The following is a 60,656-nucleotide window of genomic DNA, read 5'->3' as shown; positions in this document are numbered from 1 at the left end:
AAAATAATACGACTACATTTAAAAGAGATAAATTAAGTGTTATTGGACCGTCTAATTAAAAATAAAAAATGAAACATAATGGACGATAAATAATTACTCCCTATAGCATATTTTTATAATTAGAGACAAAAATGGTAAAAATATATCTCTAAATTAGCTATTAATAATTTATCGAATGAATTTCTAAATTCGAATGGACAAAATCAATTGTTCTCGTGGGTGAGAGATTTAATATTTTTAATCGATTTGGTGACGCATAAATCCTAAGATTTGGAACATCAATGGAGGAAGGAAATTGAATGAGTATTCAGTAGATAAGAAGTGAGTTAGCAGATACGTTTTCTCTTCTTCGATTGTTTGTGACCGCTTAACGTGACGTGACCAAGTGTCTTCATGGCTTAAAATAGGTTGCGTCACAACAAAGGAAAAATGTGCAACTGCAACCTTTCGAATAACAAAGCCACAACACTCTTCAAGTAATAATAGCCATAAACGGCACCGTTAATACGTTCCTTTCAATTTCATCATCTTCCAATCCATGTCGTTGCCAACGCATCATAATTATTTCTTTTAGATTTTTTTTCCAAATTTAATTTTCCCTTTAATTTAATTTTACCAATAGTTCTACTCTATTATTCTCTAAATCTTATCATTCATGTCCTTTTATTTTATCTTTGATCTAAAGTAACTATAAATAAATAAGAGAATACCAATTTTAAAAATGATATTTATCTTTATTCTTAAGAATCATTAAGAAAAAACATCCGTGTCTAAATATAAACACTATTTAAAGTAGAATTATAAATATTTTTTTGGGTTAAATGGCATTAAGGTGGAGACTGAAAAGGTAATTATTAATTATTAACTAAGTACTAAAAAGTTGCATATGTAGTACTAGTATTTAACTGTGGGGTATGTTGTTTGGTGAAACAGCAGTACCAGCGATAATGAGGTGTTTCGCACTGTGCTTAGTATCTTTCTGGGTTCTCTTTGCTTTCAGGTTTCAGAGGTATGTAAATGTAACTATAGAATCTTCTTAGTGTTTAGTTGTACTAGATTTTGAGTTTTACTTGAATGTTCTTTTATGCTACATTTTTTTTATAGTTTGAAAATAAGATAGTTTGAATGGTAATTCCATAGTATTATGGTTAATTAAAGGGTTGGATCCAAAACTCATTATTTTATTTTATTTTTGGTTTTAAGTGCACATTGTTATTTCTTGCCACTGGATTTTGTTATAAATGGGACTGGTTTACTTTGGTTCATGATTTTTTATGGATCTGTGCTGTGCATATTAATCAGTATTTTGTTGTGCATTTTGTATTGCTGGGTGATTTTCAAAAGCTCATTTTGAAAGGCTGTTTTTATTTTTATTTTTTTGTTATCATTAATTATACTTAAAATCAATAACATAAGACATATATTGCACAGATCCTTGATCTTTGGAACCCTGTTTTGTCATTATTATATTAGACATATAGGTAAAACATTGTCTATCTAATATAATTTACATTTGAGTGTGTAATTTCAGTGTGTCATCACAAAATTTATCTGAGAGTTACCTTCAACAAGCTGTCTTACCACCAAGAGGTTGGAATTCCTATGATTCCTTTATCTGGACAATTTCTGAAGCAGATTTCTTACAGAATGCTGAAGTAGTTGCTCAGCGTCTTCGTCCTCATGGATATGAGGTATAAATACTGAAAGGTGTAAATGCTGAATTAGTAGTACTTTAATTAGATATATATTGATTTATTTCTTCCTTTCTACCCTTGTAGTTTGTTGTGGTGGATTACCTCTGGTATAGGAAGCTAGTCCAGGGTGCCAATACTAATTCTCTTGGATTCGATGTGATCGATGGATGGGGAAGGATGGCCCCTGATCCAGTTAGGTGGCCTTCTTCCAATGGTGGGAAGGGATTCAGTGAAGTAGCTAAGAAAGTACATAGCGTGGGTTTGAAGTTTGGGATTCATGTTATGAGAGGGATAAGCACACAAGCAGTGAATGCAAACACCCCTATACTAGATATAACAACGGTATTGTTTTGCATTTTTGCTATAACTTTATCTTCTATTTATTTATGTATTATGAATTATGATTTGGTAGTAGTAGATGCCTTATTAAGTAATACCATTTATTTTCAGAAATGAAATTCGACATTACAAGCTGAATTTGGGAGGGATGGGGAATGCTTTTTAGGAAATGTTTGGATTGACTTATTTGAGTTTATCTATTTTTCTATGTGGCACTTGACTTTTCAGGTCTTATGTTTGGAAGGACTTATAAAAATATCTTTTGACACGTCCATAAGTTTGTTTTCAGCTTATTTCTATAAGTTCTCTTGTATTACTTACAAAAACAGCTTATACGTTTGACTTTCTTTTACTTTTTTATTATAGAAATAGCTTATACATTAGCACTTATATGATAAGCGTTTAATTAAGCTTGTTATCCAACAAAAAAGTTCTTATTGACCTCTGATGTCCTCTTCTTGCTATTTCCTAGGGCCGTGCTTATCAAGAATCTGGTCGAGTGTGGTATGCAAAAGACATAGCAATACCAGAAAGGACTTGTGCATGGATGTCAAATGGTTTCATGAGTGTAAATACCGAGTTGGGAGCAGGGAGAGCTTTTTTGAGATCCCTTTATGAGCAGTATGCTTCTTGGGGTGTTGATCTCGGTAATACTACTAGTTTATAAGTGCACTGTCACAAAGTATTGATTGATTATTCCTTCATATCATGTACGGGAATATACGCAGTTCTAACAATTACTTTGGCAATAATTGATATATTTTCTGCCTTTCTGTAGTGAAACATGATTGTGTGTTTGGCAATGACTTGGATTTAAATGAGATAACCTATGTATCCTCGGTATTCTTCAATTTCCTCTTTCTTACCTTCTTCCACTACTACTTGTTCTTTTATTAACACTCGATATCTTAATATTTTCGCTAAGATTATATGCAAACTTATATCATATGACATGTCATATTATATCAGGTTCTCAGCCAGCTTAGTCATAATGTTGTGTATTCTATATCGCCTGGAACCGGTGTGACACCAGCCATGGCCAAGGATGTCAGTGGACTAGTCAACATGTATCGAATAACAGGAGACGATTGGGATACATGGGGAGATGTCAAGGCTCATTTTGATGTAACAAGGTGATTTAAGTTGTTTATACTTTATATCACTACTTAAGATATTTTTATCAGTTTTCGTAGTATGTTGAATCAAATGCTGTTTCTCTGTTTATGTTCTGTCATTTTACAACCAACTAACCATATTACATAACTTCGGTTCATTAAATTATGAATCAGGGATTTTTCTACCGCTAATATGATTGGCGCAAAAGGTTTAAAGGGGAGTTCATGGCCTGATTTGGACATGCTACCGTTCGGATGGCTATCCAATGCAGGTGATGAGACTTGGTTGCTAGTCTTGCTACACTTATTTTGCTTCCATGCATTATAATAAAGACTTACTGAAATATGGATTTTTTTTTTTTTTTTTTTTAATTTACAGATTCAAATGAAGGTCCACACAGGTATAGTAACCTGACTCCAGATGAGCAAAGGACACAGGTATTGATAATTGATAAATAGTATTATTGAGTTGCTTTCTTATATATTTCATCTAAATGATATGTTTGCATGCATTATTATAGACTCTGAGTGAAGTGAATTCATTATTATCTCACAGATGACTTTATGGGCTTTGGCAAAATCTCCCCTTATGTATGGAGGTGATGTGCGGAAGATCAATCCTGCCACATATGATATTATCACGAATCCTACCTTGCTAGAGATTAATCATTTCAGTTCAAATAATATGGAGGCGAGTGAGCCATCTAACTTTGTTTTTTGGAGGAATATAGTTGACATGTGAGGGATAAACTTATCACATCGTTTTTTACTGCAATGACAGTTTCCTTATATCACAAGCTCGAATAACTTGAAGAGTGAATATCGTCCTCTTAGAGAGCAAACAAGAATGTCTACAAAAGGAAAGAAATTCAAACCTTCATTAGACCTCACTAGCTGCACTGAATCAAAGGCAAGTGGTTGGACTACTGAAAATCTTAACAAAGATCTTGAAAGAATCTGTTGGAAAGGGAGTTTAGAAAACGAGCCTCGGAACCCTTTCTGCGTACACAAGAGAGATCTTCAGTTCAGATTGTAATCATGCTTTCTTTATCTTTGTCTATTCTATTTATATAACTTAGTTGGTTATCTGTGTTGTTAACAACATAAATTGTTTTTATTGATATTGTTACAGAGATGGTAAGAGTATGTATCAAGAGGATTTTAGAGGGAAACATCAATTAGTTGCAACCAGTAACATGAGATCTTGCTTGGATGCTTCTCCAAAACGAAAGGTTACTTCCAAAGAGTCCAAAAGAGGAACATTTTCTCCTTGTAAAAGGGATTCAAACCAGGTATGCTGCAGTCCATATTTGAAGCACAAGTGTGGCATGTGGCTCTTAATATTTAAGCAGTGTTTTTAAAATAGGACCGGCCGGTTGAATCAGGAACTGACTAGTCTACCGGTTGGTTCAACCACTATTAATTCTTAGTCAGTTGGTTGAACCACAGTTTTCATTTTTTTCAAAAATAATTTTTTTTATTAGTCATCCGGTTCAATCCTCAGTCTGGTATTTAAAACATAGTATCCAGGGTATTTATAAAAATTAATTCGAGAATCAAACTTATGTAGGTATATAATTATTTTTACCCCTAGCTAGACAAAATATGCCTTGGCCAATTTGTATTATTGATATTTGTATGATAAATTCTGTCTTTGAACAGATTTGGGAGCTAAACTCCAATGGGACCCTTGTAAATAGTTACTCAGGTCTTTGTGCAACAGTGAATTACGTAGAAGGTGAACTTTAGTGTATATGTCCCACGTTTTATAACTAGTATTTGTTGGAGCTGTATAATTTTTCTTTCTTGTCTTTATTACTCATAATGCAAATTGGATATTCGTGCAGCTAATGATTATTCGGGTGTGAGTGGGATTCGCTCATGGATTGCAACGGGAAGAAACGGTTTGTTGCAACTTAAAAACATCAAAATAGAACATGCTTATTGCTTTAAGATATAATAAAATTATAATATATGCTTTGAAGTTTATTCTTTTAATTAATGTGTCATAATAACGGTTGATTGTATTGGTGTTTAGGCGAAGTGTATTTGGCATTCTTCAATTTAAATGAACAGAAGACGGCAATACATGCAAAGACATCAGATTTGGCTAAGGTTTTTCCTGACAGACACATCAATTCCTGTCAAGGTAAGGAATTGTGGAGTGGAAAGAATGTTGTACGAACGCAACGAACGTTTTCAATGGATGTAGAAGTACACGGATCTGCACTATTTGTTCTAAATTGCAACTAGTTTGGCTTCCAATTTTATTATTATTTTTAAAGGAAAAGGAAAAGAAAACAAATAGCTCCTCATTGTTGAGCTTTTATTTTTAATTTGTAATTTTTCTATTTAATCACGTTTCCCTGTGGTGGGGTGCGTAAGTGTTGGATCCTACCTTTGCCTCGTGTTTTTTCCGTGTACGTGATGGATGGATACTTTGTAAATTACATTTGTAAATTACGTTTAGAAAGCTGTTCTTACATTTCTTCAATAAAATAATGGCCTTATACTTTTGCAACTTTTAAGATTTGATGCCTTTGGTTTCACAATCACATTTGTTATTATTGTTTAATTTCGAAATGTTAAAATTGTGTGGAGTTTCCACTGGAGTCAATCCGGATCCCTTTCAAGTGGTGTGCATGTATTTAGTTAGTTATTGAATACAATCACCATGGGCACATGATGACTTTAAAGGACAATATAGACAGTAGATCAAAACAAAGTATCGAAAACTAGAAAGTACAAATTATGGTTGTGAAAGTCAGTTGAGTTGGACCAGAAATCGGTTAAATGTCTGATCTTTTTTTAACGCAACAAATTGTCTCACTTCATTGCAAAGGCAGTAGAGGGTGGGACCATTCCATTGAGACAGATATGGAACAAACCCAATTATATTAAAATTTTAGTTTAAGGTGAAGAAATGAGAAGAAAAAAAAATCATTGGTTACTGTAAATATTTAGTTTACATGCATGAGATGTGGAGAAAGAAGAGGTGAAAAATATTTTGGAAATATCATAAAAAAATTATGGGGGGTATGCTAAATAAGTTTTAGGGTGTATATCTACCATGAGCTTTATATTTGAAGTGTTTACTTGTGGACTTATACATGTTGGCCCATTTAGTTTTCGAGTGATGGGTTTTGGCGTGCGGGTTTGTAGAGGAGCAGACTAATTTGGATAACACTTTTTAAAAAAATAAATAGTTGACAAATGGATGTAAAAGCTTATCATTGAATGTTAGTATTTGATTTTCTTTTTCTTTCGGTGAAACATATTTGACTTTGTTTTGATATTTGGATGATGTAAAGTCAGCAAAGTAAAAGAGTGTGTGAGTTTGATTCAGCAAAAAAAAGAAAAGTTGAATTTGTATTTGTATTTGTTCAATTTCGTCTCAATTTTGATAGGAAGATGTATTTTTAACGAGGCTGGTCTCAAATTTGTGTGCTTTGTCTATCTATATTAATGTCATGTATAGTAAGGGCGTAAATATTTAGGGTTAAGTATGATTAGCGAAAAATTTATTTGACTTAGAAAGTAATTCATTGATTTTTTTAGTAAAAGAGTTTATTTAATACAAAGAGGAGACAAATAAAAATGACGTGAGTTAATATGTAATATAGATATTCAAACTTGAGAAGAAGTAGTCATATTGACTTATCTGCATTCAAAAGACAATTTCAAGTTTGTTTGAGAAAAAAATAGAGCACGATACTAATTAATTACAATCGTAAATTCAAATTTCATAGTGCGATGATTAATGAGTGAGGGTGTCAATTATGTGTTGACAATTTGATTCAAAATCTACTCTCTTAAAATCCAAGATGTACATAGAGCGAATAATAAGACATATACTTAATCTTGTGCAAGAAGTTTGTGCAAAGATAAAAGCTCTTTAAGTTATTGTGAAAAAAAATGTCATATTTCAAAATTACCCAATCTACATTTTCAACGATATGCAGCGTTTTTAAAGTATAATTTTATAAACATATTAAAATATAAACGAAAGAAAAAAAAATGATAACTTTTTAAATGTTTTAAAAATTAAAAAATCATAGTGTAATTTTGTGTATTAAATAGCAGTAATTTGTATCATAGGAGTGTAATTCGGATGAGTAGGGGTATAACTAGAAAAAATACACCAGAACGGACTAAATGGGCTTTTTACTCTTTGACACGTTGCTAGGGTTCCACAACCCCATCTCATACATAAACCAGTCGTTCAACTGATTTTGCCGTCACTGCAATTCTGTTCTCTTGCGCGACTTCAATTTCAAATTAGGGTTTCGCTTCGAGCACAGAAAACACCAAATCAGCCATGGGAGTCTTCACATTCGTCCTCAACAAAACTGGCGCCGAATGGTCCGCCAAGCAATACTCCGGCGACATCGAAGCCTCCGCTGCCTCTACTTTCGAGATCCAACGGAAGCTCGTTAATGCCGCTCTCGCCGTTGATTCTTCTGGTGGTGTTCAATCCTCTTTCTCTCCTATTTCTCCTTCATCTGCTGTCTTCCAGGTACATCTCTCTATGCTCTTCATCATTTTAACTTTCGATCGGAGATGAAAATCCAGTATTTTCATTTAGCTTTCATTGTCACAATTTTTTCCTTATCAAATTGCCTTTGTATGAAATTTCAGTTATTTAATATTTTTCAGTATGTTATATAGATTATATGGATCATTATAATTTTCATCTATTTGATTGATTTAGATTTTTAAATGCTATGTTATTTTTCAGTTATTAATGTGCTAAACCTCTGGAAGTTTCTAGTTTGGTTTTTTTTCATTTGTTAGATTCTGCTAAGCAATCAATAGTTTGACTATTGTATTTTCTCTCTTTTTTTCATCGTGTGTTTAAGGTTTTCATTAGATGGTTTTAAGATTTGTATAGCCTTATAATTCTGCTGGGTAATGTAAGAAGACAGCATGGAATTGACTTTAGAGGGGTGGATGGAATAAAGTTATGGTTGTATTTTTTTGGATATGATGGAATATTTCATTCAATTACATCCCCCAAATTTGAGTTGAAGAAAGAGTATCCAATTGAAGAACATGATTGAATGCATCTCATAATTGTCATTCTATTATGTTTGAAGCAACTCATTGAGTATAGTATAGTATAATTCAATTCGATTTCATTGTGTTTAATTTCTATGTGACTTCATACATGACCTGAAAGTATATAATTTGTGGATACAAGCTTGTTGAATTTGCTCATGTTGGTGATGGATGTTATATTTTATGGTGTATTAGCTAGTATTTAGTTAAACCATTGGATAGATCACTGATCAAGTTATTCATTGCTGTTGTTGTATATTTTGTTTAGGTGATTGTGGGTGGTGCAGTATTTGTTGGAGGTGGTGCTGCTGCTGCAGCTGCCCCTGCAGGAGGTGCTGCCCCTGCTGCCGATGCCGCCCCTGCCGCCGCAAAGAAAGAAGAAAAGGTTGAGGAAGAGGAGGAGGATGATGATATGGGATTCTCACTCTTCGATTAGAGTTTTCTAGTTTTTGTTCAATTTTGATTTAAGGGTTTTAGTCTTCAATCCTATGAATTTTGTGTATTGGCTTGCGCTTATTAACGTACAATCTACCAGATAGAGTTTATGCTACATTTCTGTATTCTGTTTTGCAAATTTGACTTTTTATTTAAATTTTGTCTTGCTTTATGGGTGTGCCAGTACCATAATGCTTAGTAACTTTTTATTACAAGATAGAACACATGAAATCACAAACCAACACCATTAATTTAAGATAAGAATTTGACAAGGATGCATTGTTTTACAACTAACAAGTATCAAATTAACACACCCTAGTTGCAGTTATTAGATATTTGATTTAGAATTTGGATCGAGGCTGAAGATTTGTCTACCAAGAGCAAGCACTTCATATGTAAATGTTGTGATTAATGATTTTCCTTCGCTGTACACTTGAGATAGGGATTTTTGTCATGTTGGTTTTGACAAATTGAATCTTGAAAGAAATTTATTAATTTTTTTTTATGACTATCACTAGGTTACGATGGATCATTCAGGAAGATGGCCTACTATAAAATCCGTTTTGAAGTCTATTGTTTGAGATACGTTTATGACCAAAACCACTTGTTGATTAGATGATGAAATCTAGGTAGTTAATCCCAGCGTTTCCCGGCGAGATCCCGCTGTCCCGGTGCGGTACAGTGCCTCACCGCGACGGCGTGTCCGCGATAGCGTGAAACAAGATCCCGACTAGATCGAGGCGCGACGGCGTGTCCGCGATAGCGTGAAACAAGATCCCGACCAGATCGAGGCGAGATCCCGCTATCCCGGCGTAGTTAATCCTAACGTTTCCCAGCGAAATCCGGCTATTATTTTTTCTGTTTTATTGTTTCTACTTTCACCTAAAAAGAAGTAGAATATGCTAATGAAGATGATGCTTATCTTTGATTCCTATGCTAGAACATGCATGTGAGTTTTAATATTTAGTTATTTTATTAGTGTGTTAAAGACTTCAATATGGATCATCTTTATTTCCTTGACTTTTGTTTGTATTTCAATGTATGTTTTGACTAAGAGTAAGACTTGTAAATTCTTATTACTAGTTATGAATGTTTCAGAGTTTGAGTCATTTGTTAATTTTGCATTAAATATAGGTTTATATAATATTATTCATGTAATTTGTTCAAAAAAATAGCAACTATCCCGCCTATCCCGGAACGCGTTATCCCGCTATCCCACTTTTGGGATTGGCCGCGACGCACCGCTATCTGGGATTAACTACCTAGGATGAAATAGGTTTTAAGCTTCTGTTCATAAATAAAAAACGATTACCCAACAACAGTTTCTCCAGAAGGAGGGGCTTGTTGACGTTGAACGAGTTGCACGAAACTAAAATAGCATCTGTTCTCTAACAAAATCAACTATAAGTTCTTTATAAATATTTGTTGAAGTTTAAATGCTTCCAAATCACTGCTTAATTTATATCGTACTGAGCTAAAGTGTTTTTCCTATGCCTCTGAACTACGATACAATTGTGTTTTTTCAGATGTGTACATACCAAGTGATTTATGGGAATGAAAAAAGTTTCTCCCTATAATAAGGTTGATACCTTTAAATTCAAGTCATTATTCCAATTCACTGTATTTGGATTTGTTATTTCTGAAGTGAGTAAAATGTTAAAGGGCAGAGAGATTGTCTCCTATGTACAAAGCTTTTCTTTTTCTGGTACAATATGAACAAAGCTTTCATATCGTAAAACTAAAGTGATGAATGGTTATTTTCATATCGTAAAACTTCAGTGATGAATGGTTATTTCCAGAAACTTGTGATTTTTTTTTACTAAGTACATTTGATTTTTTAACTATTGGTTGACAATAATATTTTTATACGTTAATTGTATGCTTGGATTAGGTAATTGAAAATTTTAGTCAATTCAACTATTTAAAATTAAATTTTCTTCATTTATTCGTAATTTTTTTCGTTGGATAAATTATTATATTAAATCTAATATAAAAATAAAGAGCTTATTTAATGTTGGTCTGTTTTTATAAATTTCCAAGTGTGTTGGGGTAAAAGTATAATGATCAAAAGAGAAGTGGTTCAAAATTTAAAGTTAAAAATATTGAGCCAAAATTAAAATTTGAAATACATAGAAAGCAAAATATAAAATTTGAATAATAAATGTGATCAATATGTAATATTTAAAACATATAAAGACCGATACGCACAATTTGATATTTTTACGGTCCCTTTAAAATTGAATTATTCTTGATATCTAATCATTTTGACACACTCTTAAAAAAACTGCTCACTTTTAATGAGTTGAATTTTTTGCTGTGTAAAATAATGCAAAATAATAATAATAATAATAATAATAATAATAATAATAATAATAATAATAATAATAATAATAATAATAATAATAATAATAATAATAATAATAAAGAAACGTAGTATATAGTGCAAAAAAAAAACTTAAATAAACAATTATTCATACACTTATTAATTCAAAGAAAAGGCACATTAGTTAACCATATAAAAATTTATTTTTTTCGCAACAAACAATAAATTTAAATCTCTTTATACCAGAGTTAGCAACTTCTCAATTTCATTATAATAATAATAATAAAATTCTCCATGTCTTTTTAAAAAATAAAGAGTCTTCGCTGAATATTCTCACCATTAAGTCGAATGAAAATAGTGAATCATACTTTAGATGTTGTTGATATTATTTGTAATTTATAGCAATAATAATTGTATCTCTTTATTGGTGGAAGGCACGATTTTCTTGCACGCGAAGCATTACATTGCAGTCAGTCACTCGAAAGAGTCTTCGCACCAATCGCATTCACGTAGTAGGTTAGTTTGACATACCAAAGTGGAAAATCACCATAGTATATAGTTCAAAATCTCATATACCAAAGTGGAAAGTCACCATACTATATAGTTTAAAATCATTTGCTAATTAGAGTACCAAAATAATCAATCATTAACCGACCAAAAAATAATAATCGACCAATAGTTACAAGTTAAACTCCTAACATATTTTAACTATAGCCTTGACAATATAGATTCCAAAATCTTAGTTATAATCAGTGTTTTGATTTAAATGATTAAAAATAAATAATATGTGTGATATTTATAAAATTGATTTTTATTGAAATATTAATATTTCTTCATAAAAATAAAATATTCATTTATCTGCTATTAATGAAAAATAGTCTATGATCTAATTTTGTGCATATAATAGAAAACAACTTTGTCTTAATTATCAATTGTACTTACGTATATAGGAGAATCATTTAGTTAATGAAAAAAATAATCATTTAAAAAAAAACTTCATCACTTTCACTTCTCAAAGTGGTCTCTTTTCACTTGAATATGAGCATCCATCAATATAATAAAAAATTATAGGTAACGAAATAAAAATACAATCATTTTAAAAGTTAATAACAATATTTTTTAAATATATAAATTTTATAGACGTTATATTTATTTTAAAAATAAATAAAATAAATATGAAAGAAAAAAAATACTAAAAAATAACGTCTTCAATATAATGCAAATCGCAATAAATTGTGAAAGACACACCAATTCTTTATTTGCAATTTACTTTTCTTTATTTTTTTTAAAAGAAAAAGATGAATATATTAATGTAATGTACTCTATTTTACTTTTTCCTTTGCATATAAGAGAATTGAAATTAGAAACATTTAACCTCTATTTGTTGTATAGAGAAAAAGAGGAGAATAAGAAAAGAATTAAAGAAAGAATAATAGAAATGTTACTATTAATAGATAGATTAAAATAATTAATCACTCTAATTTAGTAACAAATGTCAATATTACCATAGAATTAAGTTTTCTTTATTATAATATATAGAATAAAATATTATAAGAAGAAAAGTAGATAACAAAACATCAATATCAATTAATTTATTTATTACTATTATTTTTTGAATATTTTTATAAATATATTTTTCGTATAAAATAGTGAGACATTTAATATATCTACTAATATTTAAAAAACAAACATTAAAATACAAATAAAAATAATTTAAACAATAAATATTTTAAAAAATTATTATTTTCTTATAAATGGAGAAAAAAATCTCAAAAAAATTTGCATTTGATGTAGTAATAGCCATGTCTAATGTGCACTTGGCACTATAGACAGTGCACCATACATGCTCCATTGGCATTTCAAATGTTATTATTCCATTTTTAAAAAAATAATTAGCAACAGTCCACAAATTATTGAGGTTCATGCAGAGCACGATAGCCATGATTGAGCTCGACCAAGCTCCAAGTTCAACAATAAGTGGAAAGCCATGGATCAACACACTCCATTCACTGATGAAAAACTGCCCCCTACACAGTCACAACACTGAATTACCACTGCAAAATCGAAATCAACATCCAATAAGTCAATAATCTAAATTTTATTTCCACCTCGCCGCATATATTTAAAATAATAAAATAGTAATTATTAGAATAGGTAAACTTTATAATATTTCAAGAGTATTAAATGAAAATAATAATAACTATATGTATATAATAACTAAAACAATAATAATCTTTAAATCTTAATTTAACTGACAAATATCATATTATTAACTTTCAGATAAATGAATAATCGTATAGGTTAAATTGTTATGTGTATTATTAAAATGAAAAATAACCACGAAACTTATAAATAACAACTTGATAATTTTTTATTTATTTTTTTTACTCAATATTCTATTTATATAGGGCGGCCGAGTTTCCAATAAAAATTTAACATTCATTTTAAATGATTTTTCTTGATGATATATAAGCTAGTTAACAAATGATACTAGAGTTACACCGAAAAATAATGATAATAGAGGATGTATGTGTGAAAATTAAATTTTGCTTATGAATCAAAATTAAATTGTTTTTATGGTACAATTATAAATTATATTTTTTAATATATTTATGTTTTAAATTAATAATTATTTATCAATTATTGTATTTAAAAAAATCATTTCACAAAAAAAATATCATTTTATTATTTATAAACACTAGTATGGTAATGCATGTATTATACTCAGATAAATTATAAAATTGACTTATATTTTTTTTGTCTTAGAATTTAGCAAAATTTTGTCAAGTTATTATACTACTTTTTTTTTATGTATTTTATTATAAAAATTATTCATTATTCATTATTATAGCTAATGATTTTTTAAAAAAATTTAAATTTTATTTTGCAAACACTTTGATAAATAATATTTAGTTAGTACAATTTTTTTAATTAAAAAACTCAATTAAATGTTAATTTTAAAATCAAATGTTCCTATCAAATTATGTACCTTTTAAAAATGAAATGTACATATTAAATTGACGCATCCGTTGAAATTTTCTCCAAATTATAGAATATCAATTACCACTAATTTAATCTTGCTTGTGAATACAAAATATCGAATAAAAATTATTGGTAACGCCTATATTTAAATTTTGTTTATGAAATTATATTTTGGTTTGTGTAAACCAATTTTAAAAAGTATATATTTATAGTTCTATACTAGTATTGTATTTTAAGAAATAATATCATTATAAAATATCAAAGTAAAATAAATAAACGGTGTACATTATACAATATTTTTTTAGTTTTGTCTTTGTATATTGATTTTATGATTTGAGTATTTAGTGGGTAAAAACAAAAAAGTGTAATAGATTATATGCATTGTATTATTATACATCCAATCAAATACATCATTTCATTAGGTTAGTTACTAGAATGTTTTCTTAAATATCTTTTTTTATTAAAAATAATATTTATTTATTCAAATTAATAAAATTACATCATCGAAGGTAATATAATTTAAAATAATTAAAATAAAAAAGATGAAATTTATAAACAAATTCACAGCATCCAAATTAATACTATAAAACGATAAAATAACTACATATAAGACGAAACCTACAAATATGACAAGGGAAGTGTTTGAAATACCAATGTTATCGCAAAGACTCAAAATCATTGATTAATTTTGTATTATATTGAACCTAATATATCAATCCAAACAAAACGAATGACACATTAATATAAAAAATAAAAAATAAATACATCACACTAAGACGATAAAATCACAAATAAAAAATTAATATGTATAGAAAGTACTTATTTACACAACAAATAAGAAATATAACGATTTAATTAAAATAATTTTAAATTAAAATTAATCATAAATCATTAAAAAAGAAAAAAAAAAAGTAAAATTGCGACCAAATTTTTTGATAACATAGTTAACACTTAATATGGTTATATTCAAATCAAGTGTAGAAATAGTAGTACTTTCTTATTTATTTTCACGGAAAATAATTATGCCATTTCATTAATTATTAAAGGACGATAAAAAAAACTAGGGATTAATTGAAAATTCAACTGCTTTTGCGAACCTGATTCACTTGTTTTCTTGTTAACTTCACCTCAAAATTTTGAATTACACTAAAAGTTTGCTTACAATCTTCAAGGACAACCCCTAATTCAATGGCTCCATTATTAGGTGAATTAACAAGGTTTACTAAACTCTAGGTAGATGTTTGATTTATAATTAAAAAATTTATCTCGTAGATGAGTTAAGTTAGAAACTATCAAAATATAATAATTTATTTAATAATTTAAAATATAATATAAAAATATAATAAAATAAAATTATAAAAATAATTTATAAAATATAAAAATATAAAATAATTAATAAAATTTGATTTTAAATTTAAAAATAAAATATTAATAATTAATTTTAAAAAAATTTATGATTTTATTACAAGAATAATTTTATCTTTTATATAATTTGATAAAATAGTATTCAAAATTATAAAATATAAAAATTAATTAAAAGTTTAAAATAAATATAAATTTATTTACAAAAATATTTTTTTCATTTACTTATAATATATATCATATCTTTATTTACATTCTAATAAATAAAATAAAATAATTTAATTTTATTTATAAAAAAATCATTAATTAGTAGTGTTAATAGATAATTTTAAATATAAAATTAATTTATTATTTATTTAACTTTATTTAATTTTTTAGTGACCAAATAATTTGAAAGTTGAAACAAAGAAAAATATCTTTCATTAAAGTGTGTTTTTCTTTTTAATTTGTTCAGTGAATTAGATTAATTTAGTGTTAAAAGATAATTTTAAATATAAAATTAATTTATTATTTATTTAACTTTATTTAATTTTTTAGTGACCAAATAATTTGAAAGTTGAAACAAAGAAAAATATCTTTCATTAAAGTGTGTTTTTCTTTTTAATTTGTTCAGTGAATTAGATTAATTTTAAATGAAGTATTCACAAAATATTTTACCTTTTAAAATAATAATTTTCTGTTTAAATATTCTCTCGAGATACAAATCAAATATTGTTACCTCAAGCTTTTTAAAAATTAAACAAAAACATATAAAAAAGTCTATCAAGATGGATAAAAATAATAAAAATTAGTAAAAAGAAGGATAAGTAAAAAAGAATTTAAAAGGAGCGTGGGCAACAATATGAAGCATTAATTAAGGGTTTTGATTAGTTTTGGGCACTTTCCCACATGCAAGGAAAAGGAAACTGTGGCGCGCGTGAGTAACACACAAACTAATCCTCTTTCTTATTCTCAATTTCTCTTCGTATTTCCTCTCCATTCGCATTCCCTTTCGCCCCAACGCACTCTAACCTCTCCCATCTCTATCTTTTGCATGTTCTCGGAGCTCCGGCTCCATTAACGGAGCCCCGGCTCAACTAACTCATTTTCAACAACGACAAAACGAATCTCCATTCTCTTCTTTTTTTCGAGATCTCAAAATGTCGAAACCCTGGGGTAACATCGGCGCTTGGGCCGCCGATTCCGAGCGCGCCGAAGCCGAGGAACGTGAAGCCGCTGCAGAAGCAGCAGCCGCTGGTTCAGACAATTTCCCCAGTCTCAAAGAAGCTGTTACCACCAAGCCGAAGAAGAATAAGAAAATGTCGCTTTCTGAGTTCGCCAGAGGCGGTTACGTTGGTGGTACCGCTGATTATCCACGTTTGACGCCGGATGAGATGCTTCGTCTCCCTACCGGTCCTAAGGAACGTTCCGCCGACGAAATGCAGTTTAATCGTCTCGGCGGTGGATTTTCATCTTTTGACCGTTCAGGTCGCTCGAGGGATCGAGATGGAGGCTCTGGTGATGCTTCGTGGGGAGCGGGAAGGAAATCCTACGGTGGATTTGACGAGGAACGTAGGGCTCCTAATTCTAGGGTTTCGGAATTCGATCAACCGTCTAGGGCTGACGAGGTGGATAATTGGGCTTCGGTTAAGAAATCGCTTCCTTCGTTTGATTCCGGCAGGCAGAATCGATACAGCGGTGGTGGTGGTGGTGGTGGCGGTTTTGGCGGAGAGTCTAAGGCCGATGGAGTGGACAATTGGGCGGCTGGTAAGAAACCTATTCCTGCTAGATCTTCTGATTATCGACATTCTGGAATGAATCCAGATAGCTGGTCGAGGGGTTCACGTGTGGAACCAGATCGGTGGTCTAGAGGAGCACCGGTTGAAACAGAGCAGCAGCGACCAAGGTTGGTTTTGGATCCACGGAAAGGAGATGGTTCTGTGAATGAATCTCCGGTGAAGACAAATAAGCCAAATCCATTTGGTGCGGCGAGGCCTAGGGAGGAAGTGTTGGCTGAGAAAGGATATGATTGGAAGAAGCTTGATTCTGAGATTGAGGCGAAAAAGACAAGTAGACCTACGAGTTCGCATTCTAGCAGGCCTTCAAGTGCTCAGTCTAATCGCTCGGATGGTCCAGAGGCTGTGCCGAAACCGAGGCCAAAGGTGAACCCTTTTGGGGATGCCAAACCAAGGGAGGTTTTGCTTAGTGAGCGTGGCAAGGATTGGAGGAAGATTGATCTTGAATTGGAGCATCGCGGGGTTGATAGGTTACTTCTGATCTTATGCTTTTATTTTATTTTTTCTTGTTTGCTTTGTCATTTGATTCTGAACTCTGTAATTTCCTTTTGTGGCGAATTGTAGTGGTGTGTTCCATTAATTAAAGTCGTGGTAGCATTAATAGTGTTGACGAATTAAGTGGGTAAAACTGATCATATTTTAGCTGTTTTGCTAATGTGGTAAGTTTATAATGGGAGTAAGAGATGAGCTTGAGTTTCATCATTGTTGATGGTTTCAAATTCTATCAGGGATTTTGTATTTGAATATTAATTTCTTTGATGCAATTTTATTATTAGCCAAGTCAATCAGTCCTGCGTCTATCCAAGAGCTAATTGTGAATATGTCATAGCGGTTAGGAAAAATTATGGAAAATTTTAGGTAATTGATTATTATAATTAAGAGGTTTCCAATGATTGGGTTATTAAAAGTTAGTGGTGCTGCGACTTTTTGCAACACTCATAATGTGTTGGTATATATTAGATATGGAAATCAGATGCTTTTTTTAGTTATTTTGGAGATAGGTTGGGTACTTTAACAAACTATTTTTCCAGTCTTTTTATCTTCTTCACATGGTTTTTATGTAATACTTGCTAGAATTGTTAGCTCTGCAAGATGGACATTTTTCAGTTGATGATTCTTTCTTATCACACTGAATTACAAAGTTGGAGTGTAGTTTAATTTGTATAGGAATATCTGTGGCACTGAGGTTCTGAGCAAAGGGTTTTTATATGTGCCAAGTCCATGCACAATGCTTTAAGAGCAACATCAAAGATTTTTGTTTCATAGTACTTCTGACCTAATTTGTCTAAAAACTTTTTTCTTTAAGGTTTTAGTTTGTGAACTGGTTATATTAAAAAGATTTTCAATGCTTGGTACCATCTTAGTTTGCTTATAAGGCTTTATATTTAGGTTAAACTTTCTAAAATTAAATCTTAGCACAGTACCATGTGCATTTAGGTGGTTTGGAATTGTACACAATTGTTCAGAAGTTGATATAATTCTAGATTCAAAACATTTTTAAAATGTGGAATTCAAATGCTTATTATGGTGATTTATAGTGCTATTTATTATTGTTTCAATAATAATCATGTTATGGTGATTTATAGAGCTATTTATTGTTATCACAATTAGATTTTACGATAAAGATATAGTCTTTTTATATTCAAATGTTAATGTGGATAGCTTGTTAGGGGGAGGAGGAGTTTGTTAGCGCTAGGGATCGAACCCTGAATCTCCTTGTTTAATACTTAATACCCCTTCGGTGTCCCAACCTTTACCACTGAGCTACACCAATAGAGATAAAGTCATATAATTGGATTGTACATGGACTACAAATCTCCTAGAAGATTGCTCATGTACTAATCAAGTGTTATGATATTATGCCTAAAAAAGGCTTGTTATTTTTTTATTTATAAAATCAGCTTTATATTTTATATGGATACAGTGCCAGAGGTGGATGCACTACAAAAACCATGTATGGAACCCATGCTCCATTTATTGTGGGGCCAACACATGTCGTGAGTTTTCCAATATCTTTGTGCAGGATTATCTCTTACCTTTTATTTTCAATGGAAGTGTTTTCCTTTGTTTCTGCTAAATTCTAGGGTTTTCTTGTAGACAATTTGTTAGGTAAACCCAATGGAATGGGTTCTGTTAGTTAAGGGGTTTGTGGTTGTTAGTTAGAATTCTAACAGAATTTGGTGGAGAATATGCCATAAAGTGGTTGGGAGGGGAGTTTTATGGTATTCTGTTTGGTTGGAGGGAGTGTTCTCAGAACAATTTCTATTCATTCTTACTGAATATTGATCACAATGCACTTTGATTATTAGTTATGATTATGTCTTTAATTTTGTGTATTTATTTGAGTTTTTATGTGTATGATACTATGGCATAAATTTCTAGTATTGTTTACCTAAACTTCTACGTAGCGGCCATTTTACCACCTACTACAGCGTTATGAGGGATCAGCAGCTAAGCTCCGCTATTCACCATTGACTGCATAGATTTGTGTGATGTTTGTGGGTTTTTTATCCGGTCTTTGTAGGGTTTGCTATTTGCAACTAGCTTAAGCTTGAAGGGAAACACTATAGTATTAGGGTTTTACTAGTGTTACTTGCCTTAGGTTTGTTGTTGTAGTATTTGTTTTGACCTAATTTGAAGTATATCATCAGCAAGCAGTCTTTCTTTAATTTGAAGTCCAGCAGGTGGATTGCTAAAAGTTTTAATGAAGATTCTATATCATTTACTTCCGATTGTATGGCTTTGATCAGTACTTGGTATCATAAATGTGTTAGTATACCTCCAATTAGGAAGACCTATATATGGTATAAGCCCAATAAAAATGGGCCAGCCTAGACTATATGGTATTGTAATATTCAGTACTATTTGCCAATTCTGATTTAGCAGTTTTTTTAACAAAATGAATGCCTCCTTTAGAAAAAATGTATGCCTATTTTTTTTTTTATTTTGTTCACCTTAATTGGTTGTGCACAACATTGCGGTATAATTTGGTTTAGTCAATTAGGATTTTCTTAATTTGTAAGTTGTTGATCTTTCAAGCATATGTTACCTTGTTGACTTCTGAACGAACATTTCAGGCCTGAGACGGAGGAGGAAAAATTATTAAAAGAAGAAATTGATAATTTGAAGAATGAACTTGAGAAGCAGTCTACAATAAATTCAAATAAGGAATCCGTCGACGACGCTGGTGGAGACCAAACTGGTACACGTGCAATGCTACTAGAGAAAGAAAGGGAGCTGGAACTTCTTACCCGTGATTTGGATGACAAAGTTCGTTTTGGGCAGAAAGCCGTTGAAAGGCCTGGTTCGTCGGCTGGAAAGACTACTGGCTTTTCTGATAGGCCACCATCTCGATCTAGCTCTTTTGAGGATTCTAGAAGTGTGGATTTTCAAGACAGACCTCGATCCCGTGGCACAGGAGATATGTCGATGCGTCCTAGTGATGACAGAAGACAATTTCAAGGTAGCAAGGAAAGGGGGTGGTTTTCAAACAACAGAGACTTGAATAGGTGAGAATTCACCATTATGTTGTTTCTTTTCCTGTGTTTTTTCTTCCTGCCTTGCCACTTATGGTGAAACTTTGCTTACTTTTGGCTTTGATCTGTTGCAAACTTTAGCTGTGGCAATTGGTTAGGACACAGGTTTTACAGGGGCTATGAATTCAAACACCCACACACACAGCACACAACCTCAGACACGCACCTGTTTAACTTTGGCCTGAGAATTGTTTGTAAATGCTGATATATTTGCTGTCTTGCAGGTCAAGGTCCAGAGAGAGATGGTGAACATCAGTTTTTTGTGGATTAAGAGTTATCTTCAACTTTTGATGACCAGAACCTAATACTATTTTGTTACTCGTATTTTTCTAATCGTTTTGTTCAATTTACTCCAGGATTTGGAGCAACAATCATTGAGTACTGTCACTAAAACATTTGCCTAATCTGTTATTGCATCTCAAAACATTGTAAATTTTATTTTCCCCTTCTGGTTATTTTTTGGGTGTCTGGATGAAGGCAGAAAGCCTGTAATTTTATTAGGACAAAAATTTATTGAAGATTATGGAACTTGGTAGTTAATGTCATATTGTTTTATTACTATAATATTACTCCCTCCTCTATTTTGCATCTGCGCAATATCATTGGTAGTCTCGAGCTACTTTCATCTTCATGTGAAGCATGGTGATAGTGGAAATTTAAAAAGAATCGGTTATTCGCTTGAATATTGGTGTCATTTCAATGTTCTATGTCTTCTCACCCTAATCCTTTTAATACCTAAAATTTTTCTTTGAGTTCGTTTGCGAGTTAAATTAGGGTGTTATTACTTTGAGATAAATTAAGGTGTTATTACTTTGAGAGAAGTGTTAAGAACACTCTTTTTTCATCAAACATTTTTTTATTTGGTGAAATTCATAGGGATGAAATAGTGAATGTAAGAATGAATGTTTCTAGCGCTCCTCTATAAGAAAGGCAAACAATTCATATAAACCTTCTAGAGCATTGGATAGATACCCTATAATCCGATAGAAATTATTCATTGAATCTAAAAGATAATAGTTTCATATATAGTGCATCATTCTAATATTGTTAATTTGCTCTTGTTTTGAACTAAAGTGTGTAGAACCATATTTTTTAGGTTTATCTGCTTTGGGAAATGTGAATCTTTGTGATTTTTTTTTTTTTGAAATAGAGTCTTGATGGGTTGTGTGAGAGTTGTTTTTTGTGTGTATTTGAACAATAACTCTTGTGTGTGGTCGATACCATTCGATTCTCACAAACAATGTCAATGTTTCGACTTCAATGTTGCAATTTTACGTTTCTAAGGTTTTTTTTTGTGGGTCGCATGTGAGCCTTCACAGTTTTATCCTTTTAGAAAAAATGTTTCAATTAGTTGATGAGTTTAAGTAATTATAAATTATGTAGATCTAAAACTTCAATTTTCTAACAATGTAAAATTATTTGGATGCACCAAAATAATCACCTGTAATTGAGGCTAAGAGGCTAAAAATTATGTCAATTTTTTGCATGACAAAGACTCTCATGAGATGGATTCCTATCGATGACACCAATTTTCTGATCTCAAATTCGCAACATCACATATTTGAGGTATTGTCCACTTTGTGAAAAGGCACCTCAATGAGAGATAAGTGTGGATATCGTTTAAAAACAACCTTAGGGTCAATTATCAAACAATACAATACTTTTTGGATACTAGAACAATAGCCCCCTATTTGACGCTAAGAGACTAAAAGGTATATATTAGTCCTCATGTGTGGCAGATACTCTAATGGGTTAAATCCCTTTAAACGGTGTCAATGTTTCGACCTCATGTTTGCACCACCACATTTTTGAGATATTGTATGTTCTAGGTCATGGTTAAGTTCTTGCGGGGTTGTCTTTTGTGAAAAAACGCATCAGTAGATTGAATAGTGTGAGCTGCCTGATGATTTTTTGTGTATTAGAACAATAGCCCTCATGCACACAAAAAATCCTTGTTGGTATGATTCCCACATATGTTGCCAATATATCGACCTCAAGTCCCAACTCCATGTTTTCAAATTATTGTCCCATTTGCGGTCTTGTGTGAACCCTTCACGGTTTTATCATTTGTGAAAAAACACTATAATGGGTTGAAGATCATTGGTGTTTATAAACTACTCTTAGTCTCGACTCTCAAGTAATGTGAGAAGTTTTGGTTAACAAAACAATATAAACATTTGAGACTAAGGGGCTAAATGGTCTTTCAGTACTCGTGTGTGGCACAAACCATCGTGGGTTCGATTCTCACAAACCACACCAATGATCTAGTGTGGGCTGAGGATGATAACTGAGTTGTAGATTAGGGGACAATACTTTGTCCCCAAGATAATGGTGATACTTAGAAATATTTCGACGTTCAAGTCAGTATAAAAATTGAGTTGGAGTAGAAGTCCTTGATTGACTGTGAGCAATTTGCTGATGTGTAGATGGTCACATTTATAAAGTTGTTCGATTATCGCTAGTGTCGTCACGCCCATATGTTTGGCAGATCTTGTGTCGTGATCTATGCTTTGTTTCTTTTATATCCTTTGAGGTTAAAGTTGACAAAAAGAATATTCCCACAACATACAATAAGACCTGATGGACTACTTTTGGCGGGTTGAGTTTTAGACTAACCTAAAATAAATCTTGATGCGTAATTCACAATGGAGTGAGCCTTGATCTAGTTTAGAACAACTTTACTTTATAACAGAACACATTTTTATAATAATTTTTGATGCAACTAATCAATTTCTGGCATAGATAAATTTAGATTAGAGGAGACACATCCTATTACAAAGTTAGAAAAAACTATCAAATTCATTGAAGATTTACAATTTAATTTGTATGAATTTGGATGATTTCATTTTTCCCTAATGATAGAAGAAATATACACAAAAATAATTTTAACGACCTTATACACAATAACAAAAATGAGTAAATAATTATTTGTGTCTAAGTCAAAGACTTGAATCTAAATGACAGCAAACTTAATTATTTTAAAAGTTACATTGATTCAATTGTGAAGTCCTCGAGGAGTATTGTTTAAAATAGATCTGAGTAATTAATTTCTACATCAAAGTGAGAATTATGGAGGCGATGGGAGAGAAATGGGGAAAAGTAATATTATGGGTTGTAATTTCAACAACAATAATAGCTATAGCTATGGTACCAACTGTCACTTGTGCAAAACAGTGTAGCTTTCCGGCCATATTCAACTTCGGAGACTCCAATTCCGACACAGGTGCTATCTCAGCAGCTTTTGGACAAGCTCCTCCTCCCAACGGAATCACTTTTTTCCACACTCCCGCCGGTCGCTTTTCCGATGGTCGTCTCATTATTGATTTCATAGGTAACCTCAACCAAGCAGTGGCTATTCGTAAATTGATTGTTCTTTATCTTCTTTGGATTAGTATATGCATGTCTGTGTTTTTTTGTTCTTAAGTCTCTATCTTAATTATTATTATCTATTGTGTTTGTGAGTTTTTAAAGTGTCTCGTAAAAATATGATAATCATTTTAAGATAAGCGAAACAACTAATCTTACTAACTATTTATTTTTTATCCTCGTTCTAAAAATAAAGTAACATGATATATTATGAAAAGTTGGAGACGAAATTAATACACCTATAATAGTTGAGGCCATGTTAAATTTAATTTTTAACAGCAAAAAGCTTGGGGTTGCCTTATTTGAGTGCCTACTTGGACTCAGTAGGCTCAAACTTCAGTAACGGGGCCAATTTTGCTACAGCTGGATCCACCATTAGACCTCAAAATACAACAAAGTCTCAAAGTGGATACAGTCCCATATCCCTAGATGTTCAACTTGTACAATACTCTGATTTCAAAACAAGATCAATACGTGTTCGCAAAAAAGGTATAAACTATCCTTTCCTCTAAACTTTTATTCTAACAAAGAAATATATTTTGGATTATGAAAATTGAACTACTTAAGAGAGGGACTAAGTAGTTATTTATTATTTTAATTTTGTATAGGAGGGGTGTTTAAGAAATTGTTACCCAAGGAGGAGTATTTTTCTAAGGCTTTATACACTTTTGATATTGGTCAAAACGATCTCACTGCTGGCTACAAACTCAACATGACAACGGAACAAGTGAAAGCATATATACCTGATGTATTAGGCCAGTTCTCTAATGTCATAAAGGTACCTAATCTAATCTTACCTTATACTTCAATAATTTTTCTATTATGTCTTAAATGAAATTGAGAGTTTCTTTTTTCACTATAAATTGAGAGTGTATGAAAAGACTCGTTTAAATGGCATAAAAACTATTTTTTGGACTATATTATTAAAGTGATTTTGGGGTTGGAGAAAAAGCTTTCAATGAAATTTACTTAACTATAGTGTTCTCATTTAGTAGAGTGTATACGGAAAAGGTGGAAGATCTTTTTGGATACACAATACGGGCCCATTGGGCTGCCTACCATACATGTTGGATCGCTATCCTATGAGTGCGGCCCAAATAGATAAGTTTGGGTGTGCCAAACCGTTCAACGAGGTGGCCCAGTTTTTTAACCACAAACTGGAAGAAGCTGTTGTGGAATTGAGGAAAGAGCTTATAGAGGCCACAATCGTGTATGTTGATGTGTACACAGTGAAATACACCCTCATTAGTCATGCCCAAAAATACGGTTAGCATTGAAACTACCACATTAAATGCAATTTTTATTTTTCTTTGATTTTTACTATATTGATTGATGTAAATTTGATAAGTGTTATGAAATAAAAAATGTTTGGAATTGAAAGGTTTTGAGAAGGGTGTGATTGCATGCTGTGGAGATGGTGGGAAGTACAACTTCAATAATGTAGCAAGATGTGGAGCTACTAAGAGGGTGAATGGCAAAAATATTGTAATAGCTAAATCATGTGAAGATCCAAGTGTGATGATTATTTGGGATGGAATTCATTACACTGAAGCTGCTAATAAGTGGATTTTCCTACAAATAGCCAATGGATACTTTTCAGATCCACCTATCTCTTTAAAATTGACTTGCCTTGCCAATGAATCCATCCACCACCATTAATCCATGTTGTTCTTCTATTTCTTAAGCATGAGAATATTTTAATTATTCTGTACTAGTGTTTTTCTTTTTATTGTGTTTAATAAATTCAACATGTTTGATAAAGAGTTTTATGAATTATGCCGAAAACTTTTATTTATTAAAAAATGTGTTCCTCACACTTTTTGTACAAATAAGAGTTGCAACTAATCTACAACTAATGGTGAAGTGAGAGTTCATTATTATCTAGTTCTTAACTGTGCATCTAATATAATTGAGATAGGATAAATTGATATCAGGGGTCAAATTTTATTTGGAAGACAAATCATTTTTATTAGTTATACTCTAATTTAATGATGATAAATTAATCACTAAAATTGTTCACGAAATTTAAGTAGATTTTAAAAAAAAATATTCTTATGCAATTTCATAGCCGAAACACTATATAAAGAAAAAAGAAACAAACGAACTCAATTCTATTTTTTGTCAAACAATTGAACAACAATTTATTTCAAAAAAATATATAAAACGTCAATACATATCGATAGTGATTAGTAATTAGAGACACAATAATTTAAATAATATTTGAAGAAAGACCTTGAAGGTAATCGAAAGTCATATAATATTGGTATGAAAATTGATTAATTTGTATTCTTGGGCGATAAATTGGTAGAACATAGTTCACATAGACAAGTTTGTGTAGTATAGAATAATAAATTTTAGAACGATTTTTTAGAAAATTCAAAAAATTTTGTAGAGAAATAAGGTAAACAATGATTTAAGTTAATTGTAAGCTATTTCAGAGATTAAATTACAATTGTTGTGTATGATTTAGTGTCAAAATAAAATTTAACCTTAGTATTAATCGATCTTATATATGAGTTACGCCATAAGTGGAAAGCTTTTTAGTTGTTAAATAGCTTTCACTTTTTTCTGCTACTATTGTGATTACCAATTGTTTTCCATCTAGTCCAGTCCCTCCTTTTGTTAATGCCTCAACCGTTTTATTTGGACAAAAAGATCTTGGTAGTAGTGTAATAATAGTAAAGATCATTATATTTAAAAAGAAAGACAATTATAAGAATTAATTGGATTTAGAGAGAAAAAGTTTCTCTTATGTCTTTAAAATTTAATGGTCTTTACAACTGTTACACCATACAACAATTGTAGAAAAAAAAATAAACTTTAAATTAAATAATAATAATTAATGTTAAACTTTATTTTTGTATTGTCCTTCCTATTATTTTACAATATCATGAGTCTATGATCTTTTATATCTATTTGAATCTTATATAGTCATTGTGTGACACACTATGAAAACTATCATAAAGATCAATATTTACATTCTACTTAGAGTAATCCATTTTGGAAAATAAAACAATAATATATATATATATATATATATATATATATATATATAATTTTTTTTTTACATTCATTTAATTTTTAAATTTTTGATACCATCAATATTTTACATCTATTATATTATAGTATCTCTATTTCTTTCTCATTCCGAAGATATCACAAATTTGTATAATGTCTAAAAGTAACAATTTTTCAAAAGAGAAACAGCAAAATGGTCAAGAACTTCCGTATTTTTTAAATAATAATAATTTAATAACATTAAATTAGATTAGATGGATAAGATAAGTTTGTCATTATTTGTGTGGTTGTTTTATATATTTTCTTTATTTCTCCGCAGTTGTCGGGCGATAGTATATTACATAACTAACTAATCACTCTGTTAGTAGTTGGTTGTATTGAATATTCGTTCATATGGTGTAGCCAAATGGTGCTTCTACTCTCTTCAATCAACACTCACACTCACACTCACACTATCCCACTCACTTTCACCTTCAAACCCCACCGTCACCCTCGCCACCCCTCTTGTTTCCTCCAAACCATCAACGCCAACCCTAACTCCGATTCCGATGACGACCCCCGCAACAACTTCACCACTCTCACCCTCACTTCCACCCGCGCCCTCGCCTCCGCCATTCGTAAAGTCTCCACTATATATATATATATATATATATAATTTTTTTTTTACATTCATTTAATTTTTAAATTTTTGATACCATCAATATTTTACATCTATTATATTATAGTATCTCTATTTCTTTCTCATTCCGAAGATATCACAAATTTGTATAATGTCTAAAAGTAACAATTTTTCAAAAGAGAAACAGCAAAATGGTCAAGAACTTCCGTATTTTTTAAATAATAATAATTTAATAACATTAAATTAGATTAGATGGATAAGATAAGTTTGTCATTATTTGTGTGGTTGTTTTATATATTTTCTTTATTTCTCCGCAGTTGTCGGGCGATAGTATATTACATAACTAACTAATCACTCTGTTAGTAGTTGGTTGTATTGAATATTCGTTCATATGGTGTAGCCAAATGGTGCTTCTACTCTCTTCAATCAACACTCACACTCACACTCACACTATCCCACTCACTTTCACCTTCAAACCCCACCGTCACCCTCGCCACCCCTCTTGTTTCCTCCAAACCATCAACGCCAACCCTAACTCCGATTCCGATGACGACCCCCGCAACAACTTCACCACTCTCACCCTCACTTCCACCCGCGCCCTCGCCTCCGCCATTCGTAAAGTCTCCACCTCACCCGTTGAGTTCACTCAGCGACTCGAGAAACATCGCTCAACCGGACTCGTTCTTCCTAGCCCTGACTTCCATACACTCTGCCTTCAACAGCTTCAGCTTTTTCGCAGAATCGTCCCCGAAGCTCTCCTCTCGGTTCGTACCTCATTAATTGTTTCTTTTATGTCTTCAATCCTATCTCTATTTTAAATTAGGGTTTATGGTAATTTGATTCCTGAACGGTGTCGTTTGTGTTGTTTTGTGCTGTGCTCTACAGGTGTATGTTAGACCGGCAGGTAGTTATGTGATGGATCGATTGGAGCTGCGGAGGGTTGCATTGTACCCTGGAGGAGATGATGAGTCAGAGGCAGAAGGCATTCTCATTCTTGTCGGTCATTTTAATGTTCCAGCCGGCTTGCGAGCCGCCGAGACTGCTCTTTCCGAATTGCAAGTGTGTTGGTCATTCTGCTCTGTTATATTATGGTGTCTCTGTTCCATTATTATTGTTATTAAACTACCAATTTAGTTCCTCAAGTATCGGTCTCTCATGCATTCATTCAATTAAATATATATGAAAATAATAAGTAGTGTCTTGGTATTATTATAAATTTATAACTATTCCTTCCACTCCTAAACTTTGGTATTTTTAAGGTATTTGCACATAGAAAAAGAAAATATTTAATTGATGTGTATTGAACCAAAATACCCTTATTCTATTCATTAAATACTTTAGTAATTTCTATATTTATGTATCTAATCTACTCCCAATAGTTGGAAGAAAAGGATCAATTATATCTTGGATTTCTAAAAACCAAATGTTTTAAGATAAAATTAAACTACTTAGACTACCAAAGATTAGGAATGGAGGAAGTAGTCCCTACTGTATATGAAAATTTCTAACTGTAATCGCTGGTATCTTGTCAATACATAAACAGATGTGACTAAAGGGACCAGTTTTCATATACTTTAGGGACTATTTATAATTTAAGTACTACTTATTATTTTCAAACACTTTTAAGTACTGAGTAGCATAGAGAGTGATACTTCGGGGACTAAATTGAGGATTTACTCTTATTGTTGTTGGTTAGGATAGACCTCAATATCAGTGTGGATGTTAATTGTAGGTTAAGGTTGTCCCTGAATGTAAGGCTGTAGTTCTTCCCATGGTTAAACACCCATTTGTTGTTGGTTTCTTGGTTGCTGAGCTTCCACTGGTGGAGCTCGAAACTTGTGAGAAGGCTCAAAGTGATAGGTCCGATAATCATGTATCTGCGGAGGAAGTTTATTCACTTTCTCCATTTTTGGATTTGGATAAGAAGTCTTGGGAAGTTCAGAGGCTTCGGGTCAAGGATGAGCCGGTTGGTATGCGCAACTTCACGTCCGATCAAAGATCAAATGCTATCGACATTTCACAGTCTCTGGCTATGGCATATGTTATGGATCAGGTTTATATACTTCATCTGGCTTTTTTTCAAATAATGGCAGGAGCTCATTACTCTTTGAATATGAAATGCTAGAGAGATGTGCTTGTCACACTGCTTGGATTTTGTGGGAGTTGCTTTCACTTTTGTATTTCTTAAAATATCCTTTTTTTTATTTGTGCTTTCAAAGTTATTTCAGTTTAAAATCATTTAATCTATCACTTTGAGTTAGACCAACAGACTGTTTTATTTTAGCATGCAATGCAAGTTCCTTAAATTGATTTCTCTTTAATTGTTTGTTGTATGACTTCATGATAGTTATAAGGATAGTTTTTGATACTTGGCATGGGCCTAAATTTCTGGCTCATGAGTGTCTGTTCTCCTTTTGCAGAAAGCAATGTTACTTCAGCAATCAACATGGCAAAATAATGTCAGGATGAGTAATCTGGTTGAGCAAGTATGTATTATCGGCTGTTATTCCATTTCTGTAATCTCTTTATTCTTAGCCTTAGCCTGTTCTAATTTTTCTTTCTTCAAATTACACACCAGATCCGTGGTCCACTTTCAAGTATTCAAACCTTGAGTAAAATTCTATCTACACAAACAAAGAAAAGCCAGGTTTGTAAAATCTCTAAATAGATGAGTTTATTTTTTATTATAACCATAAAAAACTATTTCATTGCCATATATGCCAGCCCGTAAGTCACTCTTTCTTTTAAACCTGACTAAACTTTACTATGTCAGTTCTATTAAGAGTGGTTAGTAAGCCAGGCCAACCAATAAGTTGATGAAGTTATTCATACCTTATGTTATTGGCTATCAACAATGTCCTAAAATAGATACTTTTGCAGATTTCATATGACATTGTTGAGGATATCTTGATGCTAGGTGATCGTCTGAGTGATGTTCTCCAACAACTCCAAGATGCTGTTTATTTGACAAAAGTACTTCTCTCTCTCGCACTTATTAATTTTATATACCAATAATCAATTAACGTGCATTGGATTTTTTATCTCCATTTTATTGTATGTTGTCCTATGTACTTATAAAATGGTGTTTGATGTGTAAACAAATTCTTTTGGTTGATTGATGTAAAAGAAAATTGTTGAAACATGGTGAAGCAGTCATGATGACACTAGTAATTATACACAGGAAGGGGTCCTTTTCTAGGTTGAATTACAGCCAAACCATATGGCTGCTCGCTGCCGGGCCCTTGGTGTTTCTCCCAGAAAGGCAGATGCAGCAGTGGGTTATTATTTCATTATAGGAAAAAGCCTATTATTGTTCAGCTATATTTTGTGTACTAATTTAGAAGCATCCCTTGGATGGATACAAACTCTGCAATTTTTTGAACCCATAATTTTTATAATTTTTTCTCATATCACTAGCTTGTTTTACTTCAAACTCGAATTGTCAATTAAAAAAATAGCTTGTTTTACTCAAATATAATTATAATGATGTTATATATGGGTGTTAATTATCCAAAAGGTAAAAATATTTAGATACATCCTTTATATGCCTGTCAGTATCTACCTGCGCTGAAATTTGAGTTTTGGCATTTTTATCCTGACTGAAGAGATTCTTTCTTCAATTTTAACATCTTCGAAAAAATATTTCGGTGAAATGACGTTTCTACTGAACAGGTATCTATTGAGGGAATATTTGCTAAGCATTTTAGAAATAAGAAAATAATGCAGGTTGTAGAAATCAATGCGTCTGATGTACAATTTTTGTCCAATGTGCAGGCTAATATTATGCGCTACAATGAAGAAGCAATCAAGAAAATGAATGGTTCTAATCACATACTTGCTGAGTCAGAAAAAACTCAATTGCTAGATAGTTCCTCAAGGGATGGCTCTGCAAATAAAATGAATGAAACTGGTGTTGAGCCATTTTCTCTTAGCACTACTGCCCAGGATATAGAGATGCCCCTACCACCTTTAGCTCTCGCTCCACAACGACACGGAATCAGGTAGGTTTGGTTGGTTGATTAATAAAAATGCCTCTTTTTTTATAATGTTGTAATTTTGTACCACCTATGTAAATATATATTCCATTCTGTTAATTCTGTTGTGTTATAAATTCAAATGTTGCATCAATAATGTCATGTATGTTGATTTTCTCTCATTGCCTTTTAGGTGTCTTCTTTTTGGTGTTTAGTTATATATGCTTTTCTCTTTCCTATAAACATTCAGATGATTTGTGCATGTCCTTATGCTTTTTTGTTGATGTCAGGAAGACCGTGCAATGTTTCTGAAGTATTGGCAGACTTGGTTGATACAATCAGACCTCTTGCTCAGAATCAAAAACGTGTAATAGAACTAAATCAATTCTCATCACCTTTGCTAGCTGCTGTAGAAGAACCTGCTTTGCGCCAGGCTTTCAGCAACCTTATTGAAGGTGCTTTACTGCGTACACGTGTTGGAGGAAAGGTTGGAATTGTGTCTACTGCTGCACCAGCTGGCGGTTCCCTCGTACTTATTGATGATGATGGGCCTGATATGCACTATATGGTAACTTCAGTTACTCCCTTTATCTCCTTTGCTTATGCAGTTTCCTTTTTAACAAACTAGAAATTGTGTCATCCATCTAAATTGTAAAGTAGATTAGAAAACATCCTCATGACCCGTGGGGAAATTAGGAACATTTAATTCCTCGGGTTGGATAGACAGAACATACAGCTGATCCCATTTGAGGAAGTTAGTGCATTTTATTTAGGATGTATTAATGTGAGAAAAAACTGCAGCTCTGCCCCACGTATTGTTTGCAACTTTGCATGCTTCACAGTAATATTTCAATTAAGTCTATGAAGATGTGGGTATCCATAAAATGACCCTAATATCCTAGACATTCAAACATTTTCTTTCTGATACATGGTATCTTAAAGATTTAAACTTATTATGATGATATCTTTCAAACCTAGGAAGCCCTTCACCTCAAGCCCACCCGTAGCCTCTATTCAAACAATTCTTTGATTGAGTACTTTGTTGCAAGGGGTTTGTGAAAATGGAAAATAATCATTGCTTTTGAGCTTGTCTGCAGACGCAAATGCATTCACTCGCACCGTATGGACAAGAACTCTTAGCTGAAGATATGGTTGAAGACAATATGACATGGAACTTTGTTGCTGGGCTTACTATTGCTCGTGAGATACTGGAGAGTTATGGTTGTGTTGTGCGCATTATATCACCTCGGATCAAAGATGCTCCGCTTGGAACTGGGGGAACTCTTATAGAACTTTGGCTTCCTATGGAAGTTGTTAAATCTGATGTATAGAGCATGAGTTTGAAGTTACGTGAAAGATAAATTGATACACTCCCAAACAGTTCCACCTCACAGCACCTGAGAGTTGAGAAACTGGCCAGAATAAGAATGTATGGTAAATATTACTAATTCCTTCTTTATCATTGCTGAAGATATGTATCCAGTTCTGTATATAGCTCGTAAGATTTTTTGGTGCATAGTCAATTTTATGATATTGTTGATAATATCACGTAATGTAAACAATGGAAATTTTTTTTGAAGAAATGTAAACAATGTATTACAATCATATAAAAAGGTACGCGGTTTATGAGTCTGTATCTAAAGCTTCAGCATTTGAAATCTATTGAATCCCCGTCCAATTTAAAGAAACCTGCTTTCAGTATCAGAAATGATTGGAGAGGGAAATGAATCATAATCATGTCAAAATTTCAAGTGACCTTATCATGAGATTTTATTTTGCCACGTTAGAAATTTTTTATTCTCTTAACAAATATCAATAATTTTGATAATGTCTATGAAGACAGAGAAACCCTGAGAAATAATTTTGTAAGCTTGATTCAATGTGTACGGTTGGGCCAGACCTAAGTCCTCTATACCACTGTTGTACGGTGTAGCATCGACGGAGGATCCAAACACATGTCGTTGCCTTGGTGTTATATAGTGTCATCATGATGGGGTGTCATAATTGTGTAATACCTTTGTTTTAGATATTTTATAAGTATCGAACGCTCAAAAGAAAAAAATCAGAACCTCTGTACTATAATATATGCAAAAGAAAGTGGTTTTATGTGATTTAAAATTTGAGTCATATACATCCATATTTTTGAATAGAGTAATTATATTTGTTTTGAATCGTTATTCACCTTGCAAATATTCGTGTGAAAATGTCAATTTTAAAGACATATGTGGTGTCTTCTGTTTTGTTTGCGATGTCCAGAAGGTAGTTTACGATTTACTATTCTCTAATTAATTTATTTTGAAACATGTAATTTATTATTTTCAAGCACATCAATGCATACACCCATAACTTAACGAAACACCAATAAACATTATTAACAGAGGCAAATGCAACTCTGATCCATTTTAATAGATGGTTCCATGTACACAAATATTTAAAAGTCATTCAAAACTTTAATGAATAATGTTTGTTCGATAAAAATAAAGAAAAACAAACATGTCATTCAAAATTTAACTCATCGAACATGCATAAAGGCTAGAGGACTGTTAATTTATACTTCCGATTAATATCTTTGTTTTCGAGTAATTTTTAAGTACAAGTGATCCACTTAATATTCAACATACTTAAAATATAAGGTTATTTATGTTTTCTATCACTGATAATTGGACAATTTTTTGTTTTAGTCCTTTGAAAGAAAAAAAATTATGTCCTTATAATTTAATATTCTCATTATTTTAATATTTGATGTCATCTATTCATTCAAGTTTGATGATATGGCATACTAATATGACATATCACATCATACTTTTGTGTCACGTGACACTAAATTGTAATATTATGTTTGTCACATTATTATCCGATGGGTGACTACCACATGACAAAAATGAAAAACAAAACTAACATAATTAAATGAATCAAAAGCAAAAAGAAAAACTATAAATTAAATTATACTGCACATGCAAGTTTTTCATCATTGTAACATAAATAGTTATTTTAATCTATTTTCACTCTTTCTTTTGCTCTTTTATTTATAAAAAATTATATTTAAGTTGTTTTCTTTATTAAATTATCAATATTACTCACAACATTATTTCATTGTAAAAGTTATAGGTACATATTTTCTCAAAGTTCATCAATAATAATATCTCTAAAATAAAGAATCTAAAAACTATAATATTCCTTATTAGTAGAATATTGATAGAGTATTATAGGATTTGTCATCCTACCCAATTGTATTATGGAAAAAATATATATATGCACTCCAATTTCTATGAATGATTTAAGATGATATCCAATCATGTGGTATAACTAAATTGACGAAAAATACACTAAAGTTTAGATATAAAACAACTACACTAGAACTTTGCAGAGCATTTCAATGAAAAATACCCTTTAAACATACTTCAGCAAATTGCAAAAAATAATATATCAACAATACAACTCAAACAAATAATTAAAGAATAATCACTATATAGTATAAAAAAACTCCTAAGAAAAATCATTTCTACTTTAACTTAAGGGTAAGCATATCGTCAACATCAAACATTTCTTTATTATTCAATGTCTCACGAATATTGAAGTAAATAATAAGAGCAGCTCATTACTCCTAATTCACAATATTGCATGCCAAGAGTTATTATCCCACTCCCAAAATCATTGTATGTCACTCTCCACCTGATCATATTCGTTGCACCTCCATGGTCTACTTCTATGTCAAGATAAAGAGGTGCGTACACTTTCATGAAAATGAAACTCTGGTAGTAGTCGAACAAGTATTTAATGAGACAATGTCATTATGATTAAGACAAAGAGGTACAACTCTCATTCAATCTCAATTACAATCTATGTGTCACAAATTTTTAGAATATCATATGTTTGTTGCATTATTCTTCTTTATCACTTATGAGCATGCAAATCTTGAAACTTTAATCGCAATTGATTGTGCCTTAATCACAGTTGTCTTTTTGAACTCTGTTGGTAGATGTAGTTATGTTATGCACTTTTTTTTAAGTATGCTTAAGGATCCACCGAATCTTTCATATATATAAATTGGGAGAGTATTGTGGAAATTTTATTATTGATGAATTATGAGAAAATGTGTATCTATAAACTTTACAATGAATGAAATAATATTTTTTGAATTGCATTGACACTTAAAGATAAAGAAGAGAACTTAAATATAACCAATATATATATATATAAGAAGAAAAAGGAAAGATAAAAAAAAATACATTATTTTACAGGGATATTCTATAATTAAGTTAGTTTTGTTTTACATCTTTGTCACGTGACAATCATCCAATTGGATGTTGAGTAATAAAGATGATGTAACAATTTAACGTTACGTGACACCAAAGACATGTCATATTGTCTAACTTAGATTAACGAGTAAATGAGATGATCAAGAACTAAGACAATGCGAATCTTATACTATATAAATATAATATAATTTTTTTTTTCTTTCAAAATACTAAATGCCAAACTCACCCAAATATTAGAGACCAAATGGATAAATAATCTTAAAATATATGTCTAAAATAAATGCCTAAATATTATTTTACTTATAGCAAAAAACAAACTAAAAATTAAACATATAAAGATTACATGTATTTACAATTTTTCAGTTTGAAACATCTAAACAAATAATTTGTTAAAAGAACAATGTTTTAATGGTTATATATAATGTGATCGAACAAATGCGTAAAATTTGTTTGTAATGTACATACATAATTTAATATATTTTCAGTAAAAAATATATATATACTCTTAATATTAAAATTGATAGTAGAAATTTAAATATTAATTGATTAAATAAATTAAGAAAACGGATTTTTTTAGTAAATAACTTTTTATTTATGAAATAACTATTTTTTTAATCTTGAAGAAATCAACAAACTCTATCAAATATTGATTCACTTTTTTTACAAATTAAGAAATAATTTTTAATTATAATTATCTTAAAGAAATTAATCTAGTTGACCAAAAATTTATTTTTTGGAGATTAGACTAATTCCCTTTTGTAAATTTTTTCTTTTTGTAATTTAGTGTTTTTACTTTTATTAATTCTATCAAAAATATGTGGAACAAAATTGACAAAATTAATCTGATATTGACATGAGTTTACATTACCTTAGGATATAAAATCATGTGCATTAATTTTTTAATTACTACTTTTATTTATATTCAGTAGTACAACATAGCAATCAATTATTTTAAAGAAGAGACCCATCATCAAATCTAATTAGATAAAGAAATCAGAATATAAAGAGTAGCCGTCGGTGAGACAATGAATTGAAATTGGTTGAAAAGTCACTTAAATTCTTTCATCTATTCCACCTAATTTCCTCCATTTACAGTTACTTCATCACATTTATCACCAAAAGACCTTACAACTAAACTTAATTCTTTTTAATTAAAATATAAAACACTAAACTTAATTCCATTTAAACTTAATTTTTTTTTCTTTTAGGAAAAATTTAAATTTCTGCCTGCATTCTCTTTTTCCCAACTTTATTTCACAAGTAGTAGAATTGAAGAGCACAAGAAGAATGTTCCTCCAAAATTAGTACATAACCGTCACTTTCGTAGTGTTTTTAAAGAGAAGATTCCACACGATAATCGCTTATTCATTGTTTTTCACGTTTGTTCTTCTCGATCATCACTAACACTATAATCACAGGCTTCAGATTTCATTATCAGCTATCACCGAGTTCTTGTGTTTTTTTTTTGCCAGATCTTGCGGCGTGCTATTAGGTCTATTCCAGGTATGATTTTCTCTCACTTCACCGAAAATCCTTTTTCAGTAACCATATATATATGTATGTGTGTGATTTTTTTTAGTTCGTAATAATTTGCTAATATTTGAATGTTCGTGTGATTGACGAAAGTAGCACATGGTCGATGGTTATGTGATTGGTTGTGGAATGTATTTGGAATATTAGTATATTACCAAGTTGCACATCAGTTACTTGCGGCGATTATTTGGGGAAAATCACATGTTTTTTTGCTTATTAAGTTTAAAAACATGTAACTTGTTAAAAAAATTGGGAATAATTTCATCCTGCAATTGGTCATGTAGACTTATTTGGTGGAAAATGTTTGAAACTTGTTTTTTGAAATTTGTGCAACACTTGATCAATTTTCTTATATTATTGTCAACTTGGTAATTATATAAGAAAATTGATTTTGCATTTAATTAAGACCATGGTTTTGTTTCCCTTACCACAATATGATAAAGAAAAATCCAGTTGGATGTATGTTGACAACAATATTTACAGCATGTTTGCTACTATGGATAAAAATGATTATACTCGAGAATACACTAACATGTCAAAATCAATTCCATGTGTCTAGAATCACTTTTCTCTCTCCAAAAGTGAATTCCAACATGCACCAAGTGTATATTTCAGTTAGTGTTTGTCAAACATGATTTTGTAAAATTGATTTGGTTAAATGGAGTTTGAAATGAAGCGATCTATGTTCAGATGTTTTTACTTTAAAAAGCATGTTTGATGTAAAACTCAGTAAAATTTCAACCTAAAAGCTACTTTTTAGCACTTTTAGTCAAAGCAAGGTTTGGAGGAAAATCAATTCTAATACAAAATAGTCAATCCTACCAAAATCACTTTGCCTAGGGAAAATCAATTTTCAATCACCCACCATGCCTCCAGAAATGCAGTATGTTGAAACTTTGGGGGTTAGATTTCACACTTTTTTGCAACCGCGTTGAATTTAGGGTGAAATCACGGTGACTTCAAAAGCTACTAATTGAAGCTTGGGATCTGCTGCTTGGTCAAAACGAAAAATTCTAAAATTGTTTGTTTTCTCTGTCACAAATATTGCTGAGTAGATGCTGGAATGACAACCGAGAAAATGAGAACCCTAAATGCTTAATAATTGCTGTAAACAATACATGAAAATGGCTAGACTAGTTCATAGCCGGAACAGAAGTTCATAATGTTGTGTGGCCAAGAATATCCAAAAAATATATAGTGCTGAAGAGACATTAGATGGACAACAGAGGAAATGAGACATCCTAAACACTGAATAACTTCTGGAGAATAAACAACAAGATGAATAGGATGGTTTACTGCCTGAAAAATTGTTCAGTAAATTGGATGGCCAAGGATGAAGACTGAAGAGACAATGTTTGAAAGCAGTTGTATCGTGACAAACAATCATATATATTGAGGCCCAAAACAATTTATAAATGAATCAAAAACTTCATTGGAAGCTTAAAATATTAAGAATTAAGGAAATCCAAAAACCTTGGAATGTTAAATGTCGCTTGTACTTGTAACAGTGTGTGGTTGGAAAATAATACAGCCTGAACAATGGCGGTTAGAACCAAACAGAACCAAACAGGGAGAAGCATAGCCAACAGAATAGAAACCATGACCAATATGTAGAAAATGAAACCAAACAGGCATACTAAAGCCAAACAGAAAACTGGATTTGGGAAACTTCATGTGTGATGTGTGGACTGGGATGTTGATTTACCAAAGTAATGTAAAATGGGCAAATAATTTTAGAATTTGATTTTGAAATTAAGGTTTTTGATTTGGGATTGTTTATTTAGGGTTTTCATCCTATGTTGTCTCATCTTGTTGTACAGAATAGGACCATCCTATTACACGGTGGTTGGTTATGGTGAGCCTGTTTGTAGACATATAACAGTTTTTCGCATAAGTGTATAATATTAAGATTTACTTTTTTTCATTGAGTACCTGAAACCATAGTCAGAGGAGTACTCTAGGTTTACTGTTCTATAAAATAAAAAACACTCCATGCACAACTTACTTGCGGAACATATATTTCATCCCATGTGATGGAAGCTGGCAAGGAATATTTTTTCCAGAGAGTAGTTCACCATTCACAAGTTTACAAACTTAATGTCATTTTGAGCTTGGACATAGCCAATTATTGGGAACTTATCCCAATAGTCTATAGGTAGCAGTAACACCGTGGTTTGGAGTATTCATAGAAATAGTTGAAACTTGAAACTGAACTAACAACATTATGATCAATCCAAACAATGAGTAACAACATTGAAGATACTCTACAAGATACACTCCCTATGCACAAAGTGATGAAGTAGACACCATGAATCTCAAAGTAGTGACACCTTGAGTTAGGCACTAGGTCTTTCCAAAATTAGCTAATTAAGTATGCTGTACAACTAGCAGAAGCCTGACCCAGTGGGGCTACTAATAACACTTCTAATATATCAAGAGTCTTGTGTTATAATGGGGATACTTGGGGAGTACTGTATTCCAAAATCTAATATTTTGCTCATACTTCGGTGTATTTTCCTTTTTTGTTATTTCAAGCTATTTTCTGGTTCCATTTTAACATGTTTAGTTCTTTGTATTTTCAACAGGGCTTGTTTTCTTAAAACAAGCATCTTTGCGTGGATATGTTGCACTTGCTAAATAGTGAAGAATAGCTCCTCTGTATAGTTTTATGAACATACAATAAAAAAAGTTTGGATATAATGGCGATCAGTACACGCAGGTCTAACATTTACAGCCAAATTTTTGTTGTTTGTTTTTTGAGAAATTTGTATTTGCTAATTAATATTGGAAACTATGTTGAAATGAAATTTCTATCTTGTTTGCTGCAGTAGAAAACCAAGTGAAAGTATGAGGCTTATTTTGACAACATTTGTTGGAATAATTTTTGGCTTCTTTATAGGGATATCATATCCAACATTAACTACAAAGGTGCAGACTTTGAGTATCCTCTTTTTGGGCATACCTTATGCTTGAGTAAACCTAAATTGATTCTTTAATGTTGTTGTTAGACTTAATAATGGAACTCTGACAGTGCTTTCCAATTTGCAGTTGAATATCTCATCCAGTCTTCTTCCCTCCATTGACGTGTCTTCCATTGAAGATGAATATGCAAGTACCAATGCTCGGTCTTTTATGAAGAATAATGGCAGCAGCTCATCCAAACATCTGTTATTAAATGACACGTTGAAGGTACACTTCTGATCCTGTCAGCATTGTGAAGGAAAGTTACCGGGTTAGAGAAGGTTTATAAGTTCTTCCATTAAGAAGGACAGAGCTTCATTGAATTATTATATAGTTGAATAACATTTCATAAACTCATTAGTGATCCATGCACTAGTTGAATGAAGGATGGTACAGAGGTAAGGATGGGTTGGTGGGCAATAGGAATGAAGTAATTTTTGTCAATATGACTTAATTTGCTATTACTTATCTTTAAGATTTTGAGAATCGACTTTAAAGGGTTGTAGGCTTATAGCAGTTAGGCTCTCCAGATTAAGTAGAGGGAAAATTGAGGTTCTCTGGTCAAGTAAGGCGCTGGAGTTATATGTTTGTTATTATTACTCTGCTGATGCTGCTCTCTCTCCCTCTCTGTTTTTACATTAATTATTTTTAAGGAATTAATGTTCATAAGAGGAACACGACAAGCTTTCCACAACCTAGAAATTAACTTCAGTCATGCACGCGCACACACATTCTACATCAACCTTGCTTGCTGTTGCTACCCATGTGTGAAATCTCTCACACATGCACGTGCGTGTACATGCACACACTATTTCAGCATCAACAAATCAGAGAATTTTTATGTATAAAGCAGAATGCCTTATGACCAGAACTGGCTGCTTTTAATAATTCATAATATGATTATTTTAATGTAAGAAATTACTGCTGAGGTGATGTTCCAAAAGTGGAAAAGCAAAATGAGATAAAGCACGGGCAGTAATGAGAATCAGAACACCTCCTGCTTCTTTTTGGAGATGACTTTTGATAGCAGAGAAGAAAATAAGATGATAGGGAGCTGAAATGCAGATAAAATTAAAAATCAATAGAAAGTCAAGAGACTAAGCTCTCTACAGTGGATAACCAGAGACACACTTTTCAGTCCTTAGAAAAGAGACTAAGCTCTCATGCTTCATGTCCATTATAACATCCTCTTCTGTCCCAGTCCTTTTTGTTACCATAATAAGACTATTGGGCGTCCTATCAACTTTTTAGTATGATCCCGTATTATATAATATATAGATATAAATATTAGGAAAAATGGTTTGTTAATGCTGAAATAATGATTGCTGCATATTTTCATGATTGTCTGCAGATTTGGGTTCCATCAAGCCCAAGAGGTGCAGAAAGATTACCTCCGGCGATAATTGAAGCTGAGTCAGACTTTTATTTGCGTAGATTGTGGGGTGAGCCAAGTGAGGTATATATCGTAAAACAGCTTATGTGTGAAACCTATTGCATAAAAATAATGCAGTTAAATACAGGTTAAGGTCCTTGTTACTATATTTACTAAAACTTGTAAAAGGAATCTTCCGTTTTTTAACCATATTCTTTGTATGTTTTCGTTAAATATACTTGATATAACACCCTAAATCCAAGACTGAAACAAGTTGGGAAAGAACGCAGAATACTTGTGTGGTTTGGCACATGTGCCCTTTCGTTCTAGCTTGAGTTTATGCTTCTGGTATTAGGTCAATCTTTAAATTCTTGGACAAGAGAGACCTCAGATGTTTTTCATTTTATTTTATTGTAGTAGGTTATGTATATACCCAACATTTGATTTAGCTATCACTCACAGGATTTAACCTCAAAGCCGAAATACCTCGTGACCTTCACTGTCGGTTATGATCAGAAAAATAATATTGATGCAGCTGTGAAAAAGGTCATCTCTCTCTCTCTCTCTCTATCCTCTCTCTCTCTCTCTCTCTCTCTCTCATTGCATAGGCTTGTGTACATGTCTTTGAACTATATCTGTTACTTGGAACAGTTTTCAGGGAATTTCACTATACTTCTGTTTCATTATGATGGCCGAACAACTGAATGGGATGAGTTTGAATGGTCTAAGCAAGCTATTCATGTGAGTGCTCGCAAACAGACAAAATGGTACGAGTTCATTGCTTGAACATGAATATATTATGGATAACAAAATTTTCATTGTGACTTTTACCATTAATATTGTTCGCCCAACTAAAAATAAAATTATTTGCTATTTCAAACTTTCAATCAAGTCATTATATTAAGCATTTGATTGTTTATTTGTTTTCCCTCCTAGGTGGTATGCTAAACGGTTTCTGCATCCTGACATTGTGGCACCTTATGACTATATTTTTATATGGGATGAAGATCTTGGTGTTGAGCATTTTAATGCAGAGGAGTGAGTATTTGATATGATATGCTATCCAGAGTTTAATTTTGATATTATTTTGTCAAGCTTTTTACACTATCATCCAATTATGTGCTAATTCCTAATTAACAATTTTAACCTTTTAATTTGATTGTTGTCATGGTTGAACTTGTTAATATGCAATTAGATGATAGTGTAAAAAATTGTTATGTTGACACGGAATCAAAATCAGATCCAGAATATCTATATACCTAAGGATTTATTTCTGGTTTTATATACTTCCCTGATTTGAATTGCAGATACTTAAAATTGGTGAGGAAGCATGGATTGGAGATTTCACAGCCTGGTTTGGAACCTAATAATGGGCTGACATGGCAAATGACAAAGAGGAGAGGTGATCGTGAAGTTCACAAGTAAGAATGATTAAAATTCAGTCCCAACTTTCTTCTGGTGCTTGTTATGTAAACGAATGTTAATTGTTGTTTACTTCTTTGATTTCAATTAGAGAAACAGAAGAAAAACCAGGATGGTGTAGTGACCCTCATCTGCCTCCTTGTGCAGCGTAAGTATCAGTTGATGCTATCACTTATCAACCTATACCATGCTGTATCTAATTGTGCTATGCATGCAGGTTTGTTGAGATTATGGCTCCAGTGTTTTCACGTGATGCATGGCGTTGTGTGTGGCATATGATCCAGGTTTGATGCCTACTATTTTTTCTATTTAATATACACTGTTTAGTTGTTGAATATTTGTTTAAATGCTCAATAGTGTCTTAAAATTAATTATGATTGTAACCTTGTGGGAGCTTCAGAATGACTTGGTCCATGGATGGGGTCTTGACTTTGCTCTTAGAAAATGTGTGGAGGTGAATCCATTTCTAATTACTTTAATTTTTCTAATTTCTATTTATTGAAATTTCTATATGTTCTTGAACATTAATTCAAGTACCTTCGCTATGCTGTGTAGCCGGCCTATGAGAAGATAGGAGTTGTTGATTCTCAGTGGATTATTCATCAAAGTATTCCCTCACTAGGGAATCAGGTAATTTGTTTTTCATGATTACTCTTGTTGGTCTTTATAATTTGTACTCATATTGCAGAATTAAGGTGCTTATTTGTTTTTTCGTGTTTTGATAGGGAGAATCAAAATCTGGAACAGCGCCATGGCAGGGGGTATGTTATGCATGTTTCATACAGTTCAGCTTGACATCCTAATCTCTCTGGTTTTTTAATCATTTATCTTTATCCCCTCCATATGATATTTTGTTTGCTGGCTTCTTTTCTGACATTATAATTGTCTTAATTAATCAAGAAGCTGTGTTATAATGGATGAAGTTGTTATTTTATGTAAATGTAAAGACATGGTTTCAATGTGTTGATTCCAGGTGAGGGAGAGGTGTAGAAAGGAGTGGACAATGTTCCAGAGTCGAATGGCGAGCGCAGAAAATGCATACTACAAGGCTGTGGGAATCGATTTGTTTAATTCAACTGATCCTTAGAGAATGATGGCGAAAGTTGACTTGTACACAACCACCACCACCACATTGCCTTCCATTTACACACGAAATATATGTCTTCTTACAGTTCATTCACAGTGAATTGTTTTTTGGTTAGTCATCATAGTAGTTATTTGGCAATCACTGTTTAGAGAATTACCGTTTAAGATCAAAACAATTCGATGTAGAATTCCAGAGCTAAAAGATAGAAAATTAAATGTAGGGTAAATGTGTATCCGATTGTAATGTTCTTTTAGGATCTATGGGATGCCTGTTATACCCAAATTGGACAGGACAATGAAGTAACCCTTAACGTAGTTGATTTGGGACGGTATATGGACATTATCAGCTTTGTCAAACCTCTTGAAAAATCAAATTTTAAGGATTCACAAATCCCAAGTGGGTGTGGAATGGTTGGTTGTTATGGTCACCGATTAATCTTTTGGGCGATTTTTATCATTATTCATCAATTCAATCAAATATGGCTTATCATTATTAATCAATTCAATTGCTTTGTAATTTGCTAGAATTGAAAAAATCACAAATTGGGGAAACTAAACATGTATTGATTGTTGGAGACAAGTTAAGTTGAATTATACTTCTAGTTTTGAACTATTAAATACACAAGTTCTGAAATACTATTTCTATATTTGATTTCTTAATATTTGTTTTTAATTAGTTTATTTTGGGTTCCTTTAATTATTTCTACATGTCACATCACTTTTTAGTAATATTAACAATTTTTGTTTCAATTTTAGTTCTTTAAATGAGTTCCTTAAATGACTTCCACATAAATCTTATTTTAATAATTTCTCTTATACTTTAGTTATTAATGAGTCTTTTGGGTAACATTCATTATATATATATATTTTTTTTGATGTTAAGAGACACTAGTTTTACATTTTTTATGGAAGAGACTTTTTAAAAAGTTGGGGTCTCGCTAGCATGTGTTTTAAGGAACAAGACATGGAATTGCATTGGAGATGGTTTTAGCATTATTGTTAGTATTTTTTTTGGTGGTATTAGGAGTTATTATATACTATGAATGTTACGTTGAAATTGGTATCTAAAGTGTAAATAACATCGAACTTTTTGTGTTCATTGAACAATTTAAAGGAATTGCTTTATTGGCATTGTAATAAAATTCTTGAAATATAACATGCCTTTTTGGTCAAACCAACACATTTTACTTTTAATTATTTATAAAAAATTTCCCGATTTGCAGCAAGGGTACCACTCCTTCCACTTATGCTATGGGGCTTGACAGAAAAAATAAAAACAATAATCTTCCTAAAATATTTCTTGTATTACAAAGAAAGTGGCACATAGTTATTTAATAGTGGATATTACGCGGTTGCGTATTTTATTTTATTAAATAGACCATATAAGTAACTTGCGGAAAATGTTAGGGGGAAATCACGTGTATTTCTTTATTGGTCATACTTCATTTGTTTCAACATTGGTTGCTTCGGTTACACTTATAAGCACTGCTTTCTACTTGGGTTTATGTTATTTTTCTACTACTTCTTTTGAACCATTTTCTGGTTTCAATTAATTTAGTTATATATATCTTCTTTGCATTTTAAGGAGGTCTTGTGTTCATTTAAAAACATCTTGGTTTTCTTATATGGAAGATACAATCAGAAAATTTTAGATATAATGAGGTTAGTTACTCACAAGTCTATTTAATCTTTTCAGATAACATTTTTATTATTCTGTTTGATCCTAACAAGTTTAACATATGCTAAAAATTTGCTTAATTTTTTTATGGTTGCAGTATTACTAAGAGAAAACCAAATGAAAGTATGAGCTTTATTGTGATATTTTTCTTTGGAGGATTTTTAGGCTTAATTATAGGAATATCACTCCCAACATTATCAACAACAAAGGTGCTTAAATTGAATTTTGATTCATGTTTTTTATTTTACTATGTTATTTGATTTTAGAATGGAACTCTAACAATGCTTAATTTTATTTTTTTTAGTTGAATCTTCCATCTAGCTTGCTTCCTTCCATTGATCTGTCTTGCATTCGAGGTCACGATGCGTGGTCTTTTATGAAGAATGATGATAGCACCTCATCACAAGATCAGCTACTGAATAATCCAGCAAAGGTTTGCATCTTATACTTCTATACTTATGATCAAGGTTGTTAAGAGTTCATAGGTTCACAGTGATACAAGAAAGTTGGAGGGAAAAAATAGTTTCATCATGTTTATTAATCAATTATATTAGACTATTGTTAAAAGGATTTGAAATGTGATTCTAATCTTATGTAACATTTGAAAATGTGAATTGTACAAGTCTGCATTATAATTAAACAATTGCCACTTACTTTGATGATTGTATGCAGATTTGGGTTCCAACAAATCCTAAAGGTGCAGAAAGCTTACCTCCTGGAATTGTTAACGCTCATTCAGATTTCTTCTTGCGCAGATTGTGGGGTCTTCCCAGTGAGGTCAGTATAATTAATTGAACACTTTATGTTCTCAATCAATCTACGTATAGACTTCAATTATCATTAAAAAATGTAGCTAAATACATATTAAGGTGCTGTTAAGCCATATCAGGTAAGTTAGAAGACTTAGGTTAATATATGTGCATTTTCCTTCTAGCTATTTATTGGGTTTGTTTATATAGAGTATAACTCATTATTTCAAAGCCACTTGTAAGGTAAGGTTAGGACATTATACACTCTTTTCAATATGGAACTTGAGTGTTTTCCAATTTACCTATTCATGTTCTCAGCAAGTATTGAACTCGATGCGTACATAATTTAGTGGATGGCCTGAATAGATGACTCTTGATATCACACTATGTTTTTTATAGTGGACCGAACTCATCCTTACAAAATCGATTTTGTAATGATGAATTAGGCAAAATTTAAAAATACTATTCGTTTGTTTTTAAGATAATCTGAACTAGGGGTTTCTGATATTTTTGTTGTCATAGGTTTTTCTATGTACAGCGAATTTGATTAAGTTAACTTGCAGGATTTAACATCTAAGCCAAAGTACCTTGTGACTTTCACTGTTGGGTATCAGCAGAAAAAGAATATTGATGAAGCTGTGAAAAAGGTCTTCACTCTCTTTCTTTCCATAGGCTTGTATATGTTTCTTTAAACTAAAAGACTATGCCACTTGAACAGTTTTCAAAGGACTTCACAATCCTTCTATTTCATTATGATGGCCGAACAACCGAATGGGATGAGTTTGAGTGGTCTAAACAGGCTATTCATGTGAGTGTTCACAAACAAACCAAGTGGTAAATAAATCCTCTGCTTGCTATTACTATTTGGATTACAAATTTTCATTGTGACACTTGCTATTACTATTGTTTGCCAAACTCAAAGTTTTCTGTTATTTATTTATTTATCCTCTTAGGTGGTATGCCAAGAGGTTTCTGCATCCAGATATTGTGGCATCATATGAGTATATTTTCATGTGGGATGAAGACTTGGGGGTTGAGAATTTTAATGCAGAAGAGTAAGTAGTAGTATTGGATATATATTATACTAGAAAGATGGACACTGACGCATTCGTCTGACAACTTTTCTATTGTGCTTCATCGTATGTGTATTTTATTGTTTTTTATTATAGGATTTAATTGATATACACTTTCAGTGTAAAAAGATTTTACACTCAATAAATCACAACTGTTAGATCATTAGAGATGTTTGACTTTTACTATAACTACCGCTAAAGTCATCTCCATGAATGATTGTGATGTGCTGACAATGTAAAACCTTTTACACCGACAGTACATAGCAATTAAACTCTTTATTAGTGTTCGTTTTAATTTAATTCGGTTGTTTCAGTTTCATAACATCTCTGTTATCTGAATTGGTTGTTACTTTAGAGCTTCTTTATATTATGGTATATATTATATATTTTCTTAGAGTTCTAGCTAGTTTTGGTTTTGTTAAGGAAGTTTCATGAATATCTCTAATTCCAATTGCAGATACGTAAAACTAGTAAAGAAGCATGGCTTGGAGATTTCACAGCCTGCTTTAGAACCTAATAAAGGGCTGTGTTGGAATATGACAAAGAGAAGAAATGATAGTGAAGTTCACAAGTAAGAATTAATGATGGATCACAGTTTTCTTGTACTGTAAGTTATGTGAAAGAATTTGTTTATTTTTGTGTTTGACTGGTTATTTATTTTTTTCATTTTTTATTAGACAAGCACAAGAGAAACCAGGGAAGTGTAAATACCCTCTTCTTCCTCCTTGTGCAGCATTTGTTGAGATTATGGCTCCTGTGTTTTCGCGTGACGCGTGGCGCTGTGTGTGGCATATGATTCAGGTTCCACGGTCACTCTTTTGCACTTAACCTATTTCTAATATCATCCATTAGTACTTTGATGATGGCTATTGGCTTCCAATAAATTATGACAATAACACATTATATTGGTTTTTGCAGAATGAATTTAACACATTATATTGGTTTTTGCAGAATGAATTTGTCCATGGATGGGGTCTTGATTTTGCTTTTAGAAAATGTGTTGAGGTAAATAGGTTTATTTATTTTATTATAATGTAATTTATGCAGTACGAACACTTCTGATCAAATGCGTGTCCTGGTTTCCAACACCAACACATTAATCACATTCAATTAATTTATTTTCTCAAATTATTACGGTATCAGTGTCGTGTCGGATATATCTATGTTTCATAGATTATAATTGTGAATTTATGATATGCTATGGAACTTTGAACTAACACTACCTATTATGTGTATAGCCTGCCCATGAAAAAATTGGAGTTGTTGATGCTCAATGGATTGTTCACCAAGGTATTCCATCACTAGGAGATCAGGTAATTTTTTTTATTCTGTCTATGATTAATCATGTTATATATGTTTGATGCTAGTTATATCACTCAAATGAAGCTTTATAAATTTAATATTATATTTTTTCTTGTTTGCTTGATCGATAGGGAGAAGCACAAACTGGGAAGACGGCATGGCGCGCAGTATGTTATGAACATTTCATAATATAGTATTTTTGCTTCTATTTCTCACATTAAAAATGTCACCTTAGTTGATCAATAAGCTGTGTTATTAATATAATGTATAGTTTTTGAAAATGTACTTTGATTCTGTTATGTGTATATATATGTTATTATTTTGCATGGTATTGGTGACAGGTTAAGGAGAGGTGTGGCATGGAGTGGAGAATGTTCCAAGGTAGATTGACAAATGCAGAGAAGGGGTATTACAAGTCTAAGGGAATTGATTTTTCTAATTTGCTTCTTCATAATTAAGGCACTAATGCCGAAATTCTTTGACTTGGATCCTCTACAGTCAAACTACACAGATCCATTTTGAAATTTTTTACACGGTTTGTGACAATAATTACTTTCAATGATAGCTTAGATTCCTAGACAGAAGATTATATATATGAACATTCAACAATGTGAAGAGAAATCATGTAATTACATTGTAATTCATAGTGAATAAATATACCTCCTATTAATTCAAGTCCAAAACAGAGGAAACCAACAGAATCTTTCAGAAAATTTGATAAGTTGAGTCATTATTTTATTTGTCTTATGAATTGTTATATTTATTTATTGTTGATTTCCACACCATTATCAATCAATTTTATGTTGGTGACAGAATCAGATTTCTTGAATTATAAATTATAGTATTTCCTTAAATTAAACTGAATATTTGAACATTTGAAGGAGTTGACCCAAACAGGTCAATAATTATTAATTAGCAACAAGCCATTAAAATTCAAACGAAAGCAAAACAATTACAACAAAAAAGTAAGGCCTTGATGTATTAATTAATTAGGTGAAGAAAGAATACATGCCCGAGTGCTTGGGGTGTACAAATTATTATATTTGATATAGCTTAAAATAGAGCTAAAATAAATTAGGGATAATTTTTTCATAAAACTTTTTTTTTTTTTAACGTAAATTTTATCCCCAAAATCTTTTGACTATTTTAAGGATACATCAAAGTAACTAATATTTATGATAATCACATGAAGACCCTACATAGATAATCAAGTCTCTGCATCCAATTTTATGATATAGTCGACTGCAGACTATTAAATTAAAAAATAAAAGTTTCATTTTTAATTTATCAGTCTGTGGACTGCATCTACAAAGATAGGATAGCAAATGCTCAATTAATTACCATTTCTTGATGACATGAGTTTGGCTAATTCCATCCTCCTATGCTCATGTTGAATAAAAGCACCTGCCTCTTGATCAACACTCTCATAAGTACCATATTGATTGCCAAAACTCGTACCTCGTCGATCGGTCTCAGTCTCACGACGAGCCTCGACGTAGGAATATTGTTCTACCTCGGCTATAGGTTCCTCGTATATTTCAACACGACGATCTTGATATCGATACCTCGGATACGCTGCGAATTCATTAACCTCATGCATGTGACTCCAACCATGATTGTTATGTTTCCGGTTTTGGTATGCCATTTCTATGTTTGAAGTTGTGATGTAATGTTATAGCTTAGTCTTAATTCCATCTAGTTTTTATAGTTTTTTTACACATGTGATAAATTATTTAATAATGTGGTTATAGTAATTATTATTCGATAATGATATGAATGAATCTAATGCCTCTAGCAAGGAGGAGATATTTTATTTTAATTTCTCAAGTAAGATGGAGCTAGCATGAAGATCACTTTCAACTATTTCCAAAGATTCGAAAGGCACTAACTACCATTCAACCATGCGTTGAAAGACAGCGTAGTGCGTATCAAATTCGATTAAATGATCAAGAAAGAGTTGTTCTAGAGACTAGAATATATCTAGTTGCAAGTTTTTAGTTAGATATTAGGACTTTAATTGAAAAAGGTTTGTTAATCGTTGGTGGCTAAAAGACTAGAATAGATATTTATTTTGTTTTTAGGGTCTCTTTGGTTTATTTGAGGTAAAGGGATAGATTTTAATAGTTACACAGGGGAAGGGAAAGTAGCTGAGGAGAGGATATATATTTTCAAATACTGTGTTTGATTCAATGAAATAAAGAATTTTGATGAATGAAAAATGTAAGGATATGTTATTTTTGAGTTTAGAAAATTGTTTGAAAAATCATAATTTATGTCATCGAAAATATTACTGGTTGAGTCGTGGAATGGGTGGTTCTCTTTAAGACGTTTCGCGACAATGTCCAAATTGTGAAAGACAGACTATCAACCACGAAGTTACCAGGATAAAACAGTTCATATATATTGTATTGGAGTTTCATTGTACCGTAGAAAATCGTTCTAGAATTACACTCTCAATGTGGTAATTGAATGACTGTCACTTGTAATATGGTACTACAACTACTCGAAAGAAAGAGAAGAAGAACAAGAAAGAAAACAAGGGAGGAGTAGAAAAAAGTTTTTCATAGAGCTTTTGGTGTACTTTTTCAACTGAGTAAAACTCTCTATTTATAGAGCAAAACTGAAATTGAATAAGAGAAAAACAAAAGATTTCAGATTCATAGAACGTGCGCTCCAATCTTCCATAGGTTTTTTACCATAGAAACGTGCACCCTAGATGCGCGAGTCCACAAAAAAAAAAACGAGAAAATAGGTAGGGTTTGACCAAAGAACTGATACGTGAAATTGGGGACAAGGATCAACGTATCGATGAGATAAAAACTATTGCGCGTGATGATCAATTTTGCATGTATTCTTCCTCCTTCACAAAATTGGAGTACTCTTTAGAGTACACCTCAAGTTCTATATATCAACCTTATAAACACTACTCGTGTTATCCATGTGAATTTCTTATTTTTCAACTCACATCGACACTACCTCTCATTAGTATTATTATTTTCGATAATCTTCTGTTAATATCATCTTCATTTTTAATTCCAACATAATATAATTAATGTTTTTTTATTAACGTAGTAATTTCTTCTTTGTATATAAGTATCACACTAATTAATCAAACATATCTCAAAATAAATGTGACTTTTATTTTTACTATAATGTTAATGATTTTATTTTAATTTGACGAGCGGTGTTATTTATTGCAAGAGAAAACGTTATGAACCTATTACGATTCATTGGATCTTCCTATTTATTAGAATTCATGGTTGGCTAAAGAAAATAGTGGAGGAGGGTATTACGATAATGATTTTCGGAACTACTAGCATTTTCCAGATTTTATTCCTATATTTATATTATGCATATCACTTTTTTTGGGAAGAATATGATATCACTTTCAAATCAATTAATTCCACTCTAGTTAGTCAAAAATAATAATAATTAATTCCACTCCACATTTCATATATAGTTAAAAAACAAATTGAGAGTCTCCAAAAACAAAAACAAAAAAAGAAAAAACCGAAGAGTTAAGGTCACGTGGTCAATTATATAATTTACATTTACATTAAGAACACATTTGATTTTAAATTTTTATTTGTTTAATTGATATCATAAGATTTATTTATTTATATTAAAATAGATAGATAAGATAAAGATATTAAATAGTTTGAATAAATGTTTAAATTTGTCTATCTAATTTAATATGTTCCGTTTAAACCGTTAAGTCATATTAAAAAATTATTTTTTCTTTGTAACTTTAGTTGTTTTTTTTCTTTTACTAACTCAATCAAAACTGATTCATTAATTTATTTAATCCAATTAAAATCTAACTCAAACTAAAAAGAGTAATATATTAAGGTTATGACAGTGATAAGGATATGAATTTTATGTTCAATGATAAAAAAATTGAATCATGAAACCTTGGTTAGTAATAGACTATAATATATTTCTCATGTTCAGTATACAAAGTTAAATTTTATAGTGAGTCATAATTAAATTTAAACTTTTTATTTAGTAGTAGATTGTAATATTAAATTGACTATAATACATTTCTTTGATATTGTTTAATGTTGATTAATTTATTTTGAGATTTTTTATGTTAGTAACAATTTTGTTTTGACATTTAATTTTGTTGATCGATAATAGTTGTCTTTTATTATTTTTGTGAAATACTAAAATAAGATAAAGATTGATGAACTAATCCGACACAGACAAAATAGTGATACTTTCGACTCAACCATCTAAGTTGATCCACCTCACTTCACTCGATTTTTGATGGGCTAAATGGAACGGGACTGACCCGCTTAGCCATCTCCAATTATAAGTAACAAAAAATAAATAAAGATATGATTAAATAGCTTAATAAGCGTGTATTTGCATTATTGGGTGAATCGTTATCACCGTGGTTTTTCAAAAGCACCAAATGAAAGCTTCCACATACCGAGCGGTCACATCGTACCAAACATATGCTAAGTTACTCCGTTGTGTGCCTTCTCGCAAATTCTTGATTTTAATGGTTCTATAAATTGTCATAAGATTGTTCTTTTTGTTTTAGATGTTTTATTGTAATTTTTTAGATATGCTTGTAATTTAAGTTGAGTGTGATCATAAATCGCTAGCAACTTTGAGGAGAGTAATATAAATAATGATACTTTATTAAGAGTTAGTTACAACTCCCTTAAGAGTTAGTTGGTGGTTGTTAATAAATAGTTAGGTAGTTTGTTTGCTAATTATCACAAGCTCTCTCTATATATATATATAAAACATATTACATCATGTACTCATTTATTATCTTTTATCATTCAATCAAAATGAATGGTAAATAATTTTTCTCTCTATCTTTCATGTGTTTAATCTCGTGATTTGTAACATGATTGACGTGGTTTACAATTGTCAAAGTTTGAGTCATTATTAAGCTTTGTATTGTAAACATTGCTCACTTTTGATAGAATAGAACATTACTCACTTTTGATTGGTATGCTTTTCATGTAGTGTTTGAGTTATCATAATGATAATAATTTGAACTTCCTTAGTTGCCAATTTTGACATGGGAGTGGACTCCAAATAAAAATTACTCTTACCCATTTTGGTGTGCACTTCAGATATCAACTTTCTCTATGATGCTGAATAAAATCTTAATGCCCATATTTGTAAAGCACAACATTATGGACGATAACGTGAATGATGATAAGAGAAGGAACCATGTTGTTGTTACACTATTGGAGGCTACATCCAACTAAAATGTTAACTCGGTGGAAACAATCTATTATATATATTTAAAACAAACTCTCTGTTATTTCTTTTACATAGGTAAATATTTCTCACCTCAGCCAAAAAGTTGACGTGTATATCTTTATAGAGAGTTTCCTCTATTCAGTTTTTAGCTTTTTCATATATTTTATACATCATCCACTATCTTATACTATCTCCTATTTAAATATTATTTCATAACGTCTACTCAAAATTTTCTAAATTAATTCCACATTATTATTTCATAACGTCACATTATTATTTCATAACGTTTGTCCAACATCTTTCACATTAATTCCATATTACTTTAAAAAATCAATATGAAGTTTTATGTCTCAATTGTCAAATGATTATTGATATAGTAGTTATATCAATAATATATATTCAATTTTATTAATCCAATTTATAAAAGAGAAGTACCTAACAATAATATATATATTTAGCTTTATATCAATAATATATATTCAATTTTATCAATCTAATTTATAGAACAGAAGTACCCAACAACAATATACATTTAGCTTTATATGAGTGTTATTATTGTGTCTTCGGGAGAAAACTATTTACCATTTATAGATAAAAGAATAATGTTTAATATTTAAATTAAAAAATTATTTGTTGTTTTTTTACGAAGATGTTTTATGTTGTTAATTTTTTTAAAAAATACTACCAATTTGAAGTTTCTACGTCTGTTTTACTTCTACTCAACCATACAAATGAGTTGTTTGTGAAAATTCTCAAGTCATGTTGTATAGAAGTTTCATACTCAAAATATTGAAATTTAGATTTGTCGTTTCTTTGACAAAATTAGAATTAAATGAATATCAAATGACAAAATTATTTTTATATTTTTCTAAAAATATTTTTGAAAGTAAATTTAGATTTGACAACATAATAAAAAAGCATGACTAATTTGATTTTGCGGTAGATAATTACATATATTAATATTTATTAAAACAATTTTAATATTTTTAACACTAAATATTATTTATGAACTTTGTTTGTAGGATGATAATCACTATACATTTTTAATACTAAATATATGAATTACTTGCAATTACGCTCTACAAAATATTTTATATATTCTCAAATGTGTGTTTGTCAACTCATATATAATAATTACTACTCAAATAAACTCACTTGAAGAAATACTCTACAAATAAAATGAATAAATTATATTATTTTTGAAATTTTAAAATCTTATTCACTATTCTACTAATATGTTAAAGTCTATATATCTCATGCAACGCGCGGATTTTATTCTAATTTTATTTATTTTACCTGGAAGCATATTAATTAACATGTAAATAAAAAGTAAACAAAAAAAGACAATTTCTATGGCACTGTCCTGATACAATATTGGAACTTATAGCAATATTAATTGAACAGATTGAATTGTAAACTAATTAATATGTCATAAGTTGAAGGTTTAATGAAATATATATTGCTTGTGTTCCTATTTGGCTTGGGGCATTAGTCTCTAGAGTTGCACGCGGAAGATACACAATTTATACCCACAAAAAAAAAATATATATATATTACTTACTTTTTCTTTTTTTATGGTATGTAGATAAGATGAGAAACACCATCAGAAATTCACATATATAAAAGTGATATTTCGAGTTCGAACTCAAAACATAATATTCAACATAACAATATCGTCATTGAGTCTCGACATTGAGCTGAGACTCAATGACTTGCTTGCTTTTATTCTCTTCATGCCTTAGTTTGTATTACACCTTTGGCCACAGTAAATGCACAACAAAAAGAACTCAGTTTCATGAAATCTTCAATGTAATTTTGTCTTAGGCATAATATTGATGGTGAATTTATTCCAAAAAAAAATAATTGATGGAATTCATGGTTTATATCACTCTTGTACGTAGATGTATCACATTAGTGATCTGATTAGAACTAAGGTTTTATCTGCATAAAAATAAGTATATGCTTTAGCTTCTGAAATAAATGAGTTTACCCCCTTCAAAATGAGTTATGCCTCAATCCCCTATGCACATTAAGAGGTGGGTGAATGAGTATATCATGACTGAATTGAATATTATTAAACATGGTGACTTTTTCAATGGCAGTTGACCTGAAGAAAGATGGTTAAAAGTGCCTAGGAAAGCATAAGGTAGGCACAACTCTAGCATCCTCCTCACAAAAAGCTAATTTATTAATTCTGTCCTGAACATGGTTCTATGCAGAATCATTCAGTGGTCAAAGAACCAGAGGATTTGAAAGGCCTTAATATTATAGGACTGGAAATATATTTACCTCTTAATATTTGGGATTATAATCTACACATACACAAATGAACCTCTAACTATTGCTAGCTGTCTTGTTCGAAAAAGTGCTTAGAAAATTGTCTTTTGCAGCACTGGTCCATGCGTGAACTATTCAGGGCGATAGTTCATGCATGCCTTGCTCTATGTCATAATATTGACTCAATTTAGAAGATATCCAGATAGGCATTTCAGATTTATATTATATCCAATTGATGGCAATCAAGTATTTGTTGTATAATGCATAAAAAAAAGTTTTACTTAGAAAATGGAAAATTAGATCAGTGATGTGCGAATTAGTACCAACCATGCTAATAAATATGGTTTAGTAAATATAAGATCAGTGATGTGCGAATTATACTAATAAAATTAGATCAGAGCCTGACGTATCCACAATAGATGGCAACCAACCAAGCTGTTTTCATATAATGCATAATAAAACCGAGTCAGCAGTGTTGTGAATATGGACCAAGCAATCAAATTAGACATATTTAGCATAGACAAAGAATAATAAGAATGTAAATTGGTCTGCAAAACAAAACTTCCCAAACAGGAAAAAAGATGGGGCATTTTAAACTACTCTCTATTGTATATCTGGGGATCAGCCACACTGATACCAAATAAACACAGAAATTCACAAAGGCAAGCGGCACTTTCGATCACACCGGTCAGAATAGATGCTGCTCCCCCTAGAATGAAGTTCAGCTCTAAAATATATACAGAATTCCCCCTAGATCAAAGAATTTGTCTGAAGAACTCAATGAATTCCCAAAGAATATCTCACTGGTCAATAATACAGCCACATGACAATCATCACAACCTCTTCAGAAGAGCCACTTGAGCTGCACAAAGCTGCAAGCTTAGCAATAAGCCTGTATCTTAAATGATTTACCCAGATCATCTCTCTCTCATGCAATTTCCAGGCAAGAGAAATTTATAATTCTCAGCATTTTCGAGGAGGAAAGCAGGAAGGTGAACTGCAGAATATGAATGGGGTATTGGACCCATTTTACCAATGATATCCTTGAAAGTGTATTCCTCAGGCAGCATATCAAATAAATCAGACCCTTCACATATTACTTTCTGAATTCTGTCAGGATTTAAATAGTGAGAGAACCTTACTCGATCGTAATGGCTGTAAGCTTTCATCTTAAAAATGAAATCACTGATTCGGCGGAAGCAAAAGCTACAGTGCCAACCAGCATCTGCCAACATGGTATCAGACTGGCGATAATGTGCATACCTTGTCTTTCCAGATTGATACCTGTGAACCGAAGCCCGCCAACTCTTATCATCCAGACGAAACTCAAATGAATAGAGATAATTCTTCAGCTGTAGATGCAAGATTGCAGGTACTTCATCGCACCATCTCAAGAGGTTAATAGTGTGAGCACTTGGTATCTCATCAACATCAGACATAATCAACAAGTCATCATCTGTAATACCAGCAATCTTAAGGAGTTGATCCAATGCAACACGCTGATATGCCTCCTCAACAAATGGGTTTTCTCCTTTCTTAAATCTCCCACCAATAGTTCCATAAGTTAACCGAGGCTCAACAAATTTGAACTGCTCCCTATTGCTATTGAAAACGAGAGGCTTGGACAATCCAGTAAATGTAGAGTTTGACTCAAGGAGCACAAATTCAGCTATGTAAGGGTACAATTCTTTCCATCGCAAGGTAAGTATTTCCACCTCATTACTAAACAACACAGCATCATAAACACGCCTTGGGTACTCACGAACTCCCCAACCATGAAGTCGACAGAGATGCTCCATGGTAACATTGTCATTATAGTAATGAGGGATGACATTGAAAGGCTTGGGTGGTTTTTCCCAAAGTGGCCGCAGAAAGTAAGAGATCTTCTGTCCATGTATATATATTCCAAAGATGCACATTGGGACAACAGCGAATAGGAATATATAAGTTTTGACATCCAAACCACGCAAAATGCAGCGGATTCTTGACATACCTGAGACTTGACTTTCCTACACGTTTAAGGAACAAACAATCTTAGTAAACCATAAAAATCCACCTTCCATTACGAAAAATCATATGAAGATCACTCAAATTCAACAAAGATAACAGCCAACTTTACAAATACAATTGGTCAAAAATTTCAACAATTATATTAACTAGTTCCAGAAATTCCAATCATCACGATTCCATGAAGAGATTATAGACATGCCAAAAAAAATTATACCAAAATTCTCAACATAAACCTCCCAATATAGTAACAGCACAAAATAGTTCAGCAGATTCATTAAAATACCTAATTCCCCAACCCAATTTCAGATCAAGCATATCTCTCTTACACACACAAAAAACCCAAAAAGAAAGCCACAACAACAAACATCGTAAAGTAAAAAGGAGCAAATCTAGAGAAAAAAAATTACATAACCATAACCTGAGATATTCCACTTTACCAATTTGTATCCAACTCTGAATCAACGGTCTTCTTATTAAAAAAAACATTCAATTCGATTTTTGTCTTTTCATTTTCCAGAATCATCACAAAAACCCTAATTAAACTGAAAATAAAAAAACTATAAAAAAAAAACAATTAATGATATATACCTGGCCACAAACATTGCTACACAAATCATCACTCTTTTTAGAACAGTAATTTCCTCCATTTTCACCCATCATCCACCACATTTTACCGTGGACTCTATTTAGGTATTTGAACTCCAAAAAGAAAGAAGAAGCAACACACAAAAAGCAGATCGATCGAACAAACGATCGATCCTGAAAATAAATGCCGTTCAGCGTACAGAGATCGGCGTTTAGGGGTTTTCAATAAAAAGCTTATTAGCGGAGAAACAAAGAAACACAAAAGCGGTTCGTTTGGAAAACGGGATTAATAAAAATAATAATTAAAATGAATATGAAAAGAAGCGGAGGAAGAGGTTTATAGAGAGGTGGTTGAGAAGAAGATGGAAAAAGGGGCGGAAGAACCAACGACGTAAAGGTGTAACCTTTCTGTCTGTTTGGGAAATGAATGGCAGTTGTGTTCTCAAAACAGCTATCAAAACTCAAAAACGTTCCGTTACAAAAAATGAAAAATTATCGATGCTTCCAACTTTCTCTTTCTTCTGCTCTGTTCATTTGTGCTGTGTGTCGTGTCGTTCCTATGCTCTGGTGGTATTGTTAATTATTAAAAACCCTAATTTTATTATTATATATTCGCTGTTTTTTCGATGCCGCTTTTGATCGTTGTTCATCCATATTAATAAATATATATTTTTATTTTTTCAAACTTAAAGGGCACTATTGGGTATTTTATTTTTACGATACCACCACGCCGAGTCCCCCTTCCCCACGCGTTGTAACTATCGACTAGCTCGCGACACTTGGCACTAAGGTGTACAAATATATAAATCAACAAAATAATAATAATTTTTATAGTGGTAATTGTTTTTTACAAGATTCATAATAATAATTTTGATAACTCAAATATATACTCCTTTCCTCTCACGATAAGTTTTATTAGACATTTTTCATCATATCATATTATTTATTATTTATAATATTAATTATTTTTCTTTATTAATATTTTTTATTTATTATATTTTAATTCATCAAATTTTTTCACTAATTATCATTAACAAAAATATTTGAGTAAGTTAAATTTATTTATAATTAAAACTAATAAAATTAATTATTTTTAAAAAAATTGTGCACAACATAAATTAAACGTTAAATAAAAAAGATAGAGTAAACAAAAAATAGAAGTTAATAAATCATAATTCATAAGTAAGAGATAATGTATATTATTTAATAATATTACTCTTAAAAATATTTAATTAACTTACGGTTCAATTAGTTTTAAGAAATTTAAGAGTATAAGTAAAATAATTTTATATTAATATCTAATAGAAAAATTATTTTGCAATTTTATTTTTGTATAGTTATCAAAAATTAAACACAGAAAATCGATGACTTTTTATTAGATGTTAGTAGAAAATTATTTTACTGATTTACTGTTAAAGTTATCAAACAAAATTAAATAATATTGATAGTATTAAGTATTAACTAATGTTTTTTTTATAAAAAAACAATACTAAGGTTTTCTTTTTTACGAAAAAAACCATGGTTTTT

General features: G+C 31.4%; 8 protein-coding genes across 12 annotated transcripts; 7 read left to right on the top strand and 1 right to left on the bottom strand.

Moving 5' to 3' along the window:
• Window positions 1–331: 331 nt before the first annotated feature.
• Window positions 332–5,676, top strand: LOC101500557 (uncharacterized). Of its 4 annotated transcripts, none has more exons than XM_004504076.4 (15): window positions 332–476; window positions 934–1,009; window positions 1,532–1,691; window positions 1,779–2,036; window positions 2,506–2,680; window positions 2,812–2,873; window positions 3,003–3,166; window positions 3,323–3,420; window positions 3,528–3,586; window positions 3,705–3,839; window positions 3,930–4,180; window positions 4,281–4,440; window positions 4,811–4,886; window positions 4,996–5,052; window positions 5,187–5,676. In XM_004504076.4, the coding sequence occupies exons 2-15, from the start codon at window positions 948–950 to the stop codon at window positions 5,399–5,401; spliced, it is 1,932 nt and encodes a 643-aa protein (XP_004504133.1). In that variant the 5' UTR covers window positions 332–476; window positions 934–947; the 3' UTR covers window positions 5,402–5,676. The 4 variants fall into 4 exon arrangements, with proteins under 4 accessions (XP_004504133.1, XP_004504134.1, XP_004504132.1 ...); XM_004504077.4 differs by having other exon boundaries at window positions 352–476; window positions 937–1,009; XM_004504075.4 differs by lacking the exon at window positions 332–476 and adding an exon at window positions 508–847 and having other exon boundaries at window positions 937–1,009.
• Window positions 5,677–7,365: 1,689 nt separating this feature from the next.
• LOC101500242 (large ribosomal subunit protein P3z-like) lies at window positions 7,366–8,813 on the top strand. The gene is made up of 2 exons (XM_004504073.4): window positions 7,366–7,664; window positions 8,475–8,813. The coding sequence occupies exons 1-2, from the start codon at window positions 7,467–7,469 to the stop codon at window positions 8,640–8,642; spliced, it is 366 nt and encodes a 121-aa protein (XP_004504130.1). The 5' UTR covers window positions 7,366–7,466; the 3' UTR covers window positions 8,643–8,813.
• A 7,478-nt stretch (window positions 8,814–16,291) lies between these two features.
• On the top strand, window positions 16,292–21,164 carry LOC101499906 (eukaryotic translation initiation factor 4B2). Its single transcript, XM_004504072.4, has 3 exons — window positions 16,292–17,553; window positions 20,161–20,592; window positions 20,844–21,164. Exons 1-3 carry the CDS (start codon window positions 16,448–16,450, stop codon window positions 20,866–20,868), a joined length of 1,563 nt encoding a protein of 520 aa, XP_004504129.1. The 5' UTR covers window positions 16,292–16,447; the 3' UTR covers window positions 20,869–21,164.
• Window positions 21,165–23,582: 2,418 nt separating this feature from the next.
• On the top strand, window positions 23,583–25,746 carry LOC101499601 (GDSL esterase/lipase At3g26430). 2 transcript variants are annotated; one of them, XM_012716813.3, is made up of 5 exons: window positions 23,583–23,950; window positions 24,349–24,474; window positions 24,594–24,763; window positions 24,981–25,251; window positions 25,367–25,746. In XM_012716813.3, exons 1-5 carry the CDS (start codon window positions 23,689–23,691, stop codon window positions 25,642–25,644), a joined length of 1,107 nt encoding a protein of 368 aa, XP_012572267.1. In that variant the 5' UTR covers window positions 23,583–23,688; the 3' UTR covers window positions 25,645–25,746. The 2 variants fall into 2 exon arrangements, with proteins under 2 accessions (XP_012572267.1, XP_004504128.1); XM_004504071.4 differs by having other exon boundaries at window positions 23,585–23,950; window positions 24,265–24,474.
• Window positions 25,747–27,939: 2,193 nt separating this feature from the next.
• LOC101499283 (chloroplast sensor kinase, chloroplastic) lies at window positions 27,940–33,232 on the top strand. The gene is made up of 9 exons (XM_004504070.3): window positions 27,940–28,386; window positions 28,508–28,681; window positions 29,355–29,675; window positions 30,043–30,108; window positions 30,201–30,269; window positions 30,503–30,595; window positions 31,397–31,623; window positions 31,891–32,164; window positions 32,694–33,232. The coding sequence occupies exons 1-9, from the start codon at window positions 28,027–28,029 to the stop codon at window positions 32,925–32,927; spliced, it is 1,818 nt and encodes a 605-aa protein (XP_004504127.1). The 5' UTR covers window positions 27,940–28,026; the 3' UTR covers window positions 32,928–33,232.
• A 3,697-nt stretch (window positions 33,233–36,929) lies between these two features.
• Window positions 36,930–44,638, top strand: LOC101498964 (uncharacterized). The gene is made up of 15 exons (XM_004504069.4): window positions 36,930–37,358; window positions 39,974–40,107; window positions 40,217–40,316; window positions 40,437–40,577; window positions 41,701–41,805; window positions 42,184–42,267; window positions 42,373–42,488; window positions 42,658–42,759; window positions 43,029–43,142; window positions 43,235–43,291; window positions 43,361–43,427; window positions 43,544–43,597; window positions 43,699–43,773; window positions 43,869–43,904; window positions 44,117–44,638. The coding sequence occupies exons 2-15, from the start codon at window positions 40,088–40,090 to the stop codon at window positions 44,228–44,230; spliced, it is 1,185 nt and encodes a 394-aa protein (XP_004504126.1). The 5' UTR covers window positions 36,930–37,358; window positions 39,974–40,087; the 3' UTR covers window positions 44,231–44,638.
• Window positions 44,639–45,646: 1,008 nt separating this feature from the next.
• LOC101498637 (uncharacterized) lies at window positions 45,647–49,778 on the top strand. Its single transcript, XM_004504068.4, has 13 exons — window positions 45,647–45,891; window positions 46,005–46,116; window positions 46,212–46,340; window positions 46,580–46,684; window positions 47,220–47,303; window positions 47,375–47,490; window positions 47,610–47,711; window positions 48,187–48,300; window positions 48,407–48,530; window positions 48,681–48,734; window positions 48,968–49,042; window positions 49,163–49,198; window positions 49,373–49,778. Exons 1-13 carry the CDS (start codon window positions 45,887–45,889, stop codon window positions 49,487–49,489), a joined length of 1,173 nt encoding a protein of 390 aa, XP_004504125.1. The 5' UTR covers window positions 45,647–45,886; the 3' UTR covers window positions 49,490–49,778.
• Window positions 49,779–56,954: 7,176 nt separating this feature from the next.
• On the bottom strand, window positions 56,955–59,777 carry LOC101497971 (uncharacterized). Its single transcript, XM_012716820.3, has 2 exons — window positions 59,133–59,777; window positions 56,955–58,543 (listed from the first exon to the last, which is right to left on the bottom strand). The coding sequence occupies exons 1-2, from the start codon at window positions 59,211–59,213 to the stop codon at window positions 57,452–57,454; spliced, it is 1,173 nt and encodes a 390-aa protein (XP_012572274.1). The 5' UTR covers window positions 59,214–59,777; the 3' UTR covers window positions 56,955–57,451.
• Window positions 59,778–60,656: the final 879 nt, after the last annotated feature.

This window comes from Cicer arietinum, chromosome 6 (genome assembly GCF_000331145.2).
Source record: "Cicer arietinum cultivar CDC Frontier isolate Library 1 chromosome 6, Cicar.CDCFrontier_v2.0, whole genome shotgun sequence".
Classification (NCBI taxonomy): domain Eukaryota; kingdom Viridiplantae; phylum Streptophyta; class Magnoliopsida; order Fabales; family Fabaceae; genus Cicer; species Cicer arietinum.
The sequence above is the reverse complement of the archived record's forward strand: the minus strand, read 5'-3'. Positions and strand labels throughout refer to the sequence as shown.

What these genes read in the sequence shown, in the direction of transcription:
- LOC101500557 (XM_004504076.4), top strand. Translation starts at nt 948, where the DNA reads ATGAGGTGTTTCGCACTGTGCTTAGTATCTTTCTGGGTTCTCTTTGCT. An exon ending in CTATACTAGATATAACAACG is followed by an intron (nt 2,037 to 2,505) that starts GTATTGTTTTGC and finishes GCTATTTCCTAG; the next exon opens with GGCCGTGCTTATCAAGAATC. An exon ending in TCAGTTCAAATAATATGGAG is followed by an intron (nt 3,840 to 3,929) that starts GCGAGTGAGCCA and finishes CTGCAATGACAG; the next exon opens with TTTCCTTATATCACAAGCTC.
- LOC101500242 (XM_004504073.4), top strand. Translation starts at nt 7,467, where the DNA reads ATGGGAGTCTTCACATTCGTCCTCAACAAAACTGGCGCCGAATGGTCC. An exon ending in CTTCATCTGCTGTCTTCCAG is followed by an intron (nt 7,665 to 8,474) that starts GTACATCTCTCT and finishes TATTTTGTTTAG; the next exon opens with GTGATTGTGGGTGGTGCAGT.
- LOC101499906 (XM_004504072.4), top strand. Translation starts at nt 16,448, where the DNA reads ATGTCGAAACCCTGGGGTAACATCGGCGCTTGGGCCGCCGATTCCGAG. An exon ending in GAGCATCGCGGGGTTGATAG is followed by an intron (nt 17,554 to 20,160) that starts GTTACTTCTGAT and finishes CGAACATTTCAG; the next exon opens with GCCTGAGACGGAGGAGGAAA. An exon ending in AACAACAGAGACTTGAATAG is followed by an intron (nt 20,593 to 20,843) that starts GTGAGAATTCAC and finishes GCTGTCTTGCAG; the next exon opens with GTCAAGGTCCAGAGAGAGAT.
- LOC101499601 (XM_004504071.4), top strand. Translation starts at nt 23,689, where the DNA reads ATGGAGGCGATGGGAGAGAAATGGGGAAAAGTAATATTATGGGTTGTA. An exon ending in TCTCATTATTGATTTCATAG is followed by an intron (nt 23,951 to 24,264) that starts GTAACCTCAACC and finishes AATTTTTAACAG; the next exon opens with CAAAAAGCTTGGGGTTGCCT. An exon ending in TAGTCATGCCCAAAAATACG is followed by an intron (nt 25,252 to 25,366) that starts GTTAGCATTGAA and finishes TGGAATTGAAAG; the next exon opens with GTTTTGAGAAGGGTGTGATT.
- LOC101499283 (XM_004504070.3), top strand. Translation starts at nt 28,027, where the DNA reads ATGGTGCTTCTACTCTCTTCAATCAACACTCACACTCACACTCACACT. An exon ending in CACAAACAAAGAAAAGCCAG is followed by an intron (nt 30,270 to 30,502) that starts GTTTGTAAAATC and finishes ATACTTTTGCAG; the next exon opens with ATTTCATATGACATTGTTGA. An exon ending in ATGCTGTTTATTTGACAAAA is followed by an intron (nt 30,596 to 31,396) that starts GTACTTCTCTCT and finishes TCCAATGTGCAG; the next exon opens with GCTAATATTATGCGCTACAA.
- LOC101498964 (XM_004504069.4), top strand. Translation starts at nt 40,088, where the DNA reads ATGGCGATCAGTACACGCAG. An exon ending in ATCCAACATTAACTACAAAG is followed by an intron (nt 40,317 to 40,436) that starts GTGCAGACTTTG and finishes TCCAATTTGCAG; the next exon opens with TTGAATATCTCATCCAGTCT. An exon ending in GAACAGCGCCATGGCAGGGG is followed by an intron (nt 43,905 to 44,116) that starts GTATGTTATGCA and finishes TGTTGATTCCAG; the next exon opens with GTGAGGGAGAGGTGTAGAAA.
- LOC101498637 (XM_004504068.4), top strand. An exon ending in GAGAATTTTAATGCAGAAGA is followed by an intron (nt 47,712 to 48,186) that starts GTAAGTAGTAGT and finishes TTCCAATTGCAG; the next exon opens with ATACGTAAAACTAGTAAAGA. An exon ending in TTCCATCACTAGGAGATCAG is followed by an intron (nt 49,043 to 49,162) that starts GTAATTTTTTTT and finishes CTTGATCGATAG; the next exon opens with GGAGAAGCACAAACTGGGAA.
- LOC101497971 (XM_012716820.3), bottom strand. Translation starts at nt 59,213, where the DNA reads ATGTGGTGGATGATGGGTGAAAATGGAGGAAATTACTGTTCTAAAAAG. An exon ending in GTAGCAATGTTTGTGGCCAG is followed by an intron (nt 58,544 to 59,132) that starts GTATATATCATT and finishes TTAAACGTGTAG; the next exon opens with GAAAGTCAAGTCTCAGGTAT.